At 53.0% G+C, this 70394-nt stretch overlaps 1 protein-coding gene across 4 annotated transcripts; it reads right to left on the minus strand.

The window, feature by feature from the left end:
* Positions 1-3026: 3026 nt before the first annotated feature.
* LOC111148663 (estrogen related receptor beta) lies at positions 3027-56827 on the minus strand. Of its 4 annotated transcripts, none has more exons than XM_022505428.1 (7): positions 56661-56827; positions 55075-55484; positions 37343-37459; positions 17393-17503; positions 16777-16938; positions 8962-9231; positions 3027-3271 (listed from the first exon to the last, which is right to left on the minus strand). In XM_022505428.1, the coding sequence occupies exons 2-7, from the start codon at positions 55469-55471 to the stop codon at positions 3027-3029; spliced, it is 1302 nt and encodes a 433-aa protein (XP_022361136.1). In that variant the 5' UTR covers positions 55472-55484; positions 56661-56827. The 4 variants fall into 4 exon arrangements, with proteins under 4 accessions (XP_022361136.1, XP_022361137.1, XP_022361138.1 ...); XM_022505429.1 differs by having other exon boundaries at positions 56758-56786; XM_022505430.1 differs by lacking the exon at positions 56661-56827 and having other exon boundaries at positions 16777-16958; positions 17395-17503; positions 55075-55477.
* Positions 56828-70394: the final 13567 nt, after the last annotated feature.

Here is a 70394-nt window from a genome sequence, read left to right on the forward strand (position 1 = left end):
CCTCCCCACCAGCGCCCCGGTCCGGTCTCGAGTCTTCTACTCGGTTCTTCAGTCATGGCCTGGGAAATCCTCGGTTTTCTGGATGCAGAAACAGGGGGCCACCACCCAGGTTCACGTGTGACAAAGTCCATCTAGAAGCTCTAGAAAGGGTGGGGACACGAGAACCAAACAAAACCCAGCCAATACCACCTTCTCCATGGTTGGATTTTTACATTTTATTTCTTGGTTCATTTCAATGACCTGTATCATGAGAGTACAAGTGAGAAGGGCAATTTCGTCTTTACAGATTTTCCATGAACAGATTTGGGGACAGGGAGGGAGGCAAGCAAGTTCTGCCCATTTGGGGGGGGTAGGGCGGGCATCCTAAACTCTCCTCGCTTCACCATCCCCCACTAAGTCAGGGCCCCCTTTCCCAGGGAGACCCCAGAGCTGGCAAGACCTCCAACTAAAAAGTTGGCCTACATTTTATCTGACCGTCCGATGGCTCCGTTAGTATACACCAGGGCCTCTCCCACCGACCAGAGCTCCCAGCGCACCGGAGCCATCTCCCGCGGCCACTGGGGTTTCAGAGGAAGAGCAGCGCCCCGCGTGCTTGCACAGAGCCACCTCCCCTTCATGGCTAGAGGGAGGATCTGATGACAGGACGCTTGCAGAAGCCCCGGACCCATCCACACACTGTGCACGGTCTCCCACCCACCCCAAACCAGTGCAGTGAAGATGCTTCTCCTAAAAACGGCTGGTCTCAGATACCAGCCTCGCACAGGCCCCGGCCGTCAGCTCGGGCCTCACGCTGACACCAGAAGTGCCACCCGGGGAGAAGGTGCCACCCTCAGCGCCCCCCCCCCACCAAAGCACACAGCACAGCAGAAGGCAGGGGGAGAAACTCCCAAGGAGCATACCCCAGCTTTTCTCACCACGAGGGATCTCAGGCTCTGACCTTAGGGTGTGGCTCCTCACAGCTCTCAGACTGGGGGCTTTGCGTGGGTCCCTTGATGCTTCCATGCCTGTGAGCCCACCTCGGGACTGCCCAGGCAGCTAAGGATGAAGCATCCTGGACAGTAATTCCAATGCAGACCGTCAGGTGGCTTTGGCCTTGCACTCCCCACAGGCTAACAGGACAGCACACTTCACTTGGCTGTGAGGCCTCTTGGAACACTCGTATCTTGTTCATGAAGACATCAGAGAGCCACTCTGTGGCCTCTGGTTCTCAGCCAACCCTCAGGCCTGGGGCGACCTCACAGCACAGTTCAGAGGGGTGGTGTCTGGGGGCAGAGAGGCAGCAAGGTGAAACCAGCATCACCTGCTTCCCATGGAAGGCTGCAGGGCCGTAGGAGCCAGCACCTGGCCACCTGGTGTCCTAGCGACGGGCAGGCCGATCCACCAGCCTCTCCAGGTGCCAGGAGGTCTGGGTCAGTGTGCATGGATCCCCCAGAAAAGTCCCAGGTAGGGCTGCTCTGGTCTTTGCTTCAGAGGGTGCCTTCCCCACCACGCCTGACCCCACCTTCCTCGTCGGGGGACCCTCTGAGCTGCCATCGGCCAACCTGTGCTCAGCAGATGGGCTGGTAAGAGCTGTCCGAAGTGGACCGACTCTCAAGGCCACTCACAGGAATCTGGTGACTGCCCCCATCTGCCTGGGGCTGAGGGGTTTCCCGGGACACGGCTTTTCAGTGCTAAAACCAGGAACATCCTGGGCAAACTGGGGTGGTCAGTCACGTGACATAGCGGCCAGGAAGACAGGGCCGGGGGTCCCCCCACAGGGCTGGCCCTTTGCAATGCATTTGAGGAGCTATGTCATGTCTTAGTCTCAGGATGGTAGCAATAGCCCCTCCTGTGACACTGATTGGCTCTGGCTCAACCATTCGGAATGCAGGGCACGGGGTGACCTGGTGTCTACTGCCCTCAGAAACTAGCCCCACGGGGATCCCGGCTGGCAACTTCCCAAGCACACCATCTTCAGGGTTCCCCACCTGCTTATCTTGCTTCTGGGATTTTCTGTGCTCCGCAAAGATTGGTTTGAGCCTTTCCCCATTTTGCCCCAAGCCTCCCAGGACTGCCAGCCTGGAAATCAGTGCCTAGGGTGCCCTCAGAGGTGGCCAGGCCCCTAGTCTCCCCCAAATTGCCACAGGCCCATCTGCTCCGAACTGGCTGGAAGGCTGACAGGGCCAAGCAGGAGGAGCAGCTCCGCGGAATATTGCCTGGCCCTGCTCTTTTCAGAGGCAGCACTGTTCCCAGCTACGGACCTGAAATCCCCTTGGCTGGCTGAACCCACTGCATGAGCGGAGGTAGGAGCAGGAAGTAGCAGGGATCTCCTGGGAGAGGAGAGGGGAGAGGAGAGGAGGAGGACTGGTGGGTCTTGGTGTGGGGACAAGCAGGTGTGCGGGTACCAAGGGGTGGGTGCCCAGGAAGACGCCCGAGCTCTGGCAGCTGCTCTCTGGATGGGGGTCCCTAACGGGAGGGGAGTGTGCACCAAGCAGAAAGGCTGCAGGGCAGGAGGCCCTGGGACTGGGGAAGGTGTGGGGCCGCTGGAAGAGCCCCAAGTAGCAGAGTTGGCAGGGCCTCTGGAAGCAAGCCCCTACCCTCTGGAAAGGGACAACTTCCAGTGGCACCCAGCCTGAATTGGGTGAGCACTGCCCACCCTGTGCGGTAGGGGGGTGGGGGTCGGGTTAGGATACGCACTACTGTTCTCCTGGGGCTTTCATGGGCGGAAGGGGCACTTCCTCGATGGTCTCCAGTTTCAAGGGTGTCAGCCCCGGCCCAGACCTAAGCACTGCCCATGGAGAAGGAAAAACATACCCAAGAAAAAGCCAGTTACAGATGAGCCCACGCCCTGCCCTCCCCTCCCTGTTCCCCTGCCCCGCTGTACTCCGGACTCCACACACAGCCGGGAGGCGAGGGAGCCCTTCCTCTGGGACTGCCCGTGGTCATGATACAGGGCTTGAAGGTCGAGGCTGGTGGCTGTGGAGGTCTCCGCGGCGGTCCGTCCGCCGGTCTGTCCGCGGGTGGGAGTCGGTCCAGGTGCCGGGCCATCAGACCTTGGCCTCCAGCATCTCCAGGAAGAGTTTGTGCATGGGCACCTTGCCCTGCAGTTTGACGCTGTAGAAGTGCTGCACGGCCTTGGCGGCCGTCTGCCGCAGCAGGGGCAGCGTCAGCAGCAGCTTGCCCGTCCTCCGGGGCTCCTCGTGGCGCTGGCTCAGCTCGTAGTCCTGCAGCGCCTCGTGCAGCAGGTCCTGCAGCTTCTGCACGGCCTCCAGATCTTCGATGTACATGGAATCTGTGGGCACAGGGAGAGCGTCAGGGGTCGCGGCCCTGGGGGGGGGGGGGGCCCGACTTCGGGAGGGGGGGGTGGGGGGGGGGGGGGTGGCTTGGGGCCCTGGGCTGTTGCCCCCCTCCCCTCACTTTACAGAGAAGGAGACAGAGACTACGGAGGCTAAACTGCCAGCCTGAGGTCACAGAGGCCCGTGACAGAGCCGAGGCTTGGAGCCAGGGAGCCATCTCCACCTTGGAAGGTCATCTCTTGAGAAACCACCAAGAGGGGTCAGCGGAGACCCTGAAGGACTTGGACGTGAGCAGACCGGTCACTGCCCTGGAGATGCCAGGTGAACTGTGGAGCCAGACTACTGGAGCTGGAGTCCTGTGTACCTCCCTTGCTAGCTGGGTGACTTTAGTCAAGTGATTTAACTTCCCTGTGCCTTACTTTTCTGAGAGAATAGCCACAGGTACCTCAAGAGGTTAAGTGAATTAATGCAAGTCGAGGTCTAAAAACAGTACTTGTCCCGAAGTGAGTGCCCCACTGGTGGCACCATGACCAGTATCATCACTGGGATGGTCACTGCTGCTGCCACCGGGCACCAGCCTGTCCGCTGGTTACAGCATGCAAATACACACGGAGAAAGGGGCTGAGCTCTGTGCCCAGGTGCCCTGTGGCGGAGGTCTGGGCGGGGGCCCGAGACAGCATGGCCAGATGCACGGGCCACAGTGACAGCGGATGCTGTTGGGAGTCCTCTAAAAATCCCGAGGAGGGCTTTGGACTCAGCCATGAGTCACAGGTTCAAATGGAAGTTACCTAAATCCCAGCAGGACAGGCGGGCATCTGCTGACAGCTGGCTTACAGTGGGGTCTGAGCTGAAGCCAAGGCCATTTCCTGGCACCCAATCCCTGGACTCGAGGGAAAGAGCCCGCCTTCTTCTGATGTTCCTTAAAGAGCTCCAACCAGCACCCTGCAGTGCAGTGCCCAACCTGCCAAAGGCATGAAGCCCTGGAGGTCACATGGACCAAGTGAACTGGGAGCTCTGGCCAGGCGGCCAGGGCAGGCGGGGCAAGGCTCCCGAGGTCCTCAAGAGAGTAGGGCAATGCCCTTGCGTGCCAGGTTAGTTTAGGTACCAAACCGCCAAGGGCAGCTGTTCTAACTGGCTGACCCCTGTGACTCCTTCTGTCTGATCTTTTGCAGCCACGAGCAGCCCATGCCTCCAAGGGTCCTGCCTCTTCCTCCTGGGAGAAGCGCCAAATGAGACAGATAAGACTCTGGAATCTTTGATGCTGCGTTACTCTGGCCAAGTTACTCAGGCTCTCTGACATTGTATCCTCATCTGTAAAATGGAGCAAACGCCTCCATGCCTCAGAGGGTAGTGGTGAGGATTAAAAGAAACAGCACATTACCAGGCACTCAGTAAGCACCTGATAAATGTAGTATTATCATTACCATGAGGACTCAGCCTAGGGCGAGTGCCCTCAGCATGCTGGGGTGTTACCGGCCTCATACCCAAGATGCCTCCACTCCTACACTCTCGGCAGGTTCTAGAACGTGCATCCACGATGCGCTGGTCCCTCGAAGGCTGGGACGTGGCCATCCAGACCCCCTGCCTCCCCGCCAGCTTCCTTGCTCCTCCCCCTCCACTCCCCAAGGAGGCCAAAATTGGTAGCTGCCTCGACCAAAAATGAAATAAAATAACGTTGCAAGATTAATTTCTTTGCAATCCATCAGTGAGTCTGTATCGATGGCATTGATAAACTGTTAATTACAAAATCAATGGCTATGAATTTTTTCTGCTGTCAGGGAGCCTTGGAGAAGCCCGGGACTTGGGGTGAAAGATAGCCACAGGATCCTGAGGGGCTGGGGTTGGGGACCCCAGCCTGTCTCTGATGTGCTTCACGCTTCTGCCTCGTGCCAGCCCCCGCAGTCAGGTTGAGTGGTTCTGCCTTGTGCTCTCCCCCTGTCCTGGGCTGCACAAACTCCACCTACTTCCTGAACTACCTGTACCTGCTCGGTGGCCTGGGAGAAAGGGCAAGAAGGGCAGATAGATCCCTGGCACTGTTTCTCGTGCAACAAAGAGTATACTCAGGCCACGCTTGATGCTAGCAAGGGTGCTGCTGAGCTCAGGTTTCTAAACCACGGCCAGTCATCAAGTTCTGTGTCCACATGTGTGTGTGCACGGGTGTACACGTGTGTGTGTGCGTATTTGAGCATATATGTGTGTGCGTTGAGTGTGCACATGCCTGTGTCTGTAAGTGTGCAAGTGTCTGTGCATGCACGTGCCTATACTCGTGACCACGTGTGTATCTACATGCGTGTCTACGTGTGCACGTATCGGTGTGCACCCAAGCGTCTGTGAGCATATGTGCATGCGTGCGCACATGTCTCTGTATGTGTGAGTGTGTGCACACATCTGTATTTGTGTGCCTGTCTTCATGTGTATATGTGTGTGTGTGTGTGTATGAGTGTGCACACATGTGCCTGTGAGATCAGAGCCAAGAGCAGATGGCAAAGCTGAAATGCCGTCTGAAAGCTGGCCCAACCGGGCACTGAGGCCAGGGGGGAGGAGGTGACAGTTGACCTGCCTCCCACCTCTTCACTCCCCTCCCCCAGCATGGGCCAGCCCAAGCTCTAGGTCAATGATGAAAAGGTCCGGAGAGTCTAAAATCAAGGATGTGCCCTCCAAGGCCTGGCAGCCTTGCTGGTCGCACCGTTCCCACTCCCATTTCCTCTGCTGCCTGTGGTCCCTCCGCCCACGCAAGCTCCGAGCTCCTCTTGCCAGGGCTGGTCCCCACGCTTCCCTCTGAGTTGTTGAGTGCAGGCTTATGGGGCAGGGGGCTGTTCTGCAGGGCAGGTAAGGGGAGAGCTTTGTCACTACCCATTTGTCAAATCTGCAGACCCACACCACACAAGGAGTAAGCCCTGATGTCATCTAGGGACTTTGGTTAATAATAATGTATCAATATTGGCTCATTCATTGTAACAAATTACTACACCAATACAAGATGTGAACAATGGGGGAATGGTAAGGAGTCATGGGTGCAGTGGTGGATGGGGTGGAATGGGGGCACAGACCTGTGGCACCAGCTGCTCAATTATTCTGTAAATTTAAAACCATTTTTAAAAAACCCAACAGGAGGACGCCTGGGTGGCTCAGTGGGCTAAGCCTCTGCCTTCAGCTCAGGTCATGATCTCAGGGTCCTGGGATTGAGCCCTGCATCGGGCTCTCTGCTCAGCAGGGAGCCTGCTCCCCCACCCCACTCTGCCTGCCTCTCTGCCTACTTGTGATCTGGCAAACAAATTAAAAAAACAAAACAACAACAACAACAAAAAACAACCAACAGGACTGGCATTCTCTCACAAAGAATATACTACCATTTTGGAATCTTAAAATGTAAACAGTCTGTATAAAAGCCCGTAAAATTTTCATTATCATTTTGCATTTGTTTAATAAAAAAAGGGAGTTAAACTAAAAAAAAAAAAAAAAAAAAAAAAAAAAATGCTTGCCTCTCTGGATTAGATCAGGTTCCCCAAAAGCAGAGCCCCAAACCAGGATTGGGGTGCATGGGATGTCTGGGGGGTGTGCTTTCAGGAGGAAGGAAGGGAGAGAGGCAGGCGAGTGTGAGGGTGGAAGCAAACCAGTCAGGACACTGCCGTGGCTTTGGCCTGACCCATGCAGAGCTCTGATCCCGCCCTGCAGGAGCCCAGCCTTTTGTTCCCCCGCGTGGGTCACCACTGGCTGAAGGTGCCAACGTACACAGCTTTCTAGGCAAGACAGGGGAAGGGGACACCTGGGGAAGGGGACAGCTGGGAGCTGTTAGCCCCGGAACTCAGCTGCTGGGGTACAGGAGCGCTACCCCAGTAAAGGGGGGGCTGACCAGGGCATCTGCGGCATCCCCTGCCTTCTCTATGAAGTGATCTGTTGGGGGGCCGACTGTCTGGGTTTGCCGGCGATGGAGGGCTCCTGGAACATGGAACAACAGCATGAAGCCAACCACTTGGTCATCCTATCTGGTCTGTCTCTCCCTGGGAACCAGCTCTCCCTCTTCCCTGTGCTGATAACACTTTGTTTCCTCTAATATTAATAGTAATGATAATAATTAATATTTATTGAACATTTCCTTGAGGCCAGGCACTGACCTAAGTGCTTTATCTTCAGCCGATCATTTAACAGCAAAGTGCTTGGAGGAGGTCCTGGGATAGCCCCATTTTACACACAAGGACAGGGCTAAGGAAGGTTGCCAACTTGCCCAGGGTCACACTGCTACTAAGCGTCAGAGCTGTAATTTGAACCTGAGTCCCTTCGACCCGGACTTGAGCCGGCACACGCCGCCCTAGAGCAAACTTGCCTGACACTCTCTCTTTAGGACAGGGAGCCTGACTCTCCCCTGCATTCTCCACCTGCCATCGCCTGGCTCAGTGGGGGCCGCTCCCTAACTGTGGACACAGATTACACTCCAACTCGCTCACCTGCATTGCCAATGCCCAGCCCCTCTGCCCAGGGATTCCAGCCAGAAGCTGGAAGGGGCTGAAGGAATGGAGTGAAACCTCCTTTTCATTTTTTTAATTAAAAATAAATTTTTAAAAAGATTTCTTTATTTTAGAGAGAGAATGCTAGAGAGCAGGGGCAGGAGCAGAGGGAGAAGGAGAGGGAATCCTCGAGCAGACTCCCCACTGAGGACAGAGCCAGATGTGGGGCTTGACCCCAGGACCCCGAGATCATGACCTGAGCTGAAATCAAGAGTCAGATGCTTAACTGACTGAGCTAAGCCACCCAGGTGCCCCATGAAGCCTTTTTTTTTTTTTAAGGATTTTATTTATTTGACAGAGAGAGGGGTCACAAGTAGGCAGAGAGACAGATGGGGGTGGGGGGTGGGAAGCAGACTCCCTGCCAAGCAGAGAGCCCAATGCAGGCTAAAGGCAGAGGCTTAACCCACTGAGCCGCCCAGATGCCCTGAAGCCTCCTTTTTAATGACAGTCCAGACCAACTCGGTTGGGCAGGTTTTTCTCTCTTGTATCTGAGCAGTTTGACTGGGAGACTCAAGGAGCAGTTTTATAAGCTCGGGGTTGATTTTGCAGAGGACTTTGGATCGAGTCCTACCTCGGGCACCCCTTAACAGTGTCACCCTGGGCAATTTTCTTCACCTCCCCAGGCCTCAATATCCCCATCTGTACAATGGGGAGAGAATCATGAGACCCTTGATCATAGGGTTGTGTGTAAGAATTAAGTAAGTTCCTAGCTAATTTACTGAACAAGCTGAACACTTATGCGCCGGGCATGTTGTGAGTATAATATAATCCTGTATAAACAAATCCCTTCCCCAGTCTGGTGGGGTAGGGACTCTTCAGTGCTCCCATTTTATTGATAAGGAAAATGAGGCAAAGAGGAAAGCGACTTGCCCAAGGCGGGGGGAGCAGGATTTGACTCTTAGCAGCTTGGCTATGGCATCTGTGTTCTTAACCAGTGTGCCAGGCTAGGCATCAGAGGCCCAGCCTAGTGCCCTACAAATCCGGGGCTCGGGAAGCACCTGATTGCTGGCCTTCATCACCAGCCTCTCAGCTCCAGGCCAACCCCTGCACAGCCTCTGGTGATAAGAAGCTCCGGCATCTTCCCGCCATCGCTGCCCGCCCCCCCATGGTGGCCCTGCTCACAGGCCCCGCCCAAGGAGACCTCTGGGAGCTCCTGCTGTGGGACCCACACGCACCCTTACCTGAGTTGGCCAGAGCCAGCGCCTTGAGTGTCACAAACTCCTCCTTCTCCACCTTGAGCTTCTTGTACCTGCGCACCAGCTGCAGGATGGCCCGGTAGAGCTCCAGCAGCCCGGCGAGGCGGGAGTGCTCCTCGTCCATGACATAGTCCTCAGCGAACACCAGCTTGTCGTCGTAGGGCAGCGAGCGGTACACGATGCCCAGGATCAGGATCTCCATCCAGGCGCTCTGCAGCAGGCTCATCTGATCCCCGAGAGACAGGTTCGAGAAGCCTGCGGCAAGAGAAGGGGCAAGGAGGGCGGCGGCAATCAGGTGGGCTGGCTGGAGGAGGGGGTCCCGGGCACCTCCGGGTCCCACCCCGCCCTCTGTCCCAGCTGGATTCCTTTTCCTTTCCTCGATCAAGGAGTCAGACGGGGAATTCATGCGAAAGACTTACACAACGAGAGCTCAGTCAATGTTGACAGTTGCTATCACTATTATTGTTAGTTCTATGCCGTTTTTTCGAAATGTCTGTAGAGGCTTTTTGATTAATTAAATGCATCTGTAATTTAAGGAGTTATTAAATTCATAGCAGAATCAAGAGGCAGCAGTATAGGGTCCCCTTTCCCCCAGAGGACTTTGCAGATTTTTCTCAACGCTCAGCCAGGGGAGGCTTTGGGGTTTTAAAGGACACCTGATCCTCAGTGCAAAGTCTCAGCTGTGTGTGCTGACCCAAGGGCCCAATCAGGAAAGAGGACTCAGCTGTTCCCAGCCAGTGATCACCCCCGCCCCCCAGTGACCACAGCCTGGGGCCACTAAGAGCTCAAGAGCCCCCAGGGTCAGAGGGTACTTTCTCACAGGCAGCCTGTCCCCCAGGGGTCAGACCCCTGCTGCCCCCGCCATCACTCTCCACCTAACAATGACCTGAGCTGTCCTGCATTCTGTGAGCTTAGAATCATGGGAGTTTCCCCCTCCTGGCTAGCAAGGACGCCGACTCCAGAGCAGAAGGAGGTCAGCGATGGGGAAGGCTCCAGAATTATGTCACCGTCTGGTCCAGCATGCTCGGGAGACTGCCTGGGCCTGAGTCCCAACTTCCCCTCTCCTAGCTGTAGGCTGACCACGTGAAAGCTATGTAACTGCCACAAAGCTCAGTGTTCTCTTTTGTAAAATGGGCAGAACAGTAGCACCTGCTTCAGACTCGCAGGACATCTAAATGAGACAATGGTTGCAGAACCTGTATCATGTTCTCGGAGCTCACACAAATGTTACTGATGAGACGAAAACCCCACAGCGTCATCGCCCAGCAAGCTGGAGCCAGGGTGATGCCTGAGGAGATCGCTATGATTACTGTTTTTGTTGTTATTAGCATGCTGTCGGCCTGACTCCCCTCTCCTTTCTGGGCATGGCTGGAGGCCCAGGGTGGTCCCGCGCTTCGGCATAGGCCCAATGCTCTGGGTTTCCACGGAGTCTGTCCTACTCTCCCCTGCTGTCCCCCGAGTCTAAACTCCACTGTCCCTCTCCCAACCAGCACAGACGTGGTCAACTTTAGGGGGCAGTCCAAGGTGGAAGCCCCTTCACCAGGTGGGTTCCCGTCTGCTGGGGAGCACCCTCTCAGGCCAGTCATCATGGTTCCTGAGTGCGATCTATACCGCCCCCTGCCCTCGCCCAGGCTCATCACTGGCTGCCACCGGGTATCCACAGTGACTGACAAACAATGACACCAATGGAGAGGGGTGCGCCTCTCCTCGGGGACAGGCTGTGGCACCGGGTGGGGGGGGTAAGGTGCTGTCTGGATGCATGCTGTCTGGATCCCAGTGCACAAGGGGTGTGTGGCAGCCTGTGGTGGCAGGGACAGCCGGGAGGTAATAAAAGCCAGATAGAATGGACATCCAATTTCCCTTATCGGGCCTCTGAGCGGGAGAGGACTTGGGCGACATTAATTAACAGATCCCAATCAGCCGGCTCATGAGGGTGTGTGCACAGGGGGACACGGGGGGCTGCGCGGGAAGCGGACAGATCGGGAGGGGAGACATAGGAGGTGGACAGGGCGAAATTAACAGACAATTGAATCGGAAGGTGGCAAAAGGCGAGGTGAGGGAAGAGCAGGGGCTTCCGGAAAGGAAGGAGAGAAGATGCAGTGAGGCCCACCATGCAGGTACGACCCCTAGAGGTAACAACGTGCTTCTGTCTCTTTGTTCCTTGGGCAAATCCTCACTGTGCACCTGCTAAGCGCCAAGCGCTGGGGACAGAATGGCAAGCTGGAACCAGAACGGGCTCCCGTGTGCAAGAGCTCGCAGTCCAGAGGGAAAGGGTCGCCCCAAGCCCCGAGCTCTGCTGGGATCTCGCGGTTAGGACAGTTCGAAGGGCCAGAGAGATGGAGGGGCTCTGAGGACACACCATGGACGAACGTGGCCCAAACTGGAAAGTGCAGGAGACTGAGCCCTGCAAAGTGAGAGGAGCTCTGTCGGGGCTGGTGAGGACGTCCAGGTGAGAGCACCTGTGTGCCGGGATGGGCTTCCCTGTGCTGCCCAGCAACTGGCCTGGGACAACTTCCCCACTGCCCAGCAACTGGCCTGGGACAAAAATGACACCCAATGCATATTCCTAGCAGAATTGCATGAACCAATGCCACTGGGCCCTGACTCCTAGGTGACCAGAAAATGGACCCACAAAGAAATCAGTGAGACCCTCTTCATCCTTTAGACACAGGTTCAGATTCCGCCGCCTCTGCCCCTTGTGTACAAGCCAGTGACAGGTCCTCTGGGTAAGGGCAGAGCAGGTGGCGGGAGGAAGGGAGCCGGCGCCTCTGAGAGTTTGTGCCTCCCTCCAAGGCTATACCTCCTGGAAGAAAAGAAACACTAGAAGGGAAAATGAAAAATAAAAACAGCTCTAGGAAAAAGAAGGGGAGGCGACAGAGATGGAGGGGAGGGTTTTGTGGGCACATTTTTATCTAGTTTTGGCTTTTGAACCTGTCCATACTAAGATGTTCCCCAAAATAAAACTAAATCAAGCATAAAACAAAGGCTTGCCCCCATCAACCTAGCAAGTATACACTAGGAATTTCTCTCATAAACACCTAGATAACTGGGAAAGGGTGTTAGGTCGGTCTGTAATGACCCCAAACAGGAAACAACCTAAATGTAACGAATGTGATACATGTAATTACCATATAAACCTAATTATTAGCTAAATGAATGGCACATTAGAAGCCACCAGAAAGAATGAGGCAGAACTGTTTTTGTGGGTGTGGAAAGATACCCACGAGTGTAAGGAAGACATAACTGTATTAAGGGCACAGACACCAGAGCCAGACTGTCTGCTGGAATTCTAGCTCTGCTGGCCACTGGCTGTGACCCTGGGCATGTCCACTTCTCCGTGCCTCAGTTTCCTCCTCTGTAAACTGGGAATAATAATAATACTTCCCTCATGGGACTGTGGGATGAAATGAGCTATCACAGAGAACACTTAGTACAGTGCCTGGCCCCAGGTAAGTGCTACTATGTTACATAATTAAATGAAAGAAGCAGGATATAAAGCAGCGTTAAAGAACAGCCCTATGGGGGGGGCGCCTGGGTGGCCCAGTGGGTTAAGCCTCTGCCTTTGGCTCAGGTCATGATCCCACGGTCCTGGGATCGAGCCCTGTATCGGGCACTCTGCTCAGCAGGGAGCCTGCTTCCCCCTCTCTCTGCCTGCCTCTCTGCCTACTTGTGATCTCTCTGTCAAATAAATAAATAAAAATCTTTATTAAAAAAAAAAAAAAAAGAACAGCCCTACGGTAGGGGGAGAACGCACAGGCACAGGTGCACACCGACATGCACACAGGGGCTCTACGTGCACAGGAAATTCCCGGGGATGTTTTAAGAAAGATGAGGAATTTGGAACTCCTAATATCCATTCCTCTGTCACATCTGACATCTTTACTAGAAACATCTTTACTAGAAGCACATATCCTTTCTTTTATTTAAACCCAAACGCAGGGCTGAAGCACTCCTCCCTGCCCTTCCGCCCAGCACACTCCACTTCCGCTCTTCTGTGCTGGGCTGGGTCTCCTCCATCAAGCAATCAGCAATTCTGGGACTGGGTCAGGGCTTGCTGCCCAGGGAGGCTGGTGTGGCCCGGGGCCCTGGCGTCACACACTGCCCCCTTGAGGTCCTGCTGGCTGCTCCCGCCTGTCTCCTCAGGTCTCCCACCTGGAGCTCTGACCACCCCTCCACATCCCCCACCACCAAAGCTGCTTTATCTGCACCAACTGATCTGATAACATTCAGGCTCTTCCCAAGCCCCATCCCCCAGTGATGTGACAGCATGATCTCCTAGAATTTAAGAAAAAAAAAAAAAAAAAAGAGCACATAATTTGTGGCAAGTGGAGTTCATAATCTGTTAATTTATTATCGTTTCTGTCGACCTGGAGGGCCATTAGCAGAGGTAATAAAGGGAGATGTAATTATGGGATCTGAGGCCACTCCAGACACAGCTGCTGTCACTCAGCAGCCCATATTTTACTGGCCGCTGGCATTCCCTCCCCCGGGGGAGCCAGACGGTGGCTACCTGGGAGCAGGGCTTCCGGAGGAGGCCTCTGGGGGGTCCCCTGCAGAGCCGGCAGGACAAGGCTCTCCCGGGCTGGGGCAGCCTGTGGGCCGCCTGGGGTGGCGGGATAACTGGCTAATAGTCCAGAGGCTGCAGTTTGTCAAGGGACACCCACTGCCTCTTCAAGGCTGTTGCCCCTGTGCGCGTGTGTTGCTCACGGGGAACAGGATGTGGGCACTCTATAGACTTGGGCTCGTCCCCTGAGCAATGCAGGGCTCGGGGAATTCGACTCAAGGGAGAAGCCTGCGTGCGGCGTTAAGGCAGCGGCAGATGGACTCGAACGCGCGGCCGCAGTGCTGCATGAGTCGCCATCAGCCTTGGCTCCCCCCGGAACTCACCCCTGCAACATGTGTGCTCAAAAACAGGAGTGAAAGAAGCGGGGCTGCTGGGAAAGGAGTTTGTGCTCAAATGATCCTTCCTCCTGGCCACGCCGGTCGCTCAGCGCCCATGTGCACAAGTCAGTTTTCGGGCTCAGCCTTAAAACTCGTGTTCTGGGCACCCCAATGCCTTCTGATGGCCACGGCCCACCATCCCAAAGGCCTGGCTCAGGTTTCGCTCTCTGTCCCTGAAGCCCCTGGCGTCCCTCGTGCCTGGGGACACTGGCCCGTGGTTCTTCTTGCTGCATTCTAAGTACGCGGGATAGGAGATGGCAAACAGGGCAGAGGAGAAGCGAGACAGGCCGTGGGTGGTAGCACTGCAGCAGCATGCACGGACGTGCCCGATACTATTTGGTCTCTTTTCGTATGGTTAAAATTTTCTATGAAAAAGTATTTTGTTGTTTTTTGTTTTTTGTTTAAATTATCCATCTTATTCCCAAATGAGGTCCTCAGGGCAGAAATTAATCGAATTCTTTGTATCAGCCCCAACTTCTAGCAAGAAACCTTACATACACCTAATGCTCAATAAATGCATGCAAAGTCAAGTATGAAGCACCCTCTGTGTGCCAGGCTCTGAACAGATCCTGAGAGGCTAGCCCATACTGGCCCACGAGATAGGGTTTCCTGTGCTTAAGTTGAGTGGGCTGGGTGCCAACCTGCGCCATCTTAAGGAGAGAGTCCCGTGGTCGAGGACAGGATGGGCAAGGGCAGACAGCAGTCCCGGTCGGGGTGGGGTTGCTGGCTTGCACCTACCCTGCTAAAACCTCTCTTTCTGGCTCTCTCTCCCTCTCTCCCTCAAGGGCTAGTGAGCAGGTCTGCAGGTGAGTTTTCTGTCTAATCTGAGACGGAAATAAGTCGATTAGTTTAAATATATCAGGCACTTGATATGTCATCACCCCTAATAGGAGGTTTACATGTGGCAGCAGGAGACTCTTAATTAATTTTACCTTAAACACTAGAAGGTCAGGCCCAAATAATTCAGCATGCAAATTTATGCAAAATAGGCAAATTAGTGTTTCAGACAGACAAATGAGCCCCTATGTTTATTTTATTTTTTAATCAAAAAGAATTCAGCTCTGGACAAGGAAAAATGGAGATGGGAAAGGAGGCTTTTCATACTATTAGCAAAGACAATGACCCGGTCACGGTCCTGCCACTTGTGCCATACCCTCTGTTATGATTCCTGAGTCACAGGCAAGGACACTAAAGCTCAAGTCGGTCTGAACCCGAAGTCTGTGCCCCAACAACCACCCTGCTCGGCCCACTGCCCTCTTGGTGGGCACCAGCGGGAGATGGAGTTGGGGGGGGCAGGAAGATGTGGGAGAAGAGGGGTGCAAGGGAGACCGTGCCTCCTGGTTCTACCCCTGCCCTCAGAGGTGTTGAGGGCACTGGTGGCAGGAGAAGCAGTGACCTGGGGGTGCCACCAGGAGCCACTCCTGAGCCATTGCCGGGACACAGCAGAGGACTGAGCGTGTGGACCGGGGACAGCACGGGGAGGGGGAGAGGGAGCTGTACCAGATTTGGCCCTGGGTTAGTGGAGCAATCCAGGCTGAGGTGTCTTAAGCAGTGGCTTGACCCCACATCTGTGCTGAATCAGCACAGGCCAGATTCAAAGGCACTGAGTGTGTCATCCCAAGAGACTGAGCTCCTTAGTAAGGGCGCTCCAGCTCAGATCCCCTGGGAGCCCACCCCGAGTCAGAACGCCAGGGGCCATTAGGGAGTCCCCGTGGAAGAAATCCTACGCTTCCTGCCAGCTAAGTGACACCAGCATCACCTCCTGAGGCCTGGTCGGCACAGGAAAACTCCTTCCTAAAGGCTGAGCACGCCTCTTACACAAGGACATTCTGACTCATTCCCATCCACTGTGGGCTTTGGCATGTGAAGTCTAGGACACCTTTGCTACATCACCATGCGCACTGTATCCATTTCTCAAGCTGGTGACAAACACGAGAAGGATCTACAGACAGGAAGATAAACTGCCCCATGTCACAGAGCTAGTAAAACTCCAAGTCCACGGTGGAACACAGGATGTCCCCAGAACACACGAGACAACCTGTTAGAACCGAACAAGGGATTCACTGCACAGCCTTTGCAAACTGCCCAACATGTGTGTAATTCAATGTACGTGGGTACCGGTGTCTACAAAAACAAAACTAAGGATCATTTTCCACCGTTTATCCAGGAGGAAGCTGAAAGACAGGTTTGGGCCACACACAGCGAATGAAGTCCGTATCATGCAAAGCCTGTTCACCCACACTCTCCACACTTAGGAGAGAGGCCTCCCTCCCCATCAGGCACACAGCAACAGTGAGTCTGCGATGAACACTAGCGTGTCCGCACATCACTCATGCTCACAGTTCATCCTCATCCAAGCCCACAAAGGAAGCACTGTTGGCATTCCCTATTCACAGAGGGCGCAGGGGACCCGCTCAGGGAGACACAGCTCATAAGTTACAGACCCAGAACCCGAATCCCAGTCCCTTTCCCCAGCCCGTGTTTTTAACCACACCAGTCCACCTGTCTCTAAAGGAAGCAAGAGCCTCAATTCTCGCCCGCATTGTTTCCTCGCGCATTTCCAGTAAGGTCTGCAAGGAAACCCTTCCTTGGCCTTCAAGGATTCAAAAAAATTTGCTCTCTGGATCTTAACCTATCGTGGATGCAATCGCCACCCCTCTAGGATGGTAACTGGTTCTGAAGAGTACCAAGAATGTTCAAGAACATTACTGGACCTTCCCACACCTGCTCACCTCCAATCCCACAAGGAGAGAAAAGGAGCCCAGAAGAAAAGATGGCTTCCAGGCTCCCAGGCTCCCAGGCATTAGGACCACGGCCGTGGGGATGGTGGCTGAGTGTCCCTGGCCCCACGGGACTCACCTGGGATGTGCTTGGCCCAGCCGATGATGACCACGAGCTCCCTGTCAGCCAGGTCACAGAGAGTGGTCAGGGCCTTGATGTCGCCCTCGGGCATGCCAGGGGGAGGCATGGCATACAGCTTGTCGGGCTCGGCCACCAGCAGGTAGGAGACAATCTTGGTCACTGCCAATGACCAGAGGAGGAATGTAAATGTTGGGGAAAAGAGGAAGGTACTCGGGAAGAAAATTCGGGATCTGGGGAGTCCCAGAAGGTCACCTCCCTTCCCTCTCTGACTCCGCAAACTTATTGGCCGTGGTGATTTGGGTTCCTGTCAAATATCCAAGGGAAGCTGCTGGTGAATTCTCTTGAGAGGACCTGGCTCTGAGTGGGAGGTGAGGACAGTATTCTGGATGCTGGCCCAGGCCTTCGTAGGATCAAGCTTCGCTTGGAGCCATATTCCATAAATCCCACACGAAAAGCCTTGTGAATGAAGGCACCAAGCCAGGCACTGAGGCCACCTCCCCCAGATGCACACTGTCCCAGACCCAGCAGTGGGAAGGTGGCATTGCCCCCAAAGGATGCCAGATGTTCCGGGCATGATGTGGGCAGAAGGGGCACGGGTGACCCTGGCACTCACATGGCTTTTTAGCAGGCGGGGAAATCTGTAAGCTCAGGTACGGGCTGCTCTCAGAGTCCAGCCGCCGTTTGTATTTCTGACGGCCTCCACGCACTCGGTCAAGGCGCACACCTGGGGAAAAAAGGGGAAAAGGTATTAGGTTTTCCAACATCAGGGGACTTAGCACTAGCTCTGAATTTCAACTCTGGCTTTGTACCCCCGGACTCGATGCCTTTCCAGCTGCCCTGGGGCCGGCCTCAGGCCAGAGTCGGGCAATCCTCACTCAACTCTCTAATACCAACAGCCCCTGGGCCCGGCCCTGTCTCCGGTTCTGCATCCTCCTGAACCCTATCCTGAGCAACCTTCAGCTCTCGAGCCTTTCTGTCTCTAGAGGGAAACACAACAGAAACGCTCCTCTAGGTGTCGGGGAAGGGAGACTCCTTATTGCAGATCTGCTGGGAACCCAGGGAGTGCTGAGTTGGTTTGCAAGAGAGGAAAGGAATCTCGGCCTCTAGCAAGTACCTCAAATATGAAAACAAGAATTTTTTTTTTTTTAAACAAGAATTTTCAAACTTTTCACATACACGGCATCTGGATAGGGGTTCATGACCAACGGCAGTTTCTGGGTCCCACCTTCCGAGATTGCAGGATGACATTCTACGGTCTCTTCTAGAACACAGGGAGGGTGAGGACTGGTCAGGGCAGCGGGAGTACTCTCAGAAGCAGGGGTGTGGGCAGCCCTGGGCCAGACGCTCCTGGACGGGGATGCAGGTGAGGTGTCCTGCCTGCAGCTAGTGAGCGAACACCGCCGAGTCTCCCAGCAGCAAGTGCAAAAAGCATCCCTCCCCAGGAGAGAGGACTCTCTCAGAGAGATCCGCTATTTCTCCGGGTCTCTAGGGCCTTCCAGAAACCCACCCCACCCCTCAGCTCCCGCTGTCTAGAGAGACGTGCTGGTACCATCTGATACCCCTACCAGCCCACAGGGTGGACAGGACCTCCACCAATCTACGCGGCCTGGCCTAGAAAATGGATGGGACCCAACAAACTAGCAGAGCAGCGGGCTCCTGTTTCCTTCCCATGAAACAGGCCTTGACTAAAACACGTAATAAGGGGCACCTGGGTGGCTCAGTCATTAAGCGTCTGCCTTGGGCTCAGGTCACAATCCCGAGATCCTGGGATCGAGCCCGCATCTGGCTCTCTGCTCAGCAGGGAGCCTGCTTCTCCCTCTCCCACTCCCCCTGCTTGTGTTTCCTCTCTCACTGTCTCTCTCTGTGTCAAATGAATAAATAAAATCTTTTTTAAATAAATAAATAAATCAATAAATAAAACACATAGTAAGACAGAGCCGGAGTCCTGAGGGGAGGACAGCGGGGTGGTCTCCTCAGCCTCCGAGCTGACAGGCCCAGATCAACCCCTTTTCCTCTCCCAAAGGTCAACAGCATCGCCCTCACAGAGGCCCAGCAGTGCATCTTCATCCAGGGCCCCGTCTGGCACTTTCCCCAGCACCTCCTCCTGCCTGTCCTCCCAGGGTGGCGGGGGCGGCTGCTCGTCCTGTCCGCTCAGGCCCTTCTTGGGCAGAGGCAGGAGGAAGGGACGGTAACTGAATAGGTTGAGGATTTGGATCCCATTCATGCCAGGGGTGATTTTCTGGCTGTTTCTTAGAATGCACAGCTAGTCCATTTCAGTCCCTGGGACCAGAGAGAAGTCCCCTAGAGCCACAAGAGCCACTGGAAGTAAAATCACTTTGTTTTCTGAATGGCAGGGACCAGCCCTTCAACTGCTAACTGCCCTAAAGGAACTTGGGGTGACGAGTGCCTCGGGTTGAGGGCTCAGACCACCTCCTCCCCCAGAAGCACCAAACCAGACCGCCTAAGGGGACGGTGTCTTTGGCCAGTCACTGCTCCGCATTTCCATCAGCAGGTGCCCCTTTTACTACAGACAGGTGCTCCTGTACTCGATGCTGGACATGGCTGCAGCGAACTTTTTCGGGGGCAGAGAGTTGACCCAGCATCCCACCCCTGCTCCCTGTGGGAAGGTCATTCCCCGGTGGTGCGTCATCTCGGAGGAGGCCAGTGCCCACCACCGACTCTGGATATCCAAGTGCGGCAGGTCCTCCGGCTGGTACCCGTCTGGAGGTCGAAGCATGGCCCTGGGACATATAGGCCCAGTCCACGGGAGGCTTTGATCGAATGGCACGTGGTCAGGGCAGCCCCAGGCCACATGCTCCCTGCCACCACATCTCCTGTGCCTGGGCTTCCCCTGGCCCTTGCTGGCCTCTCAGTGTGCTCTTGGAGCCTCTGGAGAAGCTTCCAGTGAACTCCCCTTTTGCACTGAGGGGCAGAATGGACTGCAACCGACCACACCTGCACCTGGGTTCTCCAGACCCTGAGGCGAGGAGAGTTTATCCAGAAGGTGAACTCGGGAAGACAGCCAGTAACCAGTGGGTTCCTGAGCAGGGGTCTCCGGGTGTCAGCCACGGAGGCTTGGCCTCACTGGGGACCCTGGGAGACAGGGTAGGACACGCCCCAGGGACCTCTACAGCAGATGAGGGCTTTGGGGCATTCACACAGGTGCCCAAAGAAAGCCCCCGGCCAAGCGGTGCTCACGAGGTAGCACTTGGGTCAGCATGTGCATGACAGAGGGCTGCGTGGACGCAGGTGGGACACTGGCTGCTGCCCTCCTCCTTCTCTGGGGTGGTCCCAGCCAGGCCTCACCTGGGAGCGAGTCTGAAATGCTAACAACTCAGGCTGCCCCCCACGAATCCGAGTCAGCACGCTCACAAGGTGACTCTTGGCATGGAGGCGGGTGAGTCTGGGAATCATCCGAGCGACCAGCCGTGCTCGGACCTTGAAGGGGACAGCGGAGACCCATCCCGTGCAGGACCTAACACCCATGTGCGCTGGGAGGACTTTGGCTCCCACCCTCCACCCCTCCCGGCTGCTCAGGGCAGAAGGAGCAGTCACAGAAACGTAGGAAGGACGGCTCCTCCCTTGAAGGTTTTGGAGGCAAAGGTCCCTGTTCTCCTGACCCCCTCCTGTGATCCAGCCTCAGAGCGGCTCACCCCTGCCTATGACACTGAGAGCCAAACCCTCTACCAAGCTTTGCTTTTTCTTGGAAAGCTGGTGAGATGAAAATGCCGAGCTTCGTTCACAGAGGACAATGAGGACGCCCCTTTCCTGCGCACCTACTACGCAGCAGGGTCTGCCTGGAGTCCAGGAGGAGCCCCTTCCCCACTTTGACTTTCTCTCCTGGTTCTCCCTTCCATCCCGCGGCTGTCAGCAGGAGTGGGAACTGCTCGACAAAACAAAGAACGAGGGAGGCGTCCCTTGGCAAGGCTGGCACTTGCCACTTCAGTCACTACCTCGATCTGGAATGTTCTCGGTCCGGACACAGGGCCCAGCCTTTAGCGGGTGTTTAAGAAGTCTCGGTGCATACAGGAACCGATGGGCCTCCTTCCCCCGACCCCCAGGAGGGCCGGGTGCTTCTTCCAGGGCTCCAATAGCACAGCACCCTGGCTTCCCCTCCCGACCAGTAGCCCCTACCCAGTGGGCTGCTCTCTGTCCCATTCCAGGGTCTGTCATGGTGCCCAATGCCCAGCAGATGTTGAGAAAGTCAGAGCTGTTACTGACATCATCTCCATTATTATTACTACTCCTCCCCGACACTGTGTACATGTCTCTGGTAAGTCACAGTAAGAAGAATCACGAGGAGGCGCCTGGGTGCCTCAGTCGGTTAAGCGTCTGCCTTCAGCTCAGGTCATGATCCCAGGGACCTGGGATGGAGTCCCACACAGCTCCTTGCTCAGCAGGGAGCTTGCTTCTCCCTTTCCCCCTGCTCCTCCCTCTGCTCAAGCTCGCTCTCTCAAATAAATAAAAAAAATAGTATTAAAAAAAGAATAATCATGTAAACAGCCTAATTTATGGAGGACTTTTGCTATGTGTTACCCTTTTTCATCTACAGCATATGAAGCTAGCACAATTATCCCCATTTTATGATTAAGAACCACTGAGGCTTGGGGGATGGTTGAGGGATCTGCCCAATAAAGGAGCCAGGACCCACCAACTCTTGGCTACACCAGGGTACCACCCCCCAGGACCCAACCTGTGTCATCTTCCGTCTACATTTTCTCCTTCAGATCTTCATGGCAGGATGGTCAATGGCTCCAATCAATACACACGTCAATTATCAGCTTATTCTGTTTTCTTAAGAAAAGTAGCCCCCTGGCTTTGATCTTGCCCAAACTGAGGCCTGACGTGAGCCAGGCTTGCCTCCTGGCTTCCTGCCTACTTTCCCAGGTCTCACCCCAGCCACAAGCCCTTAAGGGCTCCAGCCCACGGGATCCAGCGGGCAAGGACCCACACCCATCTTGATGGCTCAAACGGCTTTGGCGCAGTTGGCTCTCATAGTGTTTGTCTCATCATCAGGTATGGGGGAGGGGGCAATGGTGACACCAACTCTGCTCGCCGAATATGGCTTTTGTGATCATCATAGTGAGAAAATGCTTGGTCAGTTGGCAGTGGTTCCAGTAGGCCAGGGAAGGCCGTCCCTCCTGCCGCCACGCTCGGCAGCCTTCATGGGGACTTTGCCACGCCACCTTGCACGTGTTTCCCTCTGTTCCTATCCACTCTTCAGTAGGGTCTTAAGGGAAAGAGCCCACGTCAGCTCTGCTTTCTGAGCTCTCCTCCCCCCATACTGTACCAAGGGTAAAGAGGTCATCATATTTAGGGTGGAGGAGTCCTGAGGTGTAGGCCTGGGCTTCCTAACCCAGAGACCCCCTTCCCACAGGCTGCGCCCCCACCTGACACAGCCGTATCCTTCCAGCCCACGCTGTTCCCAAAGGCCAATGAAGATCTGGATTCACCCTCAAAAGCCCAGTTCAAGTATCAGCTCTACTGAGAAGCCTTCCAGACTCCCTGGAGCAGAGCTGGCCATGCCCTTCTTGAGCTCCCTTCGCTTACTCTCTATTACGGCAACTTCAGTCAAAAAAACAACTCTTCACAGTACACTGTGCTCATCCCCCTGCTGGACTATGGGCACCTCCTGGGCAAGGACTTTCATCTTTGACGCCCAAGCTCAGCACCCAGCCCGTGGGAGGCAGCCAAGCATCTGAGTAGAATGATGCACCAGTTCAAACCAGCCCTCACACTTAGGGAACAAAAGAATCTCAGGGTCTGGTCCTTTTCCCAGCAACCAGAAATTTACTCCCTTAGGCGAACCCATTCCTCAGGAAGGTCTTCCTCTGTACTGAGCTAAAGTCTGTCTCCAGATCACTTTCTACCCTCCATCCCACCAATGAGACCAACCCCCTTTCACAAGATAATCCTTTATGGATTTGAACCTCCTTTGGTACCCTCCTTCTTTAGCCAAGCACTCTTTATTTTCTCTATCTGGATAGTATTTCAGGCCAGTCACCTCCCCGCCTTCTACACATCTGTCTTTATTGATGTGGTCTGCTCTGAACTGAGCACCAACAGCATCTCAAGGAGCAGAGACAGTGGACAGAGGTCTCAATTCCTCTGCACGCTGCCTAAACAGACACTGGTCAACTATGTTTATACTTACTACCTGGCAATGTGTTTTTGTATTTTCTAGAGTACTCTGCTCACAATTTTAGGAAAACAAGGTAATGGCACAGACTGTCCCCATCCTGGGGGCTGCAACAAGATGCTACTTCATGAATCCTTTAAAAACAAATCACCAAATTCTAGTGGTGGGGTCTGGCAGACATTATTAGATGTCTACCCCACTGTCTTTCCATTCTGTGTCTTTCATGGTAAGGGAACCTGGATTTTGTTTGTGTCCTAGCCAGTCCTACCAATCCTGGTCCCTCCCTACCTTCTCAGTTGCTGTGATAGCAAGTGCTGGTCCTACAACCTGGCTCTGGCCAATGGCTTATAATGGGAAGTCCATGCTGGGGGACCTTCTGGGAATGGTTTTGCTTTTCTGATACAAGGGACAGACATGTTCAGTGCAACTCTGCCTTTCTCCTCCCCTGACCTGGAAGGCGACGGTCAGAGCTACGGCAACCACCTTGCAACCATGAGGAAGCCAAGCGAGGACCCCAAAGCACACCAAAGAAAGACAAAAAGGACTGAGAGTCCTTGATGCTATGACTGAGAAGCCTGTAAAATGCCAGCAAACTCCCATCTCCAGAGTCCTTGGCAGGTGGGGGGATCAATCTCATTTATTGATGACTGCTACTAGCAGTCAAGTTCTCCGTAACTTGCAGCAGAAAGCAATTTTCACTGATAAAATGGGCAATTACTTTCTAAATTAGGATGTTTAAGTCTTACAAACACCCAGTGGCGGGGGTGGCGGGGAAGGTGGGAAAGAGAAGGCATCTTGAACTTGAAATGAGAGTTGCCTTACTGTTTGTCCTTACAGTTTTGGCAAAATATCTAGAAAGCAGGCTCAGAGCATATTAAAGTACTACTTAACTTAAAATTATAGTCTGGGATTATTAGATTGTGTCATCTCATTGATACTTTCTGGATTTAAAAAAGCACTAATAAGGGGCACCTGGGGTGGTTCAGTGAGTTAAGCCTCTGCCTTCAGCTCAGATCATGGTGTCAGGGTCCTGGGATCGAGCCCCGAGAGCCCAGCAGGGAGGCTGCTTCTCTCTCCGTCAAATAAATAAATACAATTTAAAAAAAAAAAAGGCACTAATAAGGGACGCCTGGGTGGCTCAGTCGTAAAGCGTCTGCCTTCAGCTCAGGTCATGATCTCGGGGTCCTGGGATCGAGTTCTACATCAGGCCCCCTGCTCACTGGGGAGCCTGCTTCTCCCTTTGCCTGCTGCTCCCCTTGCTTGTGCTCTCTCTCTCTCTCTCCCTCTCTGTGTCAAATAAATAAATAAATAAATCTTAAAAAAAAATTAATACTTAACATGCAAAATGTTACAGATCTCTAAGTTAATAAATACATAGCCTTCGTTTTAACCACTGTTCAACACTGTTAATCCCTGAACATGTACAGGACAAAATTTAAGTATTCATAAATTTGCTAAGAATACAGAAAGACTGATGATCACTGGGATCCACGTTCCTATGCAGACTGAGTCCTGTAGCTGAACCCAGGACTGGATAGGGAGCTGTCCTGGGCCAACATGGTAACCCCTCTAAATCCTGTACAAGATTACGACAGATAATACCGGTGCAGATACAGATACGACACAAGCGTAAGCAGAAGTTCTCATCTACTAAGCAGCTGTCACTTGGTGCTGGCCTCTGCTCTAAAAATTGTACGTATGTTATTTTACTTAGGGATTGCAACACCCTAGGAAGGAGATTCTCTTAGCCCATTCTACAGATGGAGAAATTGAGGTTAAGAGAGGGTGAGGAACTTGCCAAAACCACAGAGGTAGGAAGGCAGTGGACTTTGACCTCCGAGGACAGCTACGGTTCTCACCTGCTTGCTGGGGCAATTCCCACCAGGTCTCTTCAGGCTGGCGTTGCTAAAGGCTCCTCACTTCTGCTAGCCCTGGGGTGCATCCCCACTTCTAACTGGTTCCCTCCATCCCGCTCACCCCTCTATAAATAGTTCCTTCTTTAAATCCTCTCTGGTGACCCCAGGAGGAGACATCTGTTCCTTCCCAGAGCCCTGACCAAGGCAGTGGGAAGGTGAGATGTGCTTGGTCACCCTTGCGAGGAATAGAGGGGAAAGGCATCGAGAACGGGAAGAGTAGCCCAGTCCATGCCAAGATGCTCCATCACAACGCCTGGAAAGCAAAGACCCAGGGCCCTCCTGGCTGTGGCTTGCGAGGCTTGCCTGGTGACTATGTTTGAGGGTAGAAAACTGTGCGGACCGCCCAGAGAGGTCTGTGCCTCCAAAGCAGAAGAGAGAAGCATTAGCGTCAGGGTCGGACCTGGATGCAATCCCTGACTCTACCTCTTAGCACCTCAGTGACCTTGAGCAAGTTTCCTCACCTCTCTGTGCTTCGACTGCGGTACCTGTACAAAAATAACAGTTATGGGGCGCCTGGGTGGCTCAGTGGTTTAAGCCTCTGCCTTTGGCTCAGGTCATGATCTCAGGGTCCTGGGATAGAGCCCCACATGGGGCTCTCTGCTCAGCAGGGAGCCTGCTTTCCCCTCTGTCTCTGCCTGCCTCTCTGCCTACTTGTGATCTCTGTCTGTCAAATAAATAAATAAAATCTTAGAGAAAAAAAATAAAAGTCTCAGACCTGTTTAAAAAAAATAAATAAAATAACAGTTATGTACCTTGCAGGATCGTTTTGAGGACTGAAGGAGCTGGCACACATAAACCATTTGTAACACTGTGAGCACTAGTAAGTGATCAGTAAGTCTCAGTTAATCATATAATTAGTATTAAAAATCCTGTTGCCTATTTTGACCGTATCACTAGCAGCATCCTGGCCATGGTACTACCCTGCAGTTCTGCAAGATGCTAGCACTGGGATGAACTCGGTAGCGTATTTCTTACAACTACATGTCAATCTTCACTGATCTCAAAAATAAAAAGGTTAATTAACAAGACTGTTAGCTGCTAGCGGAAATGTAAAATGATGCAGCTGTTACAGAAAGCAGCCTGGCAATTCCTCAGTGACAGGGCTGTCATCCACATCGTATCACACGGCACGGCAACGAATTCCAGGTACGTCCCCAAAGGAACTGAAATCAGGAATTCCAGCAGACACTAGGATCTCCGTGTTCACGGCAATAACACTCACGAGAGTCAAAAATGTGGAAGCAACCCAACCGTCTGTTGGCAGATGACTGGGTGAACAAAATATGGTATATCCATTCAATGGACTACGACCCAGCCAGGAAGAGAGACACTGTTCTGACCTGCTACGGCATGGACGAACTTTGAAGACATTAGGCTCAGTCAAAGATGCCAGACACAAAAGGAGAAATGTTGTATGAGTCCACCTGTAAGAATACCTAGAGTCGACAGAAGACAGACTGGAGGTTACCAGGGGATGTGGGCTGGGTAGAATGGGGGTCACTGTTTCTTGAGTACGGGTTTCTGACTGAGATGATGAAAATGGGAACTAGAATCACTGTCCGTGTGCTTTGCACCTCTGAATCGTACAAAATGGCAGACTTTGTTACTGTATTTTGTCAGTTAAAAATACTTCATCTTTCTCAGGTTCATGGAATTAAATAACAAAATGTGTGAAAGTAGCCAAGTGCTTGGTACACAGTAGGCGCTTAATAGTCACTGCTTTCCTTTCACCTGCCCATGGAAGGTGGTAAGGTCTAGAAGGAACTGACAGCCTCCTTCTTGGGAAGAGAGCAAAACACACCCCCTTAGTTATAACTACCTGAGTCAGATACATTTAAAAACAAAACAACAGCAGGAAAAAAAAAAAACACCTTAAGGAAGTAAGGTTCAGAGATGTTGAGTATTGTGCCCAGGATCACACAGCTCCAACCCGGCTTCTTTCTGGAATACACCCACAGGGTGCAGCACTGTCTCCATCCCACCCAGGACAGAGGCTCTGCCTGTAGCTGTATGACCCACAGACCCCACCAGGCTCCTCCCCAAGCTGGTGCTCCTCTACCCACAGTGGCCAATCCCATGTCCTAGCTCAGGGCACAGGAAACATTCCAGTAGCTGCAGGACCACTCTGGGACAGAAAATCCTTGGAGGGAGGAGGTGCCAGGCTCCCCCAACCTCTTGATCCCATCCGCGCCCATCTGCTGACCTCTCCAGCCGCCTGCAGCTCTGTCCGTGTCCAGAGGCGGCAGCTGCCTCATCCTCATCAGATGTCCACTTGCTGACTTGATAAGATCAGCCTCCTGACTTTTTTCTTAATGGAAGTAAAATAACTCCTGCTTCCCTCCACCTCCCTCCTTTCTTCTCATTTTTCCCTCCCTTAGCTGGACAAGATCCCAGGCTTTCGGAAGTATAAATAGCCAAGAGTGCAGGGGCCCAGTAGCCGGGGGGCAGTTCAAGTTTCTTTCTTTTCTGCCCAGGCGCTAAAAATAACCCGCGAGAGCTCTGAGGAGCGTGGCCCTGCACCTGGCCCAGAGCCTGGCCCCGGCGCGCTGCTCCTGTCACATTTCTCTTCCCACAGGAAACGTTCGGACCAGGCTGGAGAGGGAAAGGCCTCTGAGCCCATGTCCTCCCCGGGGTCTCCTCTGCAGAGCTGCTGTCTGCATCTAAGGGCAGGATCTCTCCTGACATTGCAGAATGTTCAGGGTCAGGACCCTTCTCATCACCGGACCCACAAATCGCCCCTCCTGCCCTACCCCCAACTCCATTCAGTGTCCTTGCTTTATGAATGACACAAGCAGGTCCACATTGGTACCATGCTTCACAGTTCGGAAAGCGATTTCCACGTCTCATTAATTCTGCTTAACAATTCTAAGGGAAGGAGACTCCATGACTGTTATTATTCCCGCGTGAAACTGAAGCCCAGAAAGGACAGGTAACCTGCTCAGGGACACACAGCCAGGAAATATCAGAGGGAGGAACTGAACCTTGACCTCCAAGTCCTATCTTCTTGGCTTTAAACTTGAGATCACCAGACAGTGGGATCATTGGGAAGCCACGGAAAGCCTCTGAAAGATACGGACAAGAGTACTTAACCCCTCTGAGGTTCTGAGTCAGTAGGTCTGGGGTGATGTCCAGGAACAGATAATCTCTCAATGTTCCTCCAGCGATTCTGAGAACTTGCCAGGTCTGGCGAGCTCTGTGCTAGACCTGTTTTATTCAGTACTTTATCTGACCAGTGTTCTTCTTTGGGGACTTAGGGGCTGACTCTGCCTGTAAGTTCTACCAAATTATAGCTGACTCATCTCTAGAAAGAGGAAACCACCGAGAAGGTGATGTGGGTACCCAGAGGCTGCGGGTCATGGGGGCATGCTGACCGCTGTCCCAGCACAGCAGAATGCCCTCATCTACACTCCTACACATGCCCAGCCTCCTTCACCTACCTGTCCTGAAGGGGGTTCTGGCTGACAGGTGAGCTCACCTTGCTGCCTAGGACAGGATGGCTATTTGGGGCTGCCTCTTACCTTGGTGCCATATCCTCATGGTGAAGAGTCTCATGCCTGATTCACTAGAAGTCAAGGGAGTCTTGTAGTGAAACCACATGCTACCTAATATCCCGGGGCTTGTGCCAATGGCTCCTGGATGGATACAATGGTTCTGCATCATGAGCCCCTGGCCCCCTGTCCATTAAATTTTCCATCAGCTGCTCTCTTCTCTGGACCCTTCTCACTCAGACCATCATATGACCAAGGGCATTTCAGCAAGCCTGGGCTGTCCCTGCATTTCCAACTGCCAAGTCGGCTCCAACACTGTGCACCCAACAGAGCAAATCTATTTAAACCCAGTTTCCCCTTCCTTTCCCTTCCTTTTCTCTCCCCTTTGAGGAAAAACTACAAGCTTTGCTACTGGCCAAGCTAACCACACTGAGTTGGAATGGGTTTTTTTTTTTTTCTTTTAAGATTTTATTTATTTATTTGAGAGAGAGACAGTGAGAGAGAGCATGAGCAAGGAGAAGGTCAGAGGGAGAAGCAGACTCCCCATGGAGCTGGGAGCCGGATGCGGGACTCGATCCCGGGACTCTGGGATCATGACCTGAGCCGAAGGCAGTCGTCCAACCAACTGAGCCACCCAGGCTTCCCTGGAATGGGTTTCTTAAAAGGATTTCTCACATAACCAAGGAGACTAGCTACCACTCAGCTCTGTTATTTACTGGCTGTGTGGCCTCAGGCAAATTAAACTCACCACATCAGGCATGGCCAATAGCTGTCAGCTGTGCCACTGCCTTCCATTTCCTAGTCTGTGGCAGACATTGCTAATCGCTCACCACTCCGGCCTACGGATCCCAATTGTGCGTAAGCCTTTAGATCATGTATCTAAGCAGCCACCCCAACCCCACTCAACATGTAACAGGTCAACTAAAAGGTAATTTACCACCCAGGAGCCTGAATTACTTCTCAGGATCCTTCTATCTCTACAACTCTGGTTCTGTAATCATAGGTCTTTTTTTTTTTTTTTTTAAGATTTTATTTATTTGTTTGAGAGAGAGAGAGAGAGAGAATGAGGGAGAGAGTGCACACACATGAGATCAGGGAGGGTCAGAGAGAGGAGACTCCCCACTGAGCAGGGTCTCCAGCATCATGACCTGAGCCAAAGGCAGTCGCCCAACCAGCGGAGCCGTCCAGGCACCCTATAATCATAGGTCTTAGTCGGACTTCAGGAACCTCTTAGTTAGGCTTCTGTGAAGCTCCTAAAATTGTCTACAAAATTTTATGGGTAAGTACTTGCAGATTTTCAAAGCAATTCATCAATCCTTAAATCAGTTACAATTGGATTAGAGGCAGTCACAGTAAAGAGCATGTAAATGAACAAATGAATAATTTCAAGTCGGGAGTACTTCAACCAGGAAGTAAACAAAAGGGAATGATAACAAAGGGAAGTGGGAAGAAAGGCCTTTGTGAGATGGCACCTCAGTCTGGGGTGCAAGGATGAGAAGCCAGCCACGGGGACAGCATTCCGGGCAGGGGAAAGCCCAAAGCTCCTAGAGGGGGAGAGAGTCTGTCATGCTTGAGGATCAAAAGGAAACCAGTGAGGGGTGCCTGGGTGGCTCAGTGGGTTAAAGCCTCTGCCTTGATCCCAGGGTCCTCTGCTCAGCAGGGAGCCTGCTTCCCTCTCTCTGTCTGCCTACTTGTGATCTCTGTCTGTCAAATAAATAAATAAAATCTTAAAAAAAAAAAAAAAGAAAGAAAGAAAGAAACCAGTGAGGCTGGAGCCCAGTGAGCAGGAGAGGAATGGGACCAGATGACCCTGAAAAGATAGGAGGGGCTATATCACGTGGAGTGAAAAGGACCAGAGTGAAAAAATGAAGTAGAAAAACAGGGAAAACGCTCAGACAAGCCCCTCACAGAGAAGGAATCCCGAGTGGCTAGTACGCGTAGGAAACACGCTTCTCTGATACTGGCAAGCGTACACATGAAAGCCGTAGCAAGATACCACTTTACCCACACCAGCAAAAATTAAGATGTGTTGGTGAGGTAGGGAGCAACCACAAGGTCTGAACCCAAGTACTAAGTCAGTACAACGGAATCAAGAACAAATTCATAGCGTCTGATAAAGCTGAGGCTGCACAGACCGGGCACTTCTACCCTCCCCTGGGGCCTGAAATCCCTGTTGTGCAACCACCAGGACACAGGGCGTGTGAAGCACTACTCTCTTGGCAGTAGAAAGGAAAAACCAACTTCCCCCCCAAACTCACCCAGTGACACCACAGTGCAGCAGTGTGCAAACTAAGGTCTCTGGGCTAAACCCAGGTCTCTGGGCTAAACCCAGGGCTCTGCCTGTCCATCAGAACATAGTTCTGTTCACTCATCTCTCCACCATCTGTGGCTGCTTCCACCCTGGAACAACGGTGAGTTCCATAGCTGCCACAGAGGCCTTCAGGCTCATAAAGCCTAAAATGTTTATCCTCTGGCCGCCTCCTGCTAAACAGCAACGAAAATGAATGAATTACAGCACCGTGGGACAACAGCATTCATCTCAGAAACATCATCTAAAACATTCCAGATGCAGGACACATAGAGTGTAATTTCATTTAAAACAAATCCCCCCACCCCAATACCCACAGAGATATAAACACCATAAAACCATTTTAAAAAGTTTAGGAAAACCGATGTGAAACCAGGGTAAGTTACCTTTGAGGGTAATGAAAATGGGGAAGGGCACAAAGGGAACCTGAAAAGTCAGGGTAAAAATTTTTTTCGGAAGCCTGGGTGGCTCAGTGGGTTCAGCCTCTGCCTTCAGCTCTGGTCATGATCCCAGGGTCCTGGGATTGAGTCCCACTACGGGCTCTCTGCTCAGCAGGGAGCCTGCTCCCCCCTCTCTCTCTGCCTGCCTCTCTACTTGTGATCTCTCTGTCAAATAAATAAAATCTTTAAAAAAAAAAAGCTATTTAAAAAAATGGAAGGTATCAGTATTCATCATATTTTACATATATTTCTGGCATATAAAAGTGCTTGCCCACCCAAATACCTTATTCCCCTTTTCCATACCAATAGAGTTTTAGTGGGACACATGGCATCCCACTGGCTGAAGACTACAATTCCCAGACTTCCCTACAAGGGCATGGCCATATGACCAGGTTCCACCAATGAGCTATGAGTGGAAAGAACACGTGCCACTTCTGGATCCCATCCTTCCAATGAGCTGGCCAGCCAATGCCTCCTTCGGCTGCCTGAGAGATGGTATTAACTGGGTCCACCTGCTAAGGCTGGCCAAGGTGCCAGCCAGTACCAGACTTCTGGACTGTTACATGAGAGATGAGAGGGCTACACAACTATCCTGTTTAAGCTTCTGGTGTTGGTTCATTTGTTTGGAGAGGGGAAGGGAGTCTCTTTTTTATAGAAGCTCAGCCTTAGCCTAACTAATATACTATATTTTCCTGAATCTACTCAATGTTTACTTTTTAAGGAATTTTTTTTTTTTTTAAGTGGATGGGGTAAGGAAGTGGATACAGTAAATGCTATCAGGTCTTTGGGAAAGTTTTGCTAGAAAGGGGAACAAGGTGAGAGCAGTAGCCGGATGAAGGTGAAAGGTCAAAATACAGTGGTGGGGGGGTTAAAATTTAAATTTTGATGTTATAAGGGGAGAATAAAAGTATGTTTGTGTGCTGAGGAAGATGATCCAGCAGTGAGGAAGAGTGTGATGAGGCTGGAAGCAGAAATGATGCCACAGGACTGAAGTCCTTGACAAAGAACGATTCAGAGCACAGGCGGGGAGACCGGCTTTTGACAGGAGCAGAGATAGCTCTAAACAGGGGTGAGGACAGGAAACAGCGGGTAGGTTTGTGGATTCGATAGCCGGTGAGTAAGAAACTCCCCCACTTGACTGTTTCTATTTTTTCAAGAAAATGGGAAGCAAGGTCATTGGCCAAGGATGGGGGAGAGAGGCTACAGGAGGTTCAAAACTGCCTCCTGGATCACAGAAGAAAATCAACCACGTAATATGGTGAAGACCATGGATCTCCAATCAGTGACGGACATGCTACTTTGGGGTACAACTCTGGGGCTTTCCCTGAAGAGTTGGGAGCGAGATGAAAATGACTATGATGAGGATTCCCCATTTACAGGAAAAGGAGGCTTACGGAGGTTTAAGTAAAGCATCTGAGGAGCTGAGCAGTGGTGACGCTGGGTATCGCTGGGTCTGTACGACCACCGAACCCATTGTTTCATGCTTCAGCACACCAAAAGTCCTACTCGGACAGTAGTAAGGATTCAGCACAGACAAGATCAGGCCCTATGGTTTCAACAGGTTAACAGCTCCCCAACCAAAGGTCATCCGATCATCGTGCCTGACCGGCCCAGAGGCTGCAGCCACATGGGAAGAGCTTGTGAGCCGTCAGACTTTGAGTGTGTATGCGCACGTGTGCACGTGTGTGCGTCATTGTGCACGCGTGTAAGATGGAAAGTGGTTGGGTGTGGGGGGGTGGGGAAGATACAAATATACATTAGCGTTCTTGGGCTCTAGTTCAAAACTATTCTCTGAAGTGCCAGAGCGCTGGTTTGTTTTGGAACGCTAATGCATTTTGGAAAAGAAAGAAAGAATTTTTAAAAGCAAGTCACCTCTCATCCTCTTTCTTCATTCACAGGGCCAGCAAAGTGGTATTTCTGGCAGGGGCTAGAGGCAGAAATACTCTATAAATACAAAGCCATTAAATCCCATGCAGCGGGAACCTGATCGGAGCCTCCTTTTAATTTCCTGACATGAGCTGGCCACTAACCCAATTACCCAGAATCCCCGCAGGAGCCCTCCGCCCGCCAAACAAGCACAAAGACAGTGAGAGCATATCGCATGGATGTCAGCCCAGCTTTCACTGAAATCAAATATCTTTTAGAAAACACTTGGGGAAAGCGAGGCAGGGGCCGAGGGAGGAGGAAAGGGAGCAGGACAGGGAGGCTGTCGGCCTGAGGCAGGTGAAGTGAGGTGAGGAGAAGTGAACCAGCAGGACCAGCCTTCGAGGGGGAGCTGCTGGAAGCCCGGAGCTATACTGAATGAAGCCTGAGGGCTCCCTGAGAAAGCCAGCGAGCAGTTTTCCAGGCTCTTCCAGGCTCTTCCGCTGAGAGGCTGTCAGGCCACACCGCAGCCGGGCCAGTTAGCCCGTCTCTCAGGGGAGAGCTTCTCCAGGGGTGTCCCAAGGGAGATGCTCATCCTGACTTTCGGCCCCAGACAGAGGGACAGCCCTGATGGGTACCACCTCTGAGATTCCCACCAGGGGATCCAAGAGGAAGATCGGGGCAGCCAGGGTGCCCGAGAGGTGACATCTTACAGCAGTCCCACAGCGGGTTTCACCAAGGAGCTGTTCCAGCTGGGCTGCACCCCGAACTCCACGGCCCTACAGGTGACAACACGGAGGCCCAGGAGCATGTGGAACAACACGCACGGCAAGATCCCCTCAGGGCCAGGAGGAGGGCGCAGGCACCAACTCCCAACCTAGTGTGGATTTTGTAGTCAACGTTTTATGAAGAGAAAAATCACTTTTATTCCCTCTGAAAATATAGACTTTCACACGCTGGATTTGCTTTAAGCGAGACAGACCCACGGGCATCACCTAACTACATTGCTCAGTCAATGATTCCAGAGCCTGCGGCGGCCTCAAGGCAGAGGCTAAGCCAAAGGAAGCCATGTGACCAGACATCTCCCCCCCACCCCCAGCCCCTGAGGTTGCTGGCCCCCTCCCCCATCATGAAACACTCTCGGGCTGTTTTACTTGAGAAAAGAAAACCTGTAAGAGACTTCTGGAGCTGCTGGGCAGAAGGCAGGAAACAGCCTTCAGATGTGTAGGTGGGATGGGGAGGAAGGGGAGCTGGCATTCCCATCCTTTCCCCGGCCTCCTATTACCCCCATAGCCATGTGCCAGACCCAGGACCCGGGCCTCCAGTCCCCCGTTCCTCCGCCCACTGTGGAAGCTTGCGGAGGAGCAGCAGCTCCTGGGAAGACTCGAGTCTGCCTTTCAGAGTCAGGTCAGCATGAGGGAAGCAGGGAGCCTGCGCCTGTCCCAGGGGCCTGGGCTCCTGCTCACCGAGTGGTGGGGGGACAACCAAACAAAAGCAGGAGCCAGGGAGGCTGCCAAGAGCCCCTGCCTGGCAGGGACCCAGGCGCCTTAATGAGGCAAGCTCCTAAGGGGGATGGTCCCCATGGAGCTTCTGATCGCAGGATCCCACCAAGGCTCAGCATTGCAGGGGCGGTGGGGGGCTGGGGAGAAACTAAATGGAGGCGCTGGGCTTTGTCCACACTCAGGTGCCTTTGTGTCACCCTGCCCCCTCTGGATTTGGAACTGCCAGCTCTGGGGGAGGGTGGAGGTGGGTGAGTGCCCCCTCCTCCTCCTCCAGGAAGTGCTCCAGAAAGGGCCTCACCAGGCTGGGGCCCAGGCAGTTTACCTCAGCACACCTGCCGCACCCCTGCCAGCAGTCTCAGATGCCCCTGGCTGCCACTGAAGAGAGAGGCCGTCCCGCACCCTTTCCTGCAACCGAGTCCTAGGCCAACCACAGGGCTACTTGGAGTAGAGGGAGGCCATGGTGGGGGCCCACCGTGCCCGTCTTCCCAAGGCAGAGTTCCTGTCAGGCCCACGTGCCCCGAGTACCCCACACTGTGGTCCAGGAACACACAGTATCTGCTTGGCTTCTCTGAAGCGGCCCACTGGGCACCTGAGCTGCCTTTGCCTCCAGTGTGCACTTGGCCACACGCACTTCTCTGCCACCAGTGGGTCCCCCTTGTCATTCCCCCATTCTGGGGGACCACTAGGAGGCACTCCCACTCTCTTCCCAGTACTGGGGAGTCCCTAAGGAGAGTCTTCGTCAGACACTGTCTTTAGAAAATGTCAGGGATTTCAAGTGGCGGTCCTCCCGTTTTCATCCCTCCTCCTCCCTCCCCTGCTCTCCAGGCCACAATCCAGGGCTGAGGGTGGGGTGGCCTGGGGTTGGGGCAGACTCAGCACAGAGCACCGGGAAGCTCCAGGCTCTGGGCCCAGCTCCCCACAAAATGCCAGGTGTCTGAAGGTGGGAGAGACCTCCAGCCCCAACCGCTCTGTAGGACTCAATTCTGTCATCCCTGAAATTCATAACGTGTTGCTAGCACGGCAGCTCCCCTCTGCCCTAAGTTCCTCAGATGCTGGGAAGCAAGCAGAGAGAGGCCACAACCTACAACCAGGAAAGGCCACTGGACAGCTGGCCCCTGACCTGCCCCAGCACCCTCACACCAACGTGGTGGCAGCCCCCATCCTCAGGACTCAGGAGCGAGGAGCCTACGACGTAGACATTGTGAGGCTGGTTTCCAGTAGCACATGGAGAAGGAAGTCAAGAGGCCAGCACCAAAGCAAATACCGACCACCTTTAAGCCTCCGTTTCCTCCCCCTGTGGGCCCCAGAAGGCTCTGGAGGAGCAGAATGAGCCCAGTGTCAGAGTCTGATGACCTAGTTCAGCCACCAGCATGGGTCACACCCTACAGCAAGGTTAAGACCAAAACCGTGTAGAATCAAAATGAACGAACTCACAATCTTTCAGCAGGTCTACGACAGCCCATTGTTAATCTAGAAAGAGGACTGTTCTTCGTTGACACCCCCCCCCCATGAAGCCCCTGGCATGTTTCTAACAGCTGAGCAGAATGAGAAAGGCGATTGCAAGGCCAACATGCCACGTGGGTGAGGGGTAGCAGAGGAACTGTGTCAGCAGCTTGTTTTAGAGGTCCACATGTGGGGCTGGGCCGGAGGGGGCTGCTGGAGATAGAAACCAGGGGAGGGGTCTCTGATTTCCGCAAGGTCCAGGTGGTCCTACCTACAAGGCATCCTAAAATTCGTGCCTTCTTCCCCGGTGGATGCAGGGAGAGGACAATGAGAGGAGTGCCGTGGGGCCCTCAAAGGCTGGGCTGGGCTTCCAGAAGCCCCCTCTCAGAGAAGGACTACATTCCAGACTTGCCTGTCCCTTCCCTTTCTCTCCCAGCCTCTCCCCATCATGCGATCATCAGCACACCCCTCTTTTCCCGCCTCTTTCCACTTCTGGAAGGATCCCAGGGCCCAGAATCATAAAAGCTGATGTGTAAGAACCTGCACCCACTCCCTCTAAAGCTCAGGCAGAGGAGAAACACGCGCACACACACACACACACACACACCCCATCCCCCAAAATGGTCCTCAACAAGGGTCATCCATCTGAGCACATCAACAGGGCAGGTGACGAGGAGCCCCAGTGCAGCGCCGTCCAAAGAAGGAGAGCCCCATGTCATTTGAAATTTGCGAGTAACCCCTTTAAAGACAATAAAAAGCAGCAGGTGATATTAACATCACGCTATCTTTTGTTTCACCCGATATATCCACCATATTACCACCTCAACATGCAATCAGTTTTTAAAAATAATTACTACACTATCGCATTACTCTACTTCTTATCATCCTGGCTAAGTGTTTGGAGCCCATGGCCTGTGCTTGAGGATGAGGTGGCGGGGAACTTGGGGGCGAACGGGACCTCCACACGGTGATGCCAGTTGTCTTGCCCACGTGCAGGAGAGCACAGCTACCCTGCTCAGGTGAAGAGGACATGCTCTGTCATTCTGGGCTTTAATGTCTGCTCTTTGGCCACCTAGACACAGGGCCCCACCAGGGAGAGCAGCATCTCAAGCCGACTGCCTCCAGGGCAAACTAGGGGCTCAACCCGAGAGGAGGGCCTTCCCCAGAGGGCCAAGCCAGCTTTTCGGGGCCCAGGTGGGGTCGGGGTTTTTCCAGAAGGATCCTGATGCCCCACATCTCCCTTCGGAGTGTAGCTCCAAGGCGGCTATAAACCACTGTGCAGGGTGTGTGTGAGGGAGGAGGGGTGGGTGCCCCCCGGGAACAGGGTCCTCATCTGGGATGTGGGCAGAGACATCCAGGGTCTGCACCAGCCCGGGGATAGGGACGCAGGGGCTCGAGACACCCCCCGCGAGTAGGGAGCCCAGGCCTCAGCGAGAGCGCAGCGTGACTGTGTGGGCCTCTTACCTTCCTTCAGCATCCCCACTTTGAGGCATTTCATGAAGCGGCAGGCCTGGCAGGACTTGCGCCTCCGTTTCGTGATCTCGCACTCGTTGGTGGCGGGGCAGCTGTACTCGATGTTCCCTGTAACCAGACACACACAGGGTTGCGGGCGGCATCCCGGGCCCCCTCGGCCAAGCACAGGCCGGCCGGGACCTACAACTGCCCCTCGTCCCGAGGTTCCCACAGGGCAGGGGCTCCCAAAACAGGTACTCTGAGGCGCTTGTCAAAATCTTTCCGCCTTCCTTCAACACAGAGATCCCAGAGTCCTGGGGGTCTGGGTGGGCCTGGCAGCCACAGCTTGGGAGAGTGGTCACCCCCAGCTCCGAAGGCACCCCTGAGCTAGCATTTTATCCCAGGCAGAGAACACGCCCTTGTGCTGACCAGGATGTAGGTGCAGACCACCCGTCCCTACGAACTCCAGCCCCAGGCCCCCAGTCAGGGGAAAAGCCTCTGGAAAGTTCTAGCCCCACAGGCCCCAGGCCTCTCAGCCTGCTGACCACGAGGAAATCACTTTCCTCTCGCAAAATATGTTTCCTCCTCTGCAAAGCCGTGGGCTAGCTCCAAAAAGAAAGATTAGCAAGATCACGGTTATGAGATTGCTTTCCCAACTATTAACACTGGTGCGCCTGACTGGCTCAGCTGGTGGAACATGGGACTCTTGGTATCAGGGTGGTGAGTTCAGGCCCCATGCAAGACGTGGAACTTACTTCAAAAAAAAAAAAAAAAAAAAAAAGTATAAAGCACGATTCAACATGGAACTGATGATTGTATAACCACAGTTCATTACTACAGAGGTGCGCTTGTGATCATTTTCTATCTCGTCCCTTTAATGAATTATAGTGACAGCTACCAGGAACCTGACCCACACTCCCACTGTTTACCACTCATACTCTAGCCGCCCTGAGGTCAGCCCCTGCCATGCAGAAGCCATGCAAGAAAAGCTGGTTGAGTGAGTCACCTACGGAATCCTTGGAGCAATCCCACCAAGCAGGTACTGATCCCGCCCCATCCTACAGAGAGGCTGCGACTGCCTTTCTAACACAGGACAGAGCCTCTGTCCTCCGTACTCTTACCTGTCTACAGTTACTTAACAAATATGCACTGTGCCACTATCAAAGAGAAAAGCAACAGAAGGGAAAGGGGGCGCAGAGTAGTTGGAGAGAAAGGCAACTGGAAGGTAAAATCCAAGACAGCGAGCAACCCCAGTGTTTTGTTTTTGTATGGTCTTCCTGGCAACTGTCCCAACCCGGTCCCAACCTCCAAAGCCTGTGGTTTTCAAAGAACATACACGGAACTAGCGCAAACCTCCTGTCCCCACCCCATTCAGATGCCCAGAAGGCTGTCTGCCCAATCCCCAATCCTGAGGCCCAGGGCCACTCCTTTGAAGCTGGGGTGCTGTTTGGCCCATCTCACACAGCAAGGACACTGCCCTGCACAGAGCAGCCTCAGAAAGGTCACTCCCAGCCTGAGACAGGGCTTGAAAGGGCAGTTCCAGGCCCACCTGGCCTCTGAATTCCCCTTCCCCCTCTGGCCCCAACCCCACCCCACCCCCACATTAGCAGTTCAAACAGTCACTTTTACCATGCCCCTGCTCAGGAGTGAGCCCACCCATGCCTCATTTCACAAACCTGAGACTGAGGGAGCCGAAATGAGTTACTCAAGGCCACAGAGTGCCTTCACCACCCTTGCACCCCACGGGAAGCTTAGGGAGACCAGATAGGCCCCTCCCTGCTGCTGACCCAGTAGCTGAAGTGGTCGGGAGAAGTCAGGGAGGGGGCTGCTTTCTAGTGTCCCTGTGCCTCAGCTTCCCCATGTGGCAGATGGAAAACACTGACTGTTGGATTTTCTGAGAGCTGGTAGGAACCAACTTCTACCCCCGACAAAGTGCTCTGAAGTAGTAAAATTGTTGAACCCCAAATGCAAGGTCAGTGCTCACAAGAGCTTAATCAGTAACCTTAGCCCCTTTCGTATTGGTGAGGAAGCTGCCCGTTTGCCTGGGGCACCTTAGATCTCTATCACTCAGTCTCTCCCCTCGCCCCTGTGAATTCTAGGCCTCACCATATCATCTTCCTCCCTCCCTCTTCCGGTGGGGGAGGGGAGACTAGAAGTCATGCTCTGTGCTGGAGGGTGGGAGAGGCCAGGAGGGGGAAGGGATAAAGATGCTGCTCGCCCCTCCCCTCTTTTATCCAATGCTGTCCCTGCCGTAGTTCACACTGGCTTTTGTGACTTCTTAGCAACGAGATTCAGTACTCCCATAGCACAGAGTTGAAAAGATAAACAGGAGGAAACAGATATAAACTAATTCATCCAAGTCTATCTTGGCTTGGAAGGAAGGCTCTGTAGAATTGGGCTCCGGCCGCCTTCCCACCCCATGCCTCGACTGAGCAGTTCCTGGAACTCAGTGAGGACCGAGGCTTCCAGGCCGCCTTTGTTCCAGCGGCCCAGAACAATCCCAGTGAGCTCCCTCCGCCACCTCACCTGGTGGCCTACACCTTCAGGACCCACTTAAGTAGCTGCTGCTTCTCCCTCTCGCCTGTGGGACTCCGGGTGCCTCCACCCACGTGGACAAGGGCTCCTCATGGAGCAGCCACGGCTCTGCTTTTCCTTTTCCCGACAACTCTGGAGGTGAACGCCTTCTTCCCTCCATTTCATAGCTGAGAGAGGTGAGCAGAGTCCAGCATGAGGCAGAGCGAGGACTTGAACCCAGATGGTCTGGCTCGAGTCTCGCTCCGGACCACTGTGCAGGGAGCTCTCCGGGCCCTTCACCTCCCCTGGTCTCAGCGGCACAGCCAGCCTGTCAGCCCTGGAAGGAGGATGGGTCCCAGGTTTGGCAGGATTGTTGCTCCAGCAGGGGGTCGATACAAGTCTGTTGATTTGGCACCGGTGCTCTCCCAGGACAAGAGGACTGAGCGTTCACAACAAGAACCTGAGCAATGGTCTCGACCTGGGTTTGTGTGTGTGTGTGTGAGAGAGAGAGAGAGAGAGAGAGAGTTCTAATTTTATTTATTTATTTTTGTCCCTTTCAATTTGCTTTATGGCCCCAGCGGCTGGTTGCCAGCAAAGCCAGGCTGGTGGCCTTGCCTTGTAATTTCTGTAAGTGCCTCCTCGATAAAGTGATGAGATTAATTCATCAGAATTCCTGTGGTCTCTGGAGGGCAGTGTAGGAGCGCTCAGGGAGCAGGGAGGGGCCTCTGTGGTACGTACGTGGACACACACACCCACACACACACCACCAGCAGCAGCTGAAGTGGAGCAGTCTTGGAGGTGGGCTCTCAGAGGACAAGGACACCGTCAGTAGCTGGCATAAATCCGGAGTTCTAACACCTGAGTGTGCCCAGCATAGACACAGGCAGACACTACATCAGGCAAGTCACCGAACTTCTCTGGGCCCCTTTCCTCATCTGTAAAATGGGCACAGCACATTCCCCCCTTCTAAAGCTGTGTGATACAGGGACAGAACGCACGTAAAGGGCTTAGTGAGGTAAACATGTGGGCAAACAAGGAACCAAGGCCACTGTACTTGCTTTCAATGCAAGCAGAGCTGCCACAGTGAATTCAGCAGAAGACTCCCGGCTAAGTCTTTCCTAGGTGCCAGACGGGAGACTAGCCACCCGTTCTGACATTCAAGAACCTCAAGACCCATAATGACCTCAGAGTTGGAGTGCCTGCACCTGTGGTGTGGAGGGGAGGCAGGAATGCCTGGAAACTGGCCTGGACTTCCGCAGCACCTCTGACCTCAAGGCAGAGGGGAAATCCCCACCATCAGCTCTCTTTGATCCTGTGCCCCAGAAGGAAACCCTGAGGGCATCCCCATCAGCTGTCCCTGAGCAGCTGCAGGCAGCGGGCAGTCCTTTCTCAGGACTCCGAAGTGGTGCTGCAGAGCTCAGATAGGGCTCCTGGGGGATGCATGTCTCAGAGGCTTCTGGCTAACATCAGAGCCTGAACGACTTAGGTCACTGCTTGGAAGGGCTGGGATGGCAGTCACCTGGTTAAACCCCCCTATTTCTCTCTCTTCTGGGGGACACAGACTCTCTTTTTCTTCTCTGTGTGGCCCACTGTCCTCATCTCCATACCCTTCCCCTCCTCCTTCCCCGCTGGCTGGCTGATCTCATTCCTGCCACTGGCTCCCGCTGACATACTGGGTCCAAGAGACCCTGCCAGTGCCTCCCTCTACCTCTTGGCTATTTCCACTCAGAAGTCCCTCGGGTTCCTCACACTTCCTCAACGGACACCTGGTCTGCTCCTCTCACTGTGGCCACAGCAAGGATCACTAAGCCTCCCCATTGTCTAGGTCAAAAATTGAGGCAGCCTGGGTTCTTCCCCCTCCTTCAGTCCTAAGATCCTCTCATCGTACTCGATTCATGTCACATCCCTCCTTCCCCTCTGCCCACAGCAAGTACCCACACTCATCACCTCTTACCTCACGTCTATGCACTCGCCTTTCTCTCCAGGTCCCATTCCAGTTTACCCCCCACACCGCACCTGGAGCAACGTTAACAACTTTTCTGTGCAAAACTCCTCCATCCTGGCATGCTGAATGGCAGCATGGGAGTGAGAACTGCCGCAGAAGAATGGACAAAGCGAAAAAACCAAAGTAGCTAGGGGAGCCTGGTGGAGTTGGCTGTGTCCAACTCTTGATTTTGGCTTGGGTCGTGATCTTGGGGTTATGGGGTTGAACCCCCGAGTCAGGCCCTGTGCTGAGCCTGCTTGAGATTCTCTGTCTCTCCCTCTCAACCCCCCAGGTACTCACTCTTTCAAAAAAACAACACAAAACAAAAGCCAACCAACCAACCCTAAAAAACTAAAGTAGCCAAAGAAGGAGCTCTAGCTGACAAAGCATTTGTACTGCAGAACCTCAGAAAGCCTCGGGCATTGAGGACTCAAGATACAGAAGATTTAATGGAGTGTAAAAGCCAGAAACAGGGGAATTTGCTAATCTGTATTTAGAGAGTACTTAGCTACCAAGTACTTGGTAGGGTTGTGGCCACCAAGGAGTGGTCCACAACCCCCTGCAGAGAAGCCAGCTTAATCCCTGGGGAATAGGAGAAAGTCAAGTTCTAGACTTAAGATACTCAGACTCGACCATGGGCAAAAAGGGCTGAAAACAGGATGACTGGAGAGTGAGACCACCCAGCCCACCCGCAGGCCGACTCCCAGCATTCTAGCAGTCTATTATATACTCTATCGCTCACCCAAAGGTAGGAATTTATAGGGCTCTTCCCCTGGGAGATTGCACAGCATCAGAGAGAAGACCGGCAGATAAAGATAAACCGAGGGAAAACTCCTTCTCTTCTTTTTATCCCTCTTTGCATTTCATACAGACAGACAGCCAAGGATTACCAATACATTCATAAAAAAGACTTCAAATATGAAAGACTAACCAAAACAAATAAATGAGGGAAAAATACGCTGGAAGAAACCAGGACAAAGGAGTCGGTAGAAACAGGCTCACAAAGCAATCATCAGCGTACTATCAACTTGAGAAGGAAAAAAACAACAACAACACTGCATTCACGAAACAAGAGCAGCATGCAATAAAGGGTAAAAAAAAAAAGTATAGGGGCACCTGGGTGGCTCAGTGGGTTAAAGCCTCTGCCTTTGGCTCAGGTCATGATCCCAGAGTCCTGGGATCGAGCCCCACATTGGGATCTCTGCTCCGCGGGGAACCTGCTTCCTCCTCTCTCTCAGCCTGCCTCTCTGCCTACTTGTGATCTCTGTCAAATAAATAAATAAAATCCTTAAAAAAAAAAAAAGTATAAAATGGAGTTCACAGAAATTAAAAATATGAATGTCATGAAAAATTCAGAAGAGCTGAGGAACTACTCTAGAACAGAACAAAATCCAAGCACTTGGGAACAGGCTAGAAAAGATGTTAGAATTAGACACCTAGCTGATCCTAGAAGCTCCGAATCAAATCATCAGAACTTCTCGAGAGAAAAGCCTGAAGAGGAAGTTATCACAAAGGCAGAAATCAAAGGAGAGAGGGAAGAGAGGGTGGTGGAAATTTCCAAGACCTAAAGAGTAGGTAGGAGTTTCCAGAAAGAAAGTAAAAGTCCAGAAGAATGAATAAAAAAAGATGGGGATAGAACTGTAGAGGTGGAGAACAAATTAGTAGCTGCCCCGGGTCAGGGAGGGGAGAAAGAGGGAGGTGGTTATAGCCCTTCCCTATCTGATTTTCTCTATCTGATGGTGGTGACGGTCATAGGAGTCCATGGAGATAAAATTGCATAGAATTGCAAAGAACTAAACACACACAGAGTGTGTACAACTGGTAAAATCTGAGTAAGATGTTATCTTCAGGGGGAACTGGGTGAAAGGTTTACGGGATCTCTCTGTACTATTCCTTCCCCCCACCCCGACTTCTTTTTTTTTTTTAAGATTTTATTTATTTGACAGATCACAAGTAGAGAGAGAGGAGGAAGCAGGCTCCCTGCTGAGCAGAGAGACCCATGCGGGACTTGATCCCAGGACCCTGAGATCATGACCTGAGCCAAAGGCAGAGGCTTTAACCCAATGAGCCACCCAGGCGCCCCTTCCAGACTATTTCTTAAAACTGCATGTGCCTCTTTAATTACCACAAAACAAAAATACGAAAATAGATAAATAAATAAATAATAAAAAGAACTGCAACACACTACACAGACTTTAATCATAAAATTTCAATCTGAGAAAACAAAGAAAGAAAAGATTCTGAAATTTTTCAGGGAGAGTAAAAAAACAAGTCAAAAACAGGAGATGGAGAGTAAGATCAGTCACCGTATCTGAACCCACAAGGGTTTTAAAGCCCCAAGCCACACACACCGCCCTTGCAGGCACTGCCACTTTCTCTTCTCAGCACTCATGGCCCGACTTCACATTTACGTCTCTTATTTCTTCTCTGCTTTGTTCATGGAGGCTTCCCCAGCACCCAGAACTGTGTGTGCAGCAGTGAGGTCTCAATATCCAGTCTCTAAAGGACGACTCAAGCTTCTTGAGGGCAGCACCGGAAACCAAGAAAACCAGCAATGGTGTCATGGGGCGGGGGATGGGTCACTTCCAGCCAGAATTTTCTACCAAGCCAAGATACACATCTCATGTGTGGGCTGAAGGAATGAGTAAAGACATTTCCACAGTTCCAAGACGTTGACAATTTTACCTCCCCTGTGCCTTTGGATCCAGAAAACAGGGGATCCAACCCAGGAGAAAAGTCAAGGACAATCGGAGAAGGAAATAGCAGTCAGCAACTGAACCGAGAGCTGTGATGCAACCATATTCCGACAATGGAAAGATGGGAAATGTGCGTGTGTGTGTGTGTGTAATGGGCTGTATAACTGTAACTAATTCTTAGTGTCCATAATAGGGAGTCAAGAAATAATGCCAAAACTTCCAACTCAGTAAATGTAGCTGTAAAATCCTATTAGTAACTACAACAATAAATGCCAGGAGGAAGTTCTTCTTGGAGGACTAACTCAGGATCCCGAGGGGAGGAAAGAGAATGTGAAGGGCCAGGGACTATTAGGGGACTGACACTTCTATTGTACTTTTAAAAACTATACACATACATTATTTTGATAAAGTTACAAATTAACTGAAGAATTAAGCTCAAGAAATTGCCCAACCGCTGCTTATTATGTAAAGAATGAAATCTAACCTCCAAGGCAAAGCCTAGCCAACTCTTTATCATCGAATTGTCTCTGACCTGTCCATCCTAATCTCTCCAACCTGGGCCCAGTCTGTACGCTCGGTAAAACCCCACAGAACCTCCAAGCCTCTCCTACCGCTCAGTTGGCTAAGCATCCGCCTTCAGTTAAGGTCACAATCCCAGGGTCCTGGGATCAAGCCCTCCCATTGTGTGTGTGTGGTGGGGGGGTCCCCTGCTCAGCAGAGAGTCTGCTTCTCCCTCTGCTCCTCCCCTGCTCCCTCTATTAAAAAAAAAAAAAAAAAAAAGTATCTTAAGGGGGGGAAAAAAGCAAACAAATTAAAAGCCAAGAACCTCCACCTAGAAAACCTTAAAATTCAGCAAATGCTGCAGGTATCCCGTCCCCAGTCTTTCCCGCAGCAGAGGACATCTAGTTCTTAAACCCCTCTGTCTGATTTTATCTTCCCTCCCCTCCCCCTTCAGGGACTCGTGCAAGGTCTCCTATCACTTCTCTTCTCATCGCGCTGACTCTAGGGTGCTTCTGACGGTAAGACCGCACCATTATTTTATGTAGCATCAAGAAAAAAGGGAAATCTTCCCATCAGACTGACTATGCTCCCTTGCCACTAGCATTTTCATTTTTTTTTTCTTGTGAGATCTCTTTGAGCTTTACTGAGATAGAGGTTTGATCATACAGTATTCCTGTGCATACACGGGGAAGAGAAAAAAACAAATTAAAGGTGTCACTAAACTTCTCCGAGTGGGACTCTCCTGAATCATTTTTGATCAAAGTCATTGTTTTGGTGTTCTTCCACAGAATCGTCCTCTCGGCTAATAAGGGAGCTGAAGAATGTCCACTGTCTTGGGCACGGGGGTTCCTCCCAGGTTGCTGGCCCCTTTCCGCAAGTTCTGATATGCATTCGGGGGAGGGGTAATGACCAGCCTAGGATTGTGACCGACTCAGAAAAGTTACAACGGGAAACTGATGTTACAACTGGGCAAGATGGGGCTTCCCAGTCTCCTTCCAAGGCTCAGTCTCCCCTTCCTCTCACCAGTTCCTTTGTGCTACCCCCCACCCTCCGCCCCTCTCCTTCAGAAGAGCTTTCTCTAGAAGCTCTCCTGGAGGGCATATTACATAAGAAGGCTGGGCCCTACCCCCAGACTCAGATTAGAGGCCTGGGTGGGGCTAGAAATTTGCATTTCCAACAAGTTCCTAGTGCTTCTAGTCTTGGGACCATTCTTTTGAGAACCACTAGAAGATCTCATTAGCCTCCAACCCCTACACAAATTCCACTTTTGAGCTCTAGGCCCCAATTTCCAACTCTTCAGGGTAAGACCTGTGAACTGGTCAACTCAACGCGTCCCAAACTTTGTCCATGACCCTGACCTCCCAGCTGGCCCTTCTTCCGCCGGGAAAATTCTTTCTAGGTTTCCCTGCCCCCAACAGCAGCGTAAAATTAAAACCCAAGGGTCAGTCTCAATCCAGCCACTCTTCTCTTTATACTGAATCCACTTCCAAAAGTTTCTCCGGCCTAACGTCTCCTTTTACCCCTCCTGCCCCTGCTGGCTTGGATGCCCCCAGCAGCATGCTTACGTGGATCTGTTAAATGAACTATGAAAATCACCTCCTGACCAGACCGCCTGCCCCTAGGCAGTAGGCTCTCCTACTTCGCCCATCTTTCCCCGAATCATCTCGCCAGAATTCCCTCGCCAAAAGGAGATGGGATTAATCCCCTGCTCTAAAATCCCTTCAGTGGCTTCCGGTAGCTGAGCAGGAGCAGCACAAACAAAATGGACTTAAGGGCTCTCAGACGCCAGACACCGAGCAGAAGACCCGACACGCAGGTCTCGTTTGACTTCTGCACTCTGCAAGGACATTCCAGTGGCACAAACCATTTATCAGCCCCCTTAATCCCATTTCCTTGACAGGGAAATTAAGGCCCAGAGAAACTAAGTAACTTGACCAAGTTGGCCAAGGAAGGATTGTTAAATTGGGGCTCTAAGCCAGGTGAGACCACCCCTGAACACTATACTCCTTCACAAAGCCCAGGAAGCCCTGTGATATCCAGCCTCGTGCTGCCTTCCCTGTCTGTCCTCTGTCACGGAGGCCCACCCCCCCTGAGTCCTCCCTGGGCCCCACTCCTCCCATGTCTTTCTGCCAGGCGTGCTCACCTGTCACTCCTGCTGCACAGCCTTCCAGATACCATCCCTGCCCTGACTGGGCTGTCTCACCTGGCCTGCACCCTGGCCGCGTCTCTGCGAAGAGGAACCGCGATTTGTTTTTCCTCTCAGTGCCCCAGTGCCCTGCACACCACACAGCATCCGCAGGGTTCTGGACTCTTTAAAGATTTTTTTTTTTTTAATTTGACAGAGATCACAAGTAGGCAGAGAGGCAGGCAGAGAGGAAGGCAAGCGGGCTCCCCGCAGAGCAGAGAGCCTGGATGGATGCTGGGCTCCATCCCAGGACACTGGGATCATGACCTCAGCTGAAGGCAGAGGCTTAACCCACTGAACCACCCAGGTGCCCCGGTTCCGGACTTTTTGTGTACAGATGAGGAAACAGAGACCAGAGGACCCAATCCCTGCCCAAGGTCAGCTGGCTGGTCAGGGGCAAGGCTGGGGACAGCAACCCGCTCCTGACTCCCACTCACTGCTACCTCTGTCTCTGCAGCCCCTTTAGCTTGTGTCCCATGCGATCCCCACCTTCATTCTCCAGGACAAAAGGCCTGGAGGTGGTCCAAGCCAGGATAACCCATCAATCATCTCCCTGCCCCCTTCCTGGGGGAGTTTCCTTCTAAACCTGCATCTGGGCCCCCAGAGAACAGAAGTGGAGCCTGCCAGAGCTTCTTTCTTGCTTTCCTCATCTTAAGTCACAGACCCAAGAGCTGCTCCAAGGGCCTCAAGTGACCTGCTAAGTTGGCCACATGCCCTGGGGATGTAGAAAAGGGTACAGGGTGGCTTCACCTTTCCCACAGCTATGTATCCATCAATGGCTTCCAGTCCGCCTAGGACAAAATCCAAGCCCAGCACGCCCCACGTCCCCCACCCTCCAGATCTTCCCTCGGCCTCCCTCCCACCAGACACCCTGGCCCTCTTTCTGGTCCTGAGACCAGTTGCTGTTTCCTCTGCCTCCAGGGCTGGCCCCAGGACTCTTCACGAGCGTTGCCTTACCTTGATGGTCATCTCCTCAGCAGGGCCCTTCCAAATCCCCTGTCTAAATCAGACCCTTTCTGCCCACTCGCTCTGGTCTCATCACTGGTCCTACTCGTGCCCAGCACTTGTCATGAGGGTGTCATGACGAATCTTTACGAGCTATCATGTTGACTGACCTTCCCCCACCCCCCCAGCTGGCAACCCCCCAGGCTCGGGGCCCTGCTCCGCCCCCAGCTCCCAGCACAGTGGCTGGGACTCGGTCAACAGTCAACACAGAACTGAGTAACTACTTGACGAGCTCAAATGTAAGGCATTTCCCCTTACATGTTGGCATGTCTCCCCGCCAACAAACACAGTCCTTTAGAAAAGAAACTATTATCCGAGCCTTTGTGACGTCTAACAGAGGGGCCGTGACCATCACTTTAGACTGACCCACCATCAGGACGGCCCTACGGCCCCAAGGAGACCTCAACCAGTGCCAGTCATCCATCCCACTGAATCAGTTAACAAGGGAATAAAGAAATGTCACCCAAATGTGGTTCTTCCTAGGAACAGAACCTCACGGTTGCAAATGCTGAGTGCCAAAAGCCGTCAGGGCACCCAAAACGTCGTGGAAATCAGGACTGTAAATCGACACACAAAAAAGCAGCTGTCCTAATGGTCTGGGAACCGGACCAAACTCAAAGTGAAATTTTCAGGGACAGAAGCCCCTATCTGCTCATAAAATTTCAAGTAAGCAAGACGGAAGGAAAGACAGTGTGTTCTAAAAAACTGGGTTAAATGACCCAAGAAGTCCCTAGAAAAGGCAAAGGCACTTTAGTCAAAGGTCTGTGTGAGAAGTTTGGCCTCTGCCTTCTGCTCAGGTCATGATCCCAGAGTCCTGGGATGGAGCCCCGCATTGGGCTCTCTGCTCAGCAGGAAGCCTGCTTCCTCCTCTCTCTGACTGCCTCTCTGCCTACTTATGATCTGTCTGTTAAATAAATAAATAAAATCTTTTTTAAAAAAAAGTTTGATAAACGCTGCTTCACGAAATGTGAGAAGGAAAAGTTTTTGAAAAAAAAAAAAAAACAGTGTTTTACAAAATGTGATTCTCAATACACGAGTAGAACTAAAATTAACACATTGTTTTAAGTAGACCTTGGCCTAGTTTATCCAGATCTCTGCAAGTTCGTGCATGCAAATTGGCCAGACTTCTCTGGTTCATCCTCACTGGGAAAGGGGGGATCACTGTGGGGATCACCTTCTCTGCATGGAGAACTTTCTAGGCACCAGGCACTGCTGGAGGATGTGGGGTTCAGCAAAAATCACAGTAAATACAACCCTATTCCTGCCCGGGAGGGGTGTGCCCTATGCCAAATGAGCGGAGGAAGGGGGAGCAGACTTCCCGGAGGAAATGCCGATGAACTGGACATCTAAGGGACGAAAGTAGGGGCAGTGGTTGGGGGAGGCAGAATAAAGGGACAAATACGTGTGACGCGTAAAAACGGATGGCGTGCAACCAGTTCTGGGAAATAGAGCAGTCAGGCCGGCCCGCAGCCTGCAAGGGAAAGTGGCCGGGGCTGAGACAACCGGGTCAGCCTGGGGCAATCCCAGAGGACATCCTCAGTCACGTTCTGGAGCCGTCATTCACCCACAAGCAAGACGGCACAGTGCCATGTTCACATGTGTGTTCAGAACCGTCTCCCTAGCGGCACTAAAAAAAAGCAGACTGGGAAGGGCTGAGCCTGGCAGCCGGGAAACTGGACTAGAAATTACCGTGGTCAGTGGTCAATGGCTGCCTGGAATGGACCGGGGCAAATGGAGAGAAGCATCCAGGCAGGGGACACGAAGGATGGAGACGCCACTGGCCGCGGCAGCTGGGACGTTACTTTGGGATGCGGGGCAGGAAGCAGAGTTAAGGGTAAGACCCATGGAGCACCTGGGTGACTCAGTGGGTTAAGCCTCTGCCTTCGGCTCAGGTCATGATCCCAGGGTCCTGGGATCGAGCCCCATATGGGGCTCTCTGCTCGGAAGGGAGCTGTTTTCCCCTCCCTCTCTGCCTGCCTCTCTGCCTACTTGAGATCTTTCTCTCAGTCAAATGAACAAATAAAATCTTTAAAAATTTTTAAAAAAAGGTAAAACCCACTTCTGGCCTGCATGCTGGGGAAGGGGCAGCGACTGGAGCACAAGAACACCTGAGCAGAGACACAGCTTCTGTTTAGGACTCGTTGCATCTGGGGGGCTTCTGGGACACCCAAGTGGAGATTTCTCTAGGTGCCAAAGGCACTGGAGCATGACAGGGAGGCTGATGCATGAGCTTTGGAAGTGGGACTCCTCTAACTCCCGAGGTAACTGGAACATGGGGCAGGATGTACTGGGCACACATGGTGGGTCAAGAAGGGAGATGAGAAGGTAATGAGGGCTGGAGGCTGAATCGTCAGGGGATGGGGATGCTGTTTTGTTTTCTTCATTTTAGAACGGAGATACTACAGGTATTTAAATGCAGATGGCAGGAAGAGACTAAAAATGAGAAGATAAAAGAGAGGAGATAGTGGGTAGGAGGGTCCCTAGGAAGTGGGGAGGAGGGGAGAGTTCCGGTGGGAGACCTCTCCCAGCCTTCGCCAGCAGCATCTATAACCAGGCAATCAGTGACAGAAGGCACCACAGATGCAGGGGAGAGTGGGCAGGTCCGGTGGCATCTTCTAATTTCTCAAGGTTTGGGGATCCAGCTTGGAAAAGTCCCCCAGGAGACTCCCCCAAAGGCCACCTCATTACCTTGGCACTCATCACAGAGGTTTCCCTTACTGTGAGGTCAGTATCATCATCCAGCGAGGGGCCATCTCTCAGGGGCACACTCCCATTGCCCAAATTCCAAAACCTGATGTATAAGCCCAGGGATGCACATTCGAGTGCAGGGAGGAACTGGTGTGCTTAACCAGCAAGTTCACTCCGAGCAGGAGACCTACAGGGGAACTAGATCCGGATCAGAAAGATGTTAATCATGACATCAGCCCGTCCCCAAGCTGACTCCTAGGAGTGGAGTGGCGCCTCGGCCGAAGTCTGCCTTCTTTTTTTCTGTGCCTCTGGGGCTGATCAACCCTCTTTGATGAGCACATTTTTTTTCTTTAGATATGCTAGTAAATTCAATCAGGCTGACAATCCTCTGCCGGGGAGCCTCGGTGTCCCTTCAGGAAGCTGCCTTCTTTTGTGGCTAAGTTCATCTGTTCAGGGTGTCGTCATCACATCCCAGCACTGACCACAGACGCCCTTTGGGCAGAGAATGGGGCAGAGAATGGGGCGGACCAGGCACTACCTCGTTGACTCCAAGCCCCCTGAGGGCAGAGGGCTGTGCCCACCCTCCCCCACTCATGCAGGGGAGTGCAAACTGTTTCCATAAAGGGCCACACAGTAAAATGTTCTAGGTTTTGGAGCCGGAAGGACTCCATGGAAACTACTCAATCCAGAGGTTGCCCCACCAAAGCCCACAGACTCTATGTAAATGAACAGGTGGGGCCGCGTCCTAATCCAACTTGACTAACAAAAGCAGGCTTCAGCCTGGAGGCTGTGCTGAGCCCGCCTCTCCCGGCCCTGCCCACTCCTGCCTGAGTGCCGGCACCCAGCACAGCACCTGAGCCCTCAGTAAGTACTTACAGAAACGCCTGGTGGGCTCCGTCAGCGGAGCTTGCGACTATTGAGTGACCTTGGGGCTGTAGGTTCAAACCCCACTTTGGGTGTAAAGATTAATTACTTAAAAATAAAACCTAAAGAAAAAAGAACAAAGGGCAGGAAGGAAAGAAAAGAAATAGGCACCTGAGAATTTTTTCCTTAAGTCTACCATGACATCCTTGTTTCTATAAACTTCTTCCCATATTGGGATAAGCACTAAGGGACTGGAGTGTTCTAAGGAGGGAGGTGGAAAATGAGCTAGCATTAGCCTGAGAGCTTCCAAGCATCCACATAAATTCGTGAATGGATCATTCCGTGATGGAAGGCCCTCACTCCAAGTGATCAGACTTTTTTTTTTTTTTTTAATGGCCTGAATATCCTCCTTAAATGGGGTAGGTACTTAGGGGACCATAAACTGGCTTGGAGCCCAAGGCCAGGCCTACAGATTTCACGTGCTCTAAACATCAGACTGCAGTGTCTCAAGGCCAGGTGCCATGTCTCTTTCTCCTGCTTCCAGCCCGTACCTCACTCAGAGCACGCACACAGTTCCCACTTGTCCCTGAGGTCATTCATAGGTCCCGTTCTCCTCTCCATGTTCCCAGATTTTCTATAGCCATCACATCCCAAAACAACAAAGCCGAAATCAATGTTAGACTAAAACCAAAGAGTTAATAAAAATCACCCGAAGAGGCCATCAGCTTTACAGGGTACTTCTTCCCTGTTCTAGACAGAAACCTCTTCCTGCTTCAGAAGACCCAGGACTTGGGACAAAGAAAGGAGGCAAGAGCAGTTCAGTCCTGACAGTACTAAATGCTGCTATTTGTCCTCTGACTTCTAGGAAAAAGATCACTATCCTCTTCGTGGAACAAATAATTAAGACTATTTACAAATCCTTCCTATGTGGGCTCTTGACATTCTCAGCACCCAGGCCTCTGCTGAGGCTACACCTGCCTCTACGTTCAGAAAATGTGATCCAGAACCCCTTCCACTCATTTAAGAGCAATACGGAGTGAAGAAAACAGGATTGTCTCCTTAAAAAAAGCAATTTTTCAACTGACCTCAAAGAATCCCAAATAATGGCCATCTTACTGAGACCACCTCCTGATGGGGGAAGAAAATGTAAACATCTGGTTGTCAAATATCCAGTGATACTGACTGGCTATCAGACCGGAGGTTTTCAACCCTGACGGAGGCAGGAGACTCAGAATGACCACACAGTGCTTTTCCAATAGAATTTCCAGGGCCTCCTCCCAGACTCAAGGGTCTGAAGCTGGTAGGGACGGGGATGCGTTCATTCACAGCGCTGGAGGCGAGCACAGCACCTGACGTAACACACTCAGTAAATATTTGCTGAAAGCACTGTGGGTCACAGCTCCTTCTGGGGAACGTACGAAGAACCAGAGTCTGGGGCTTTAGGAAAACATACTTTTTATTGCTTTACTCTTTTGCAATGATTGAACTTTTACCATATTTTTTTGAGGGTTCATTGAAAAACTATTACCTATAGTTAAAATAATTTAAATCCTAAATCAAAATAATTACAATAGATGTCATTACAAAAGCCAGCTCGGTAAGATAAATTGTAGGTCTGTTGTCTTAGGAGTATGTCCTAAGTGGTATCGCGAAAGTGAAAATAATACTTGGAAGCGTTTATTTCACACTTACAAGCTGCTGGGCAAGAGTCAAAGTGCTTTGTACATACTGATTCACTTCTTTTAACATCTCTACGGGAGGAAGGAAAGACCGTATCTCACCTGAGGAGGACAGGAGCCCGAGGAGAAACTGAGGCAGCAGGCGCAGGGGCATTCAGCGTGAGTAATGGACAGAGCGGTCTGACCCAGGGACCCAGGCGGAGAGTCTACATCCCAACGTCTCCACTAATAGGTAGAACTGGAAATGTGACCCATCCCAAAGGGCCTCCACTGATTTAATAAATACATCATCACAAGAAATTTCAACAAATAGTTGAATGAATAAACGGCCAAGTCATCCCAGGAAAGCTCAACCTGACTCTTTCAAAAGTGAAATGGGGATGTGGGGGAGGGAGGACACCCTCCTCAGGACAGCCAGGTGGGACCAGGGGGGCAGGACAGGTGCCCCCTGGGTTTTGTCCAGTCGGTTACGAATTCCATCCCAGTGAAATGGCATCAGCTCACCTCAGTTACGTGCACAAGGAGGGCTTTTGTCTACTCTATCCACAGCACCTAGGACAAGGGCTGGCGCTTAGTAGGTGCTCAAGGGAAAGTTAACGAATGAAAGGCGTGAGTGCTCTACCCATGACCGGCTGCTTTAAGAGTCTGCCTACCTCGCACAGGCTGTTCCTCTGGGCTAGCCCCTGTGCCGTGAACTTGGCAATAGCTCTGTGAGGGTGGACCCATCAGTAGCCCCCATTTCCCTTGGGATGACTTTACAGAGAGCACCCACCAGGGATCCTGCACACGTTCACAGGAATAAATCACTCATGGACCCTCTGAGAGAGACAGCCATCCTCCTGGCCATCAGAACGTGAATCAGCTGATAACACCTGTGCACATAAAAAGCCCTCAAAGACGGGCCACGCTGGGATCAGACAGGGTGAGAGGGTTTCCCTTGCTCTGGTGGCCGGACTCTCCCAATTAAGAAAATCGTGTCTCACTTGTGCAATTAAAAAAGATCAAAACAGGGGTGCCTGGGAGGCTCAGTCGGTTAAGGTAGGGGCTCTCGATTTCCGCTCAGGTCGTGATCTCTGGCTCCCAAGGTAGAGCCCTGGGTCGAGCTCTGTGCTCAGCAGGGAATCTGCTTGAGATTCTCCCTCTCCTTCTGGCCCTCCCCCCTGCTCTCTCTTTTTCTCTTAAACAAAACAAAAAAAAGAAAGAAAGAAAGAAAGGAAAGGATCAAAAACAAAATGAGGAACTCTTCTATTAGGGGTCTGGAATGGCAGGGCCAAGAACACAGTCTTCTCCCCCCAAATCAGCTTTTTAGGGATACGCCCTCGACAGCTGTTCCCCCTACCACTGAGAGATGCTCGCACAGTGAGACGCTAGTGTGGATGTCCTTTGGGTTTTCTGGGGTGCCACAGGGGCATGTCTGCCGTCTGCATGACAGTCCTGGGGTTGAGAGTCTTGCCTGGAATCCCGAAGGGGAAACTTACAGGCGGGGGGGAGACCCTATGGAACCCTTGTTGTCGCGGTGCCCGGCCGGACCCAGCAGCTGGAGGGCACCCCCTACCCCCGTTTCCCGTCGCCCCCGCTGGCAGGGCATCCCTGCCCCTCCCGCCTGGCCCTGCCCCACCGTCACGCACCTTGGATGGTCCTCTTGAAGAAGGCCTTGCAGGCCTCACAGGACGCCACGCCGTAGTGGTAGCCGGAGGCGATGTCCCCGCACACGAGGCACAGGCGCTTGGGGATGGCATTGAGCATGTACTCGCACTTGATGGCCGAGTCCTCCATGAGGCCGCCCGCACAGTCCTCGTAGCTCTTGCGACACGGGGTGCTGCCCAGCCCTGCGCCTGCGAACATGGGCGGCGAGTCCAGACCATTGGCGTGGGCGCCCAGGGCCAGGCCGAAGCCGCCGCTGGCGTCGGACGAGCCGCTGGGGCTGTGGTGGCTGAGGGCGTCGATGCCCGAGGACGGGCTGGACGGCTCCGTCTTGATAAAGGAGCCGCAGCTGGAGCCCAGGTGCCGGTCGTCCGCAGACATTCTGTTCAGCAGCCTGGGGACACACAGAGCACGGGCAAGTCAGGTCGGCCGAGGGTGCGGTGGGTGTGACACCTGCCCCAGGAATTAGCTTGGGGCTCCGGGCACCGAGTGGGCGGAGTGGCTGGGAGGGGCTCCGTGCTCAGGCCTTGGGGAGATAAAAATGCTGGCCCAGAAGGTCAACTGGTCAGGACACTGCGCGGCCCAGAGCAAGATTCTGGCTCTACCCCCCAGAACCTTCTGACTCCACAGAGGAAAACTTCGATCAGTCAACCTCAGACCAGGCACCCCGGCTCTCTGTACACTGCTGGCCTCAGGGGGACTTAGAGCGGTCACAATTCACACAAAATAGTTGGCCGACCTCCCTGCACGACAAGACCCCATGGTGGCTACAGGTGAAAGTCCGGGTGTGCGGCCGCGGGACCAGACACCTCGGTGCGGTGACCTGATAACCCATCTCACCCAGCCTCACTGGGGCTTCTAAGCCCAGCTGGGAGCTTTCCCCATGGGCCACCATCCCTGAGACTGGGACTGGAGATGCCTAGCAAGGCACCTGGCCAGGGCAAGAGGTAGGGCTGGTGACAAAGGCGGCCCCTTGGGGTTTGCCTCTGGCCTGGGGCCGTGTGGAAGGTGGCTCCAGGCCCCTCCCTCCTGTCCCTGGTCCTAGTCCTTCAGCAGGCTGGCCTCCCCACCCCACCGGGTCCCAGAGCCAAGGTCTCCGAGAGGCAGCATAAGCTCCCTGCGTCCGCAGCGGCTTCTTAACCCTACAATTCAAGCTCTCAGCATCCTTGCCTCACCCCCAGAGTCAAGGGAGCATTACCACCACGACAGGATCACTGCGAAGGGTCAAATGTTTCCCAAAATAAAAGTCCCTCCTCCCGCGCCCGGTGGGTGAGAAGATGGGCAAGGTGCGACTCTCCCACGGGGTCGGGGTCCGGGGACTAGGGGAGGAGCCTTTCTCCAAAAGGGCAAGAAAAGCTCACAGCAGGGTGATGAAGGTGGGCGTTTAGGGAAACCCAGCTGCGGCCCCATAGTCAAGACCTCCGCGGCCAGCCAGAATCTGGAGTCAGGAGGCTGACTCGAGGTCCATGGGTCCCTGACCTGGCCTGGCTATGCGGAGGTAAGGAGGAGCCCAAGGCTTATGCCCATGGAGCAGGTGAAAGGAAAGTTCCTGGAGAAGGAAAGGGCCTACCGGTCAGCGGTACAGCCCCATGAATGGAAAGAGGGCTCTGGCTGGGAGGGAGGGTCTCAGCCCTGCTGGGTCCCCTGGGTAGCAGCCACAGTCCTACCTCCAATAATACTCAGAGGGAGCCCCTGTTTCCTGAGCAGTCCCTGGAGGAAAGGACTGATCAGCACCCAGGGAAGGGCTGCTTTGCCCCCTCCTACCCCCCCCCCCTCCCCCCCCCCCCCCCCCGAAAAGCCCACCCCCACCCCTACCAAATGCAATCTCATGATGGGGAGGGGCCCTCGCCATCCCTTAAGCCACTAATGATTTCCTGGTTAGCCCACGTCCCCAGGGCTTGTCCCGTCCATCTACATTTGAACATGCCCAGAGACTGGGAACTTACTGCCCACAGGCGGTTCTAATCAGACCCTGGGAACTGCAGATGCAAAGATAAGAGATAGGTATAAGGTTCCCACTCTCAAGTTTATCTACTGGAATGTAGTGTTTGAAGGTACAAGCTCTCAGGCGTCTTCCCAAATCCTCTGAGACGCCTCTCATGCAAGCCCCGTGTTTCCCTCACATCAGTGGGGGGCGCCCCAGCCAGGGGTCTCCTCTGGGTCCTTTTACAGCTCTGGGTGGTGCCCTGTCATCTTCCTGGGTTCCACATGGCCTCCTGCCTCCCCCCCCATCTACCGGCAGGTCCCTGGTATGTCCACAGGAAAAGACATCAGCCTGCCAGGACGTAATCCAGACAGAAAATCTTCCTGAGTAGGCACAAGTGCACTTCTGGGGGACCTCCCCGCAGCACCCCTACACAGGGCAATCAGGGAGAGCTGACCAGGGGCCCCTTCATCTGTAATTCCCTGCTGCTCATTGCTTTAGGCTCTGCAGGTCACAGGAACACTCCAGGCCCCCTGTGACAAGCCCTACTGGGGAGACAGCTCCCAGACCCCAGCCCTCCATCCCCACCTCTCCCCCAAACTGGACAGAACTCAAGATTCCAGGAGATACACCTGATGTAAGCACTGATTGTAGCAACTGCAGTAGTCTCCCCTACTCCCCCACAATACTACGTCACAATACCTACGTTGTTCACCCCACTTGGCCTCCTCACATAGGCCTTCTATCATCTCATCTTCAGAGACTCCAGGGCCGAAGGAAGCAAACATGACCCAGGCCTCCGAGTTGCATGGAAATCCAGCCACTAATTTATTGCCTGCATCCCAGCTGTGCGCGTGTGGGGGGTGCGGGTTGCAGAGGATCTCATTCTTGCAGACTTCTCTTTCCTGTGACCATTATTTTGACCCCCCCCCCCCACCCCGGATTGTCTTTTCTAAGGAGAGTCAATGTCTATTTCAGACACCTACTATGCGCCAAGTGCTGGCCAGAGAACGGTGATAACGAGCACAGCCCACAATCTCAGGAAGCTCGTTCTCTCTCAGGAAGGGCAGACACTAAACACACACAAGTGTGCAGAGCACCAGAAAGTGTGTGCAGAGCACCAGAAAGTGTGTGCAGAACACCAGAAAGGGCCAGGGGGCCTACCAGGCTCATAGGGGCTCCCCTGCCGTGCCTCACTGGTCTTGCTGCATTCTCTGGCTCATTCATTTGTATTTGTAGACTGAAGACCTTCCTCCAGAGGGCACAGCTGCTTTTCTGTGTTGAAAGTTCCTTCCAGACTCTTCTGCCTGTTTTTTCAAGCTCAGGAGCTACAGGTCTGGCCCTCTGCTCTGAGGAAAGCCTGCTTCTCCCTCTCCTACTCCCCCTGCTTGTGTTCCCTCTCTCTCTGTGTCTCTCTCTGTCAAATAAATAAATAAAATCTTAAAAAAAAAAAGCGAGCATATGTCTTGGAAATGCAATGAGGAGGGAGTGGCGGCAGGTCACAGGTGGTCACAAGGTCAGAGGAAGTCAGATGGGGCAAGTGTCCACTGCAGTGAGCAGTCAGGGGGCTGGGGACTTCACTAGAGGAGTGTCAAGGCATGGTGGGGATGGAAGCCACATTGCTGTGGCTGGAGGGGACAGTTCTTGGAAGAAGTTTGGCTGCAAAGGGTAGAGAAGGGTGTGAGCGTGGGGTTCCTCCTGGTACACCTTCAGGCGGTACCATCCACTTGAACTTGGGGCATTTGGGAGGCAGAGAAGGAATGTTTTGTTGTCATGTCAGTAACTGTTGGTCTCTGATGAGGAGGGCTGTGGTAAGAATGGAGGGAACTTGGGGGCGCCTGGCTGGCTCAGTTGGTGGAGCACGCAGCTCTTGATCTTGGGGTTGTAAGTTCAAGCCCCACGCCAGGGTTAGAGGTTACTTAAAAAAAAAATTAAAAAACAACAACAACAAAAAAGAATGGAAGGAATTTAAGGCATTTAAATACTATGGAATCAGGGTGCCTGGGTGGCTCAGTGGGTTAAACCTCTGCCTTCAGCTCAGGTCATGATCTCAGGGTCCTGGGATGGAGCCCTACATCGGGCTCTCTGCTCAGTAGGGAGGGAGCCTGCTTCTCCCTCTCTTTCTGCCTGCCTCTCTGCCTACTTGTGATCTCTCTCTGTGAAATAAATAAATAAAATCTTTTTTAAAAATTTTTTAAAAAATAAAATAAAAATTATGGAACCCACACTTTGCAGTGTGCCCTGGGCGATCCTGATTCTACCCACTGACCCAGTATAATTACCGATCCCCCCGCCTTCTCTCCACAAAGTAGACAATGAATGATACAGTGCCTCTACCTTCAGTGCTAACGGTAAACACCAAATCAAGGTGGAGAGAGAGAAAATACAAAAGGTAAAAAATGTTAGCTTTTCCCAAATTCTAGTCTACTCTTTTTTTTTTTTCTTTAAGATTTTATTTATTTGACGGAGAGAGAGAGATCACAAGTAGGCAGAGAAGCAGGCAGAGAGAGGGGGAAGCAGGCTCCCCGCTGAGCAGAGAGCCCGATACGGGGCTCAATCCCAGGACCCCAAGATCATGACCTGAGCCAAAGGCAGAGGCTTAACCCACTGAGCCACCCAGGTGCCCCTCTAGTCTACTCTTGACCAGAGTTCGATGGGGTGCTTGTTGAACAGGTGGCTGCCCTGGCCTGACCCCACCTCCATCATAACCTGACCCTGCCGCCTGCGAGTGGGGTCCAGAAGTCTGCATTTTCCCGTGAGTTTGCTTTAGCAGCCCAGGTGTGACTCTTCAGGGCATCAAGTTTGCAAAGTGTGGGAATGATGTGCCGGAGGGTTGACGGGAATCCGGAACATAGGAAGAGAAAGGAGCGGAAGCATAAGAGAGGGAGGGAGGTATGTAGGTGGCAGAGGGGAGAGCTGAGACCCCCTCCCCTTCCCGCCCCCTCCACTCAGTGCATGAAGCCAGAGGCACAGGGAGTGAAGGCTGCGGGCAGGAAGTCCAGGCAAAGGAAGGAAGCTTGCAACAGGAGCGGTGGCGGGAGGAGAGAGCAGAAATGGGGGCATACAGGCCTTACCAGGCACCTTAGTTCACTCTGCGGGGGCAGCAACGCAGGGGAGCCCTGTCTCCTCCAGCAGCTTATATCTGGGTTCCTCAGCCTCAGCCCTCCCGACGCCTGGGGCAGGGTAGCTCTTTGCGGTGGGCCGGTCCTGGGTGCACGGGGTGGGGGGCCACATTTCAGAGCATCCCTGGCCTCCACCCTCTAGAGGCTGGTAGCAGCCCCCTCCCTGCCCCCAGAGAGGACAACCCAAACCTCCAGACATGGCTGAATGTTCCCTGGGGGAAAATCCGCCCGAGACAGGCATCACTGACAGAGATGTATAAGGGAAGAGGGAGAGCCGGGGGTCCGGGAGCAGAGGGTTGGGCCAATGAATGGTGCAAGTCTTGGACATAGGTGGTCAGAGCAGAAAGGGTAGAAGTGGGAGGAAATGGTGGGGGGAAGGGCCAGGAGCACGTGGTTTCTGGGGGTGTAGGCTGAGTTAAAGCCAAGGAAGGAGCGAGAAAGCTGGGGAGTTGGAGGTGGGATCAGGGAAGATGTCAGAGGTGGGGCCTGGATGCAGAGGCCCAGGAGGATGGAGGGGAAGGGCGGTGGGGGGAGCAGGTGGCGTGCAGGATGGAGGGCGGGCGCAGCCTTGGGGTGAGGGGAGGTGGCTGACACTCCACTCTGGGGAGGAGGGCGTCACGTCGAGTCCATCATCTGTGGCTGGCTGGGACCCAGTTCCCAACTGGGTCGATGACTATTGACTTTTTGGGAGGGGACAGAGGCCCCAGCGAAGCAGGCTTTGGAAGAGCAGTGGCCAGTGGTTGGAGGCCCTGGAGGCATCCCTGCCCCTGCGATCCATGGGTAACAGGAACGCGGCCAGAGCCGCCCTGGCCTTGGTTTCACCAGCATCTGGTTAGGCCTGGCCTCCCTCCCGCCCCAGTCAGCTCTCTGCCGGCCCTCTTAGCGCTTGGTGTGGAGACCTGTGCCCCCGAGTGGCCTGGCCTCCAGGGGTGCCTGAGCTCACTGCAGGGCGGGGGGGATCCCTGCTGGACAACAAAGTGGGCTGAAGATTTTCCTCTAAGACCAACAGAATCTTAGAGATTCTGAATGAAACTCAATGTGTTGAGTTATTTGCCACACACGTGTGGAGGAGGAGAAATTCCAGGGTCCCGGCAAGAGACAACTATAATCTTTTAAGCTGGACTCCCAGGGATCTGGCCCCTAATGATGGCTGCTGGTGGGCAGGCAGTGGGAGGGAAGCTTCTGGAGGAACAGAAGCTCTTGGAGGGAAGGGGTCTGGACTGGCCTGATTAGCCCTGGGCCTGGCCTGCTTTCCCCTGTCGGGTGGAGCCCACCCCACCACACGCGCAAGCCGGGTGGCACGTAGAGGGGCCGCCCTCCCAGACCTGCCTTGGCTCTGCGCGGGGGCCTGCATGGAAGAACAGGAGTGGCTCTGTCACTGAGGGATTATAAGCCTGAGCTCTGACAGCAGATGACCCAGTTCTGCCACATGCTAGCTGCTGACTTTGAGCTCTCTCTCTCTTGGCCTCAGAGTGCCCATCTGTAAAATGGGCACCATCACAGCACCTCCTTCCTACGGCTGTTCTGCGTGAGCATAAACGATTGGAGGCAAAGCGTGTAGCCCAAGCTGGTGGGTGGATGCTGCCAGCTCTTGGGATCCTCCCAGGAAGCCCCTTCTAGAAAACTCAGCCTCTGGCCACCTGTGGTTAAACCCAGCAAAGCTCTTCCCTCAGCCAAGTCCCAAGACAGAGACCCGAGGCTATTTCCATAAGGGACTTGCCATTTACCAGGAGGGAGAGTGGTTCGTTAGGCAAATGAAGAGGATAAATAAGCCTGAAACGGGAATCCACTATACAGAAGAAAAATGGTTTCTGAACACTTGAGAGACTCTTATGTACATTTCCATAATTAATTCGTTAACCGGGGGCCACCAAGCTATTCATTATAACAGACCCTCAGACCCTCCAGCAAGGCTTTATTTGTGATGAACCAGCCCTTTAAGGAATCTGAAAGCAGCACAGCTAAACTTCCTTTAGAAAGAATGCAGGGGAGCCTTTAACGGGGGATAGGATGGGGAGGACCGAGTGGCTGAATAGCCCTCCCAGCTTCCTGCTAGAATACGGATTCGATTCGGATTCGGGATTCGTGGGCGCTTACTACATGGAAGGGAGAGAGGGAGGGAGGGAGGAGGAAGGGAGGGAGGGAGGAAGAAGGCAGGAAAGAGGGAGGGAGGAAGGGACAGATGGAAGGAGGGAGGGAAAGAAGGAAGGAAGGAAGGGAAGGAAGGAGGGAGGAGGGAGGGAAGAAAGAAGGAGGGAAGGAGGGAAGGAAGGAAGGAAGTGAGGAAGGAAGGAATGAAGAGAGGGGAGGAAGAGAAAGAAGGGAGGGAAGGAGGAGGGAGGGAAGGGAGGGAGGAGGAGAGAGGGGAAGGAGGGAGGGCGGCAGGAAGGAAGGAAGGGAAGGGAAGGGAAGGAAGGAAGGGAGGGAAGGAAGGGAGGGAAGGAGGAAGGGACAGGAAGGAGGGAGGGAGGAAAGAAGGAGGGAAGGAAGGAAGATAGGAAGGAAGGAAGGGAGGGAGGGAGGGAGGAGGGAGAAGGATGGAAGGGTGAGGTGACCAATGGTGAGAAGTGTAAGGAACAAGGACTATAATTAACTATAATTAATCCCATGCTGTACATATGCGGTCTGACATGTTTTTTGTTAAACTCACATATTTCTTTAATTCAAATTATTTTCCTTAATTTGTTTTTTGTTTTTCGTTAAACTCACATAAACTCAAATTATTTTCCCCCTGCGTAGTCTGAATCACCTCTTTTAATAAATGGTATTTTTATCACTCCTATGCGACTGAAATCTGGCATCTGTGTCTCTTCCAACAACAGACCCGTTTTTCTGGACAGACGTCCTAGCACGGCTGGAGTCAGGGGACTGTGAGTCCCCAGAGACTCTGCTGCCCACACCGGTGACCTGCAGAGGAGGAACTGAAGCCTTGAGAGCGGTGACTCGCTCAAAGTTCCTGACTGGAGAGCCCTGCTGGCTGCTCGGGGTTGAGAGCCACAGTGAGTGGTGACTCGGGCAGCCACCCGCCCACCCGCCACCCGTCTCTGTCACGACACCACCATGGTCTGGACCTTATCTGGATTTTAACTCCTCAGGGATCCTTGGCTAACACCACTCCTTCTTCCCTCTGGGACCCGGGACCGCCAAACGACCCAAGAGCAAACCGGCTTCAGCGAGAGCCTGTCTCCCGCTGCATGAGGCTATGGCAAAAATCTGTAATTAAGCATCTTGTCTTAGAAAGATTAGTCAAAACCGGGCTGGTCCCAGACAACTGATTGAAATCTCATTCCACACAAATTACGGCGTGGAAAATAATGATGGGTAATTAGTGCCTTTCAATCGGAGCGTTTTATCCATGATTTTCCAGGCTGCATCCGTCATAATGAGAAGAGAGATGCCCTGCCAAAGCAGCGGGGAGGCAAGGGGACGTGGAGCCACGGTCCTGGGGCAGCTGGACGGGTCCATCCGCCGGCCAAGCTCGGCTGGCCATGGACAGCTGCTGCGGCTCAGTGCAGCTCGGGGTAACTTAGACGCAGGGGCTCGTCTGGACAGACCGATGCCAAAGGCCAGCCTTCACCGCAGTCCTCTTAGTGGAGGACCCCCCAGCAGGACCCAGGGTTGGTCCTTCCTTGGTCCCTCTTGGCCAGCTCTAGGCTCTGAACACCACAAAACGGAGGGTTTGGATGAAGGACAGCATCACGCGTTCAGTGTAGGCTCCCAAACACACCACAAGCATCCTTCCTTCCTTGAGCTACTGGAGATCGGACATCTGCGAATTTATCTGAACTCTTCTTGAATATGGCTGTATTTTCACCCTCCATTAAGCCACGGCTGTGGTATAAACCGCCCACCTACTGTCACTGAACACATCTGGTGCCTTCCAGATGCCACGTAATCCTCACAGTAGCCATGGTCCTGGGCCACAGAGCTCAGTGGTTGGAGCTGGATTGCCTGAGTTTGAATTCCAGCTCGGTCCCTTCTGGGGTATCGAATCCTTCTTTGCTTCAGTTTCTTCACCTGCAAGATGGGGACGATCACTATGGTATTCATGTCCTAGGGTGCTCTTGAGGATTAGCAAGTGAACACGAAGAGAGCTTAGAACAGAACCCGGCACATAGTACATGCTCAGTAAATAAATCCCAGCCGAAGTTCCAGCATGCCGATTTGGGTCATGAGATGGCTTCCACTCCGAGTCCCTGAAACGCTCAATCCCACCACAAGTAAGACAGCTTACTCTCTCCTCCTCCTAGCATTCAACCATCCGGGAGCCTACTTACCCACCACTGGATGGTGCGCTTGCAGGCCTCTCTGCCCGCGGGCCCTTCCTCCCAGAAAGTCCCTTTTGAGGCAAAGGGGCTCCGTACTCAGGCACTACCAGAACCAACTGTCTGAACTGACTAGCCCCGCTCCTGGGAGCTGACACCTCACTCCCGCCCTCTCTGTCTCCTACTGGCATGAACAGGAGCGAGCGTGTGCCCACATGGGGCTCCCACGTTCTACCTTGCTAGCCCCGCTGATTGACCCAAGGGTGTGCCCCTGACCCCAGCTGGGCCAACAAGTCTCTCCTCTGAGATGTGTGGGTTCCAGGCTGCCTCTCCAGGGGCAGAAGCAGGGGGATGGCGGACAGCTCGAGAGTGAGCAAGGTCACACTTAGCGAGGGAGAAGAAAATGGAAGCTGGCAGCAGAGAAGGTTGCTGGTGAGGGGCAGAGTCCGGGGAGTCCTAGCTGCTGTTGGCAGCTGGTCAAAAACCCAGCAGCACCTCTGCCCAGGGGAGCCAGCGCCGTCTGACTCCCTGATAGGACAGACACCCGGGCAGGGCGTTCTGATACTTGACCCGGAGAGCGATTCACAAACTGTCTCACCCATTCACCTGCTCCCTCCCTCGCTCAGTCATTCCATGATTATTCCTTGGACCTCTACTGTGAGCCCGCCCACGATTCCAGCCCTGGGGATGGATCAGGGCACAAGGTGGACAGGTCCCTGCCCTCAGGGAGTGACGACACCATCCTTCACTGACTTTAAGCTACACCTTCTTTTCATATTTCAACATCTTAGCGATCAGAACGTATCTTGAATCGATGGCATAGCTATAGTTTAATTTGATTAGTGGTTCCAAGAATAATGATGCCTTTAACAGTAGATGATGACGTGGAGTCAATGAAATAGGAGACATACGTAGCTGAGATTGCTATGAGTTCACCAAAAGCAATTTCATTTCTTCCTAGACGACAGAGAGACTACGTTTCCCAGCCTCTTTTCGGTGAGCCGCAGCCACCGACTAGGTCCTGGCGAATGGCATGTGGGTAAAATGATGTTGGTTGCTTCCCTGTCTGGCCCATCAAAATCCCCCATGGTACGCCCCATCCTGCACCCCCTGCTCTGTCTTCCCCCATCGGTGGGCCACACAGGATCCAGGTGGGCAGAGCATCCAGGAGCGGGTCCCAGGGTCCCCAGGGTGGAGCCAGAAACTGGAAGAAGGCAGGGCCTGGGAATAACCTCATGAAAGGCTACCTGTCAAACACCCTCCTGAAAATGTCCTATGGGCAAGCTGGAAACATCTGCTGTGTTGAGCCATCGAAACAGAGGGATGGTACATAATAGTAGCTAGGGTTAGCCCCTCAACACACACAATAAGCAAACAACCAAAATAGTATACATTCAGTTAGTGATCGGGCAGGGGAAGGGGACAGAGGGTAGGATGGGGCAGTGACAGATAGGGCGGCCAAAGAAGGCTTCTCAGAGGAGGTGACATTTAAGCAGAGCCTGGAGGAGAGGGAGGGAGACACTCGGGGAAAGCTCTGTGTTGGAGGCAGAGCAGGGATGCAGGGGGAGGCAGGGGGAGGCAGGGAGACACAGGCAGGGCCCTCTTCCAGCCAGAGGTCAGGACCTCAAAGGGCCTCTAACCCGTTCCTGGCTGCCTGCCTTCTCTAAAGACCCCAGGGATGAGGAGATCCCTAGTTCAGGAAGCAGCTGTTCCCATCCTCCCACCACTCGGGAGTGTGTTTTTCAAGAAAGTTATTTGTCAAAAAAAAAAAAAAAAAAAAAAAGTTATGTGTCAAGAGCCAAAATGTTTCTTCTCTCTCTGGTACTTCTAGTTATGCAACTCTCTCAGGACCTACAGAACAAGTCTGACGCCCCCCCCCCCCCGCCCCCATTCTATATGACAGCCCTCCAGGTTGCTGAAGGCAGCTTCCTGATCCCTGGGAAGCCCTGTCCTCATGAGGCTCAATGTCCCCTAATCCTGAAGTCACTCCTGCTCACCCTCTGTCCTCCTTGAAGAGTGGTTCATCTATTCTGTTTACTCCCCACAAAGAGGAACATCCGAATGGAGCCCAGCCTTCCAGGTACATTCTGATAGGCACAGAGCAGAGCTGTACTGACATCCTTCTCATCTTAAGACGCTATGCCTCTGTTGATGCAACCCAAGACTGAATGAGCACGGAAGATGCCTGGCTCCCACTGCTGGCCTCCCCTCTGCTCCTTGTGTAATCACACACCTGGGTCTGGTTTATGCACCCTGTTGCTGGGCCTAAGTCCCATTTCCCCACGTGTGTTCCCATGGGGCAGTATGCCAACCCAATGAGGGGGACAAGGCTTCCTTCTACCACCTGGCCAAGGCAGTGGGCCTTCCCATGTGGCCTTGTGCACAGCAGGGATGGCACAGGAGGCTTGGGGCGCCCTGCTCCCATTCCTCTTCCAGACTCAATTTTTCAGTCTTTGTGCTAATGGGCAGCCTGGGCAGATGACAAAGAAACATCTTAACTCAGCTGGACAGGCAGGGAACTGGCACTGCTTCTGACCTCTGTAATGTGGATAAGGTGCACACCTGCCAAGGGCTTACTCCAAGCTGGGCATGGGACCACATGTGTTATGCCCCTCGGAACAACCTGTTGAGATGGGTACTATCATTGCCCCCTTTTTGCAGCCGGGGACGCCCGGCAGGGGTCACAGGGCCAGGAAGTGCCAGAGAGAGTTACAAAGCAAAAGGGAATAAGTCACGATACTCCTCTGCTCGAAACAGCTTGGGGCTTCCCATCCCACTGTCAGGAAAGCAGGAGTCCTCACTGCAACTCAGAAGGCCCCCAGGGTCCGACCTCACCACCAGAGATGCTGTCCCCTGCCTGCTCTGCCCATGTTCACTTTGGACCAGCCCCACAGGGCTCTGAGCTGTTTCTGGACAATACCACTGTGCTCCCACGGCAGGGGCCTCTGACCCTTGTTCTTTCTTTCCTCCTGTTCCCTCTGTCTAGAACACTCCAGGCACACAGGCTCCATAAACACTGGCTGAGTGAACAAATGAACGAGGAGGTCTGAGAGTTGGGTGGGACGGGGGTCCCCAAGCCCTGCACCCTCTTAGGATGGGATATTCCTGGGCCTGAGCCACAGGACAGGACCAGAATCAGAGCAAGGAATCCAGCCCAGAGACTCGGGTCCAACAATCCCCAGTGAAAGGACCTAAAGGATCAACCTCGCCCTCAGACCCATCAAATTCCGCTAATCCTAGTTTAGAGGCTTTACGAATGACACATGGATTTTTCTTACTCTGTGTTTCTATTTTTTTAAGAACCCAAAATCATGTAATGCGTTTCAAAGGAACTTAGAGAAGTTAACATCTCAGACCCACTAACTGAGAAACCGGGTTTCAAATTGTTAAAAAAATATATATATATTTTAATACAGAAATCAATGTCATGTATGAAAACCTTTAAGAAGCAGGGTTGGGAAAAGCTTGTCTTGACTTCAGAGCCAGAACCCCGATTCCGTACAAGAAGGAAGGGTTCATGGCCATGCCTGGACCTCAGGGCCCAGGCACCAGGGTTCTGCACTCAGGTCCCCTGGGTTTAGACCCTGGCTTTGTCACTTACTGGCCGTGCAACCAGCCTCCCCATACCTGTTTCCTCACTGCAAAATGGGTCAAGGGTTAAATGACACAATCAGCACAAAGCCCCTGGCTGCACCTGCATACAGTAAGTGCTCAATAAACACAAGCTGTACTGGGATTCCTCCGCTTCCGCGGGTGCAGGTCCTTCTAGCCCCAGCAAGGGGGTGCCCTGACAGTGTGGGTCTCAGGCATCTCCTCTAGGAACTGGATATATAAGAAGAAAATGAGCAAAGGGGAAGGCAGACGTGGGGGTCCTCCAGGCCCCTTAGCCCTCCCCTCATCTGAGCTGGTGGGGGTCTGGGCTGGTCTCACCAGGCTTGCCCTTGGAACCACTGTCACTTATCACACAGGACTTCTCCAGATGGGGCATTTTGACTATTGATCTGATAAATAAACAGCCTGCTGGCTCGATCAAAATGTTATTTTGCATTTCAATCACTGCTCACTAATGCAACCTTCATCCTCACCAAGATGCTGCGGGCAACGACACCAGCTCTGCGGCTGGCTTGAGAGGTGGGGCAATTCCCACCCCATCCCCAGCCCTCCCCAAACCCCCCCACCCAGCACCAAACAGGATTGGTGGGGCTCTCTGTCCCTGGGAAGTATGAGCGTATGAGTCGGCTTGGGGAACACAGCTGCTCTTGGGAAGGCTTGTGAGTAGAGACTGGAGGGTAGACGGGGACACACCTAGCCTAGCCAGCTGCCCCCGGGACGTCAGGCTCAGCCCGCACTGTTTTAATGAATGGCCTTGGCCATTTTCACTACACTCATCTGGATCTCAGCTGTTGCACTGGAAAACTGGGTCCAAAAAAACTACCCTCTTCTCTTGGGTTGTTGTAAAGACTCAGTGAGAAAACAGACCTGGAAGCCCTTTGGAGAAAACAAAAGGACAGTCATGCTGCTGTATGATTGAATGGAATCCAAACACCGAACTTCCTTTCTAGCTAAGCATTTGTCATGTGCAAAGCGGTTTACACACAGAAGCTTATTTAACCCTCACAGTAGCTCTGGATTTGTAGTCCCATTTTACAGATGGGAAAATCCATTGAGGCACACAGATGTTGAGGCATACAGCTTCTACAGTCCACTAAGGGGTCATGCCTTGATCTCTAGTCTATCCTAATACCCACGTCTGGGAATTCAGCCACTCTGGGTGCCCCCAACCCCTACAAATATCAAGACCAGCCCCCAGGACCAGCAGGTGAACACAGGCTGTACGGGAAGATACTCAGCTGTTCAGAATCTGAACACCTGGCCATGCCTGGGTGATGGGGGACAGGCTGGAGAGATGTCACCTAGAAGCAGAATTACCAGGGCCACATCGTCTGTGTGCAGAGCTGGGCTGGGGGTGACCCGTGAGCCTTGAATGTAGAAAGTTTAGAGTGGATAGAATGGGAACCCCCGCCCCCAGCACCGTACCAAAGCAATGGCATTACAGGTCCCCTGGGGTGGGGGGCCCTTTTGGAAAGGACTAGCCACCCCTCCAACCTCTGTTTGCCTTGATGAAACTAAGGGTAAATTTTGACTTTACTTTTGGCCTAGGTGCCAAAATTGCTTGGTATATTTCTTCCTTATCTCTCTCACACACACACACACGCACACGCACAAGTGCCTTTCAAGGGTAGAATTACATTTTTATAGTTTATATTGCTGCATTTTGCTTTGTTTTGTTTTTAAATAAACAGAACAAGGGTCTTCTAAGTTCTTACTACATCTGGTAGAAAAAGTCCAGTGAATAAGTGGTCTGGCTTCTGCCCCAGCTCTGAGGCTGTGTGTCCCTGACATAGTTACCTGCCTTCTCTGGTCTCAGTCACTCTATTTCCCTTCCAGGAAAATGGAGACAGCTTTAGACATCTGCCAGAAAGATCTGAAGACATATGACACAGGAGGTGTCATGTGGGCCTGTGGAAGAAAGCTGCACCATGGGTCCTAAGAGTCACCTGGGAAGCGGGATGCCCGTCATGAGCTTTTGGCTCATGCTGGTTTTGCAGGTAACTCAAGGGTTAACAATGAAATCACCTAAAGAAAAAAAACCCGCACATTACAAGATGAAACACTGCCTATAATACAATGGCCTGAGATCGATATGACATGTAAAGACTGGGAATCCATAACTCCAGTCTCCCGCCCTGATGCGTCTGCTGAGACAAAAGCCAGTCCCCCGGCCCCCACGACAGAACCCCTCCAGCCCAAGATCCCCAGAGCAGGGCTTCTCCCCAAACATCTACTGACAGCTGCCTGCCCAGCCGCTGGCCCCGCAGCCAGGAGAAGCTGGTCGGAGCATCGACTCTGGGCCCTCCCAAGTCCACGTTCAAGTCTCCACTCCACCCTTCCTCCCTCCATGACCTTCAGCCGATTCCTGATGACCTTCTGAG

Source organism: Enhydra lutris, unplaced genomic scaffold (assembly GCF_002288905.1).
Source record: "Enhydra lutris kenyoni isolate GAN:26980312 unplaced genomic scaffold, ASM228890v2 scaffoldscaffold20, whole genome shotgun sequence".
NCBI lineage: Eukaryota > Metazoa > Chordata > Mammalia > Carnivora > Mustelidae > Enhydra > Enhydra lutris.

What these genes read in the sequence shown, in the direction of transcription:
- LOC111148663 (XM_022505430.1), bottom strand. Translation starts at nt 55,471, where the DNA reads ATGTCTGCGGACGACCGGCACCTGGGCTCCAGCTGCGGCTCCTTTATC. An exon ending in AGTGGGGATGCTGAAGGAAG is followed by an intron (nt 17,504 to 37,342) that starts GTAAGAGGCCCA and finishes TTTTTTCCCCAG; the next exon opens with GTGTGCGCCTTGACCGAGTG. An exon ending in TCCCCGCCTGCTAAAAAGCC is followed by an intron (nt 16,959 to 17,394) that starts ATGTGAGTGCCA and finishes AACATTTACATT; the next exon opens with CCTCCTCTGGTCATTGGCAG.